Source organism: Megalops cyprinoides, chromosome 3, assembly GCF_013368585.1.
Source record: "Megalops cyprinoides isolate fMegCyp1 chromosome 3, fMegCyp1.pri, whole genome shotgun sequence".
Taxonomy (NCBI): Eukaryota; Metazoa; Chordata; class Actinopteri; order Elopiformes; family Megalopidae; genus Megalops; species Megalops cyprinoides.
This window is the reverse complement of record NC_050585.1, coordinates 10454646-10526042: the sequence shown is the minus strand read 5'-3', so window position 1 is coordinate 10526042 and position 71397 is coordinate 10454646. Positions and strand designations below refer to the sequence as shown.

Genomic DNA, 71397 nt, shown 5'->3' with positions numbered 1-71397 from the left:
TCACAATGTCACGAGGGAACATTGTATGGCAGCTCAGATCCAGCCTGCAAGCTGATGGTCCCATAGCCATGGTGGCAGCACAGAACAGCCAGGTAAATTAACTTTGAACAGTTACCTGGGTTAATCTAATTAGGAAACACTAAACAGAAGCTGAAACTATGGACCATTTATACACAATGCTCCTCCATGGCTGCATTAAAAACAAACAGGTTCATAATGTTTCACAGAGTGAAGCTTATATCTAGCTAGGCCTATTACCACTGAAATACATTCAGGATCTTGAACCTGCTCTGATGGAGGCCAACTGAAAGTTTGCTTGGCTGTGTAGATAAATTCACATCATCACTAACTAATCTAATCTGATGTTCTGGTCTGCGAAACTAACATGACCTTGACAGACTCTGTTGATATTAGTGCTGCGAAGAGAGGTGTGTCTTGTTAAAATGTTAGAATATGACTAAATAAAAATGGTCCAGCAATGGATATTATTTGGAATGCAAATCCATTGATGGAATGGACCAATGGTCATGTCAGATGTCAAAAACTGTCAGGTAATTTTAAATGTATTTAAAATTAGCAGACACTGTAGTGATTAGCCAGAAGTTCACTTCTCTTAGAATATTACTATCAAAGTTTCCATAGTCACATTATTCAAACATGGCACTTGAAAGCTTTTAAATTTAACAGCACCCAAAATAGTGAAAAAATAAATACCTGTTGTGTGTACAGTATTGTGACTCCTGGTGTGTAATTGGTGTTGTTAAGATTTGTTCTGGTGCTCAGGAAAAAAATAAACCTTCCAAATCTTCCTTGAGTTTAGCTCCTTCCAATAAAGCATGCAGTTTGAAGGTATTTTGAGGAGAAAGTGCTCTTATGTTCCATCCAGTTGACAATTGACTTTATCCTGCTGTTTCTCCATCACTCATGGCAGGATACAGCACTTTAGCAATATATACTGTGTCCATGTGGACTGATGGATTGGAGGCATTTTTCCTGACGAGGGAAACATGCCGTTCAGATGAGTGTGCTGGGAGCACGCTCAGTGAAGCGTATATTACTGTGGAAAGCAAACTTCAAATAAACAACCATATGGAGGTTTTCAACCCTGGTTAGATCTAATCCCAATGGTTTGAAGGCTCTCTGAATGCACCGCTATCCACAAGACAGCAGGGGGCAACCCCAGGGAGCAGCATGCAAATTCCTTACACAAGTCACCGTCCCTCTGGAGCTTAAGACACTGTGATTGATGACAGCAAATTTGGATGAATCAAAGAGCAGCGAGCATCAAGGGACTTCTGTGGTAAACTAATCAAGTGTATCTAGTGGAAGCTGTACTGGGAGACTATTAACTGTCAAAGTGAGAACGTGGTGTTAATAAAGTGTCCAATGTCCCGTATATTGTGAGCCAGTCCTTTACTATTATAAGCTTCTGTGTTGTGTCCTGTCAGAGCAAAAAAAGGCACATTTTAAGCACAGCAGCAATTAAACATAAATGAACCCACAAATATTTAATCTAATAGGATCTAATAATGATATATTACATCAGATTTATTTTTAATTAATCAAAACATCTGCTATGCTTAATCTTGGCTTCTTGCAAGCAGCACTTCATGCAGAGAGAGTCGCCCTCAGAGTGTCTACAGTTACTTGACTATGGTGATGACACTGTAATTCATAACCGTCACCTTTGGCATCACATGGGGAAATGAGTTAGACCTCCTTAGTAGTTCCTAACTGCTCTTCTTATGTGGCCTTGTAAACTATGAGCTCTCCTCTCCCTCTTCAGTGTTGCCATTTGCTCTTTTGGGAACATCATTCTTTTCCTAATATTTTCAACAAAATATTTGAAATATATTATATATTTATGTATAATAAAAATATTATGCTGAAATATTCAAAAACAAAATTGATAGAGAGTAAAGTCTTCATACTCTGCAACTTTAATTCATCAATGTTTTATCATTTTTCTCATTATTCAGAATATTTAATTATGGTCAATGTTGATGATCTCCTGCAACTATCAGTTACTAGCTGTGCTGTTTAAATCTGGCAACAAATTGAAGCAATGATGCATAGATGAAAAATAGTATAATTTTTGACCAGTCCTTCAAGGGTTTCAGAAACGAAACTTCAGCTCCATGGAGTTTTACACAAAGATTTTCAAGAGGGATTTTCAGACAATCCCAAAGCAATCCACCACAAAAACTGATGTTATCCTCACCCTCCTGTTCAAGCCAGTTAATTTTGCTATGCATATTAATTAAACTTTTGAGGGAAAGACTGTCCTCTGCCTCTTACTCAAGTGTAAAATTGAGCTGGGTGCTTCAGAGGACTGTGGATAGCACATACAGTTCACAATGTGGCAGGAAAAATGGACATAGATTGAAGCCATAAGTAGCACACAGTGTAAACATGAAACATAGCATAGAAACATAGATTCAGACGTAACTGACAGAGTACTAAACTATTGCTGTTGTGCTACTTTGTGTGTTCAACTACTTCTTATTTTGGGTACAATAGAATAGAATAGAATAGAATAGAATAGAAAGCCTTTATTGTCATTATACAAAGTACAATGAGATTTAAAGCTTCTCTATACAGTGCACACACAACTTAAACATAGGGAAATATACAATAAGACTAAGTAAAATATAAAACTATAGTAGAATATAAAACTATAAAAGTATAAAATATAAAACTACAAACAACTGTACATAAACTCTGCAAAGGTTGTGCTAAAGTGACTGAGTGGCTAGATATGCAGTTTGGAAGGAGACAACTAAAACAGATTGTGCAAAAGGGCAGTTAACAGGTAGTTATGGTATAATAGTGCAAATCTGCTATGATAAGTCAGTGCAAGTTCTTAGCAGCTTTGTGGTGGTGATGACATTGCCAGTGGTGAGCGGGCATGTCAGTTTCTTAATGCAAACTTGAGTTGAGTATGGAGACAGCTCTTGGGAAGAAACTGTCTCTGAGTCTGTTTGTTTTGGCTGATATGGCTCTGTAGCGTCTGCCCGATGGCAGCAGGTTGAAGAGGTGGAAGCCGGGATGTGTATAGTCCTTTATGATGCTTCTGGCCCTGCCTAGGCATCGGGAGTTGCACAGTATATATTATCACAGTCAAACTGTAATTGCTATCTGTATGTGTACCCTTGTTAAGTCTTTTGTCTTCCACAAAGGCAGGATCTCACAGGATGTTCAAGATACTGTTTGCATACCATATTGTTTCATAAATGTCTACCTAAATACATATGTGGTACTGTGTGAAGTAAAGATACTACTTCCTTGTGCAACTTCTTTACATTGTGGGAAGACTTTATATAAAATGCTCTTTTGTCTGCATTTGAGAGGATTTTTTATACCATTAAAATAGCACTGCAACACTAAAGATGCAGTGACAGTAGTATTAGACAATTACTGAATAATCATACAGAACAATGTATAACATTACATAACCAGCTGCAATAATATAAATTATTTCTTTAGACCAGTGTTTCCCAAACCTCTCCTGGAGGACCCCTTGTCCTGCATGTTTTAGATCTCTTCCTGCTCCAACACAGCTGATTTAAAATGATCAGTTTGTTATTAAGCAGCTTCAGTAGTTCATAATGAGCTGATCATTTGAATCAGCTGTGTTGGAGCAGGGAGAGATCTAAAACATGCAGGAAAAGGGATCCTCCAGGAGAGGTTTGGGAAACACTGCTGTAGATGATGTAATTCCTCTTACAACAGTGAGTAGGTAAGATAGATACAATAGATCAATAGTGTGTGAAAATGGGCATTACTTTTTATAGTAATGAAGTATAATAATAGTAATGACATTTTTTTTCAGTAATCCAAATTGGATATTCAGGAAATTAACAGAGGAGGCGAGTTTGCAGAAGAACTCCAAGTGCACTTGTCAATCTGGATCTATGTGTGCCCAGCTTTAGTTCTTTGTATGCTAGCCTCAGTGGCCTGCCTATTGCCAGCTGTGAGAGAAGAAATGTGTAGCACAGAAACTTTCTCTTTCTTTTCCCAAAGAAAAGTTTCTTCTGCAATAATACTAACTTTTTGAAATAGTCGTGACTGCTTTTAAACAAGGACATCTTTTTAAAATAAAGATACTTCACTTCACAGTTGCACAAATACCCCTGCCAGCCAGAAGGAAGAAGGAAGGAATATCAAATGCCAAAAGGCTAAAGAGGACACATCCAAGGAAATGTGCCAGCAAGCCTCCTTGGCACACACAAGTGGGATGGAGCTAACAGAGCAGAGGTTCTCACAAATTATGCAGGTGTGTATGTACCTAAGATGGACTATGTGCATGCTGAAGCCACATGCCATATCCAGTCTACCCAATGTATACTATAGGTAATCAGCAAATCGTTGCACTGCAGGGCTGCAGGTTGTTTACACTGTCCAACAATTACAGAAGCGAAACATTGGTAAGAATGTTATGGACACATCATTAACATCTCATGCGTCCTTTTGATAAACTTTTGTTTAAGGGTCCATCTTATTTTGTGTGGCATATTACCATTTGTTTAAACGAGCCTCTTAATTTCAACAAAAAGGGATGTAGAGATTATTGCCATTGTTTCGCTATAGGTAGCTGGCTCACAACACCCTGGCCAAGGCCTGTCTGAGCCTTCCTATCAAGCTTTGTCCTGAGGTCTCTACCAGAAGGGTGGGGCTTTCTTGTCCACTTGATGTTGCTTGAACTGTTCTAGCCTGGAATGAGGTTCCTACTAGTGTATCAACTGGAAACAGATATTATATATCCTTCAGCCACACTCCCCTGCACCTCCAGTGGGAGCTTATGTATTTGCTAAAATGAGGTATTAGAGGACAGAACCTTCACGTCCTTTGTGGGAGTGCAAGACTCTCTAAGGTGTTATCAAAGCGAGTTCCCAATTCAACAGCTAAGTATGTTTTCTGGATGTTATCCTAGTTTTGTTACACCCTGCTCCCTGTGAGAGTTACAGAGGACCACTAAGGAAGGGCTGGGGCTGTCCACAGGAGAAAGCGGATCTCATCCTGCTTCTATAGCCCATTGAAAGTCAGGGACTAATCACTATTCCCTTGTCAGAGCTAGTGGTGGGTGATCTAGTTACAACCACTAGCTATGTATATCAATGGCAAAGTCTGGTAGAGCTATGGGTGCAGAGGGCCGGAACCTGTTGTCTTTCACCCACAGATGGTGAATACAGCTTGTGGCAGAGAGGCCCTGCTGTTGCTTTGAGGTCGATGAAGGCAGCCTCAAGTATACACACCTGTCATGGCCATTATTATATGGAAGCATGCAATGGAAAATGAGCATAGCTGCTCTGTTGAAGTGAGGAACCACTACAGTGCAATGTACAATGGATAGGAACAACCAATGTAGTTCTTGTCTTGTAAGTGAGAAAACAGTACATCGAACAAGATTGCATTACCCACCAGCTTCATAGAGAGAAATACTATGCCACTGCACTGTGAATACTTGGTGAGTGCTTGGGCACCTGGTAATGGTGTAACATAATGCTCTTCTCTGGCCTTTTAAATGGTAAAGCTACTGACAGTAGCTAAAGCTAATTGCTAATAGCATACCCCTAGCTAAATGCTCAACAAATCTCCATAACTGTCAGACACTGCTAGCTAACAATGCAGTAGATACATGGGTAAGCCTCCTTTCTGGCAAATTCTGACACTTTCTGCCAAATTACTCCAAATACACTCTAGACAGGGGAAAGTAGCTAGCTAGCTACTGCAGCTGATAATCCATCTTTCCTGGTGTCCAGTTGAAAAATAATCTTACTAGAAAGAAAGCTAGTGAACCACCGAGACAGCAGCGAATGTAACTGCTACAGGTAGAGAGGGGCCAGCTTAAAGTCACAGAGACATGCAATAAAGCATGAGAAAGACAAGCTGAATAGCCAGCTGTCATGGCTGTCACCTTTCACTGGCAGACAGTGAATGTAGGCCTATCTGTGGCAGGGAGGCCTGCTATCACAACAAGGTAGCTGGAGAAGACAGACTACATACAGCTATCTGCAATTTAGAAGCCTCTATCTCCCTAACTGCATATTTTAAGTCATTAAGTCAAGCAAACAAGTTGTCACAAGGTAGTGGGACACACACAGCCAAGGGAGGTGGCTGGGAAACACAGGACTGCAAAATACCGCTGCAAAGGCTGATGTTTATTTACAGCAGTGCTCAGGGGATGAAGGAATGATGTATACAATAAAAAAATAGAGAAAAAAACAAAATGACATAGTTATAGGCTAATTAATTGGCTTACACACCGCTTGAAACAAAAATAAAATTGTCTGTGCTCACACCACTCAGTAAAAAGGCGTAGAGTGACAACAGCCTCCAGATATCCAACTGTCACTGACTGAGAACGACTGAAATATATAGATTTCACTTCCAGGTTCCCCCCAGATGGAGCATAGCAATTTATGCAGGGAGAGGTGGTTGCTGTGGACATGCAAATATAGCAAACATCAGCAAGTATTCAGATCACACTCAAACATACAAAACATCAGGAATGTTCTTACAGATGCGCACACATTAGTCTTTTACTTTTTACTGATGCATATTTACTGCTGTATAGTTTCTGCTGCATATACAATACAGTACACCCCAAATGACAACATTTAGCATTTCATTCCATCACTTCCCTTTATCCCAATGATTGCCCAAAGCAGAGCATACAATTGGGGTACACACACAGGTAGATGCTGTTTCCTCGCCAACTGTACCCTAGCTGTTACTGCAGAGGATGTCAGGTGTGATGAAGAATATATACCTGCTTTGTATGAGATATAAGAGACTGACACAAATTGGTAAAATAACCCAGAGGATGAGGAAAGTATATTTTTACATGTTTACTACAATAACGCAGAGCTGTGTTTATGGGGAAAGTAAATGCGATGCAAACTGACCGCATCTACAAAGGAAAATTGTATCTGCAGTGAGAGCAAGCACACTTTGTAGATGGGCTCACCTGATACTACAATATTTCACACAGTATGTATGAGAAGCAAAAGGGAATGGTCTATGTGTGTCCATTATATGACAGATGAGGCACAGTGCTGCATATGCACATGCATACATGCATGCATGAGCACCGCTGTGCTTCGTTATACATGGCAGTTTGATAGGGAACAGTTATTCCCTATGTAACATGTATAGCTCTCACAAGATATGTGTGATCCTTCTGAGGACTGCGGTATGTGTTCATTTCTTTTAAAACACTCCATTGGCACTGCTGAAAATGTCATTAATTATTTTGGTATTTTACAGTTACACCTTATTTTATTTGAGGTGATAACATATCAGATTTGTTTCAACCTGAGCTTTGACCCATTCTGAACATTCCAGGAAAAGACAAGCAGAATGAAACTTCTAGGAACTGAAAATGATCATCTCACCCACCTTATAGTTGCTGTCACCTCTCTGCCGGCGACAGAATAATGATAATAAAGCTGCTGAACACTACAGCAGATTAGGAAGACTAAGCAAACATTAAACCAGATGTAATTAAATGATAAAGTGAAGAGGTGCCTGAAGCCTTAAATTGCAATTCCCTTGCTCATGTCTTTAATAGATTGTAATCATAGTTTCACACAGAGGCCCATTCCTTCTGAAATGCTTATTAATACATGAATTATTTACAGTACATCCCACAATGCCACTCTTCGTCAGCTTGTGTTTTATGAAGCTGATTACAGGCAGGAGATGATGGGAGTGGGGTATAAGAGTGAGGAAAACATGCTCCAGTATTAATGATACTCCTTTTGAGTCCATCAGTGGTGATGATTTTCTTTTGTCCCATGATGTTTAATGTTATTCAAGGCAAATAGCATCCATTTTTATTATTTAAAAATTAAATTCCCAATATGGAGAATGAAGGATGAATTCACAGAGATTACTTTCCTGTTTTTTGTTTAATTTGTTCAATCAAAGATGTCAGATGAAATGAAGTGTATTTCCAGGGGCTCAGAAAAGCAGGGTTTTGCAAGAAAAAAATACATTTCATTTTTGAAGCCACACAGCACTGCTGTGTCATATTTATCGGCTGGTGTTCATTGGAGGTGCAATGCTTTCATGAATCAGAGAAAGTGACAAGTTTGGTTGATTTGGTGTGTTTTGCTCAGTGTTTTGCAAGGATAGATTGTCTCCAGCTGGGTATCTCTTCCTTTGTTTATTTATTTTCAAGGTGACGTTTTATTGTTTGGCTGGTTGGTTGGTATATTGGATGCAACAGACTTTAAATGTGGTGTATACTCACAAACAGTGTTTAAGATTATTTTGTACAATAAAGTAAATCCTGGATAATATCTAAAAAAACACAATTTTACACACATGAACACACACACACACACACACACGCACATCTATCCATACATTTACGTTTGAAAATAATTGACCATTATATGGGAGCAAATCTTCATCTAACATCAACAATATGGGCTTTCTAAGGAATATGTCCTGAAAGTTATCCAAATATTATATGTTCAGGGTACATTTCTTAGATTCGTGTAGGATTTCTTTCAAAAGCAACTCTAAGCAGATATCCTTGAGTGGTCTCAGGTAATTTGTTTCCTCTAAATCTAATCTTGTGTAAGCTGATCACCCCGGTCCAGCACATCTACAGCATCAGAGATATTCACAGGAAAGATAAAGACAATTAAATTAACACTTTGTCGGTCAAATTAAAGGTTTCCTACAGCACAGAGGGTCTCTTATCTTCTGCTTGATTAAATTCTCCACCCCCTCCACCCCCCACCCCTTTGTTTCTTAGAACTTTCTCCAGTGACTCTGCCTCCCTCACATTTCATCTTTTTTTTTTTCTTCTTTGCTGCTGCTCATTTCCATTTTCTCGCTTAATTTTTGAAGATGTTATGCATGGAGGATTCAGCAGTCTCATCTTTGCAGCCCAGGCTACAGATTTCTTTACCACTCATCATTTCCTCTTCATTTCCTGGTAATTAAAGGTCAACTCATGCAAATCTGAGAAACAAAAAAACTAGTATACAACCAGTACAAAGCAGCGGTTAGGAACAGATCACTGTGATTGGTTTCTGGGCTCCGTTGGGCATTTGTGGGTGAAAAATATATTGAAAATTCGGGAGACCTTAGCATTACCAATTCGACAAAATGATTTAGCTCAGGCTGAAAATTAACTATTAACAAAGTCAATTTTTGTATCTTTATAACATTTCATGCATCTTTCTCTCTCTCTCTCTTTAAATTTGGTCATTCACATCGTCAAATGGCAGGTAGAGAGAAGACTCCCACTACTAATAACTGTTTTAAATGAGGTTTAGTTGAATTTGAAAGCTTGTTATTGGTCCCAAACTGGATGTTTATTTTCAATGTCAGGTAGGCCAGTCTACATTGATTGCGGGGACATTGAGATGCGCCAGCACCTTTCGAGAACTTGAGTGTAATCAGAAACTGTCATGGCTGACCCATTTTCTAAAAATGAGAAAGATTACCTTATAGATTTATTTGTAGGTGCTGCATCTGGATTCTCACTTTTCGTTAGGAATACAGATCTGTTGTTTAGAGGCTGGCTCAGTGACTTCTCTGGTTCTCACTATGTGCTCAGATCCAAAGTGAGCCAAAACCCTGCTTTCTTTTTTTAATATAAGAACTCACAAAGGGCCCAGGGGGTGCTGAACCTGGTAAAGGGCCAGGGTTAGATTTGTAGAGGTGAATTATCGCATATTTCCCTTTATATAAAAAAGTGAAAAAGTTCACACTGACGAACGAAGTGAAGTTGTTTCAGGTACATAACTAGTCCTCTTTGAGACATCGCCATATTGAAGAACACTGAAAAAGTACAAACAACAGTATCTTTTAAACTACATTTCATTGCATGTATGGAAATCAGAGGTGTACTAAATTTAAAATAAAACATGCTTTTTTAGTTATATATATTTTCAGTGTAAATGTCTCATTGTGTATATTTCAATGTATATTTCATTGTATGTAAGATTGATTTTCCCAAGCTGTTTGGAGATTGGCATTTTCACATGGGTGCCGTTTCATGTTGTTTTGTGCATGAAAACATCAAGCTTTCTTTTTTCTAGACTTTACATACTGTGAAACTACATTTTCTTTTTCTATGATTTTCTTTCAACCATTGTCTTCCAGTGTGAAAGCTGTTTGAAAGCTTTAAACCTTTAGAAACGTTTCAGGGATGACAACCTCTCCCAGTATGTCACAGACAAAGGCATTTTTTGAAAAAATGCGGTATGCGTATTTTAAAAATGGCCAATTGAAGTTTAAAAAAAAAGAGAGAAAAAAATCAAGGCGCTTTTTTTTTCCAAAAATGGAACTTACTGTTATTTGTTTATCCTTGTCGTCATTCCGGTTCTTGCATTAAAATAATTACTTATGTGACTGTTCAGGGAAAATTTTGTTTTCCCTATTTTACATGGCATCTTGGCCAAGACTCAAAATTGTCCAGCATTTTCACTGAACTATGAGAAAAAATACAATATTCAACAACTATTTTGAAGAACAACTCAGTTTGAAGAATTGCACAGACAGAGGCTGCCTCTGAGAATGTGTGACCTTACCATTTTTTTTCCATATGCATTTATTACTTCTTTTTACTTACATTGAAGAATAGAGTGGCATTCTGATCGGGAAGGCAGTGGAAGAATGCAGTGTGTTCTACTTTAAATTCTTGGAATAATAATATACCAGAATGCTGGATTTGAAACATTTCTGAGCAACACACCTATGGACCTCAAATTGGACAATCTTTAAATGACCATATAACAGTAAACTTTGTGGTATAGATTTCACAATTTCTGAAGTATAAAGTAAATGATTCAGAGCAGAGGATGATCAATTGCGTAATGGCCTATGAGGCAAAGTCTGTTCTTTCATTAAGGAATACTGATTTAACTGAGTGATTTGAGAGAGATGTACTCTTAGTACTCTCACACTGGCTATTTTACCAGAACGGGCAGTCCCGTTAGTAAGTGCACTTGACAATCCCCAAAGAGGAAACAAGCACAACTGGTTTTATGCCAGAAAAGAGTATCTTTGAATCAGAAGAAATAATTCAATATTTTTAGCACACTGACGTAAAGACTGGTTGACTCTTGTCTTGCTTGGAGCAAATCCAGGTTATGGAATTTCCCATAAATCTGGAATTAACCCCAATAATCTGTCAGATTACCTTTGCATTACACCTTTTGATTGGTCAGTCTCGCATTGACTTCACATTCCCTACACTGCCCTGAACAGAGCATCTGTCTCATCTGCGCCTTTAATGTGATGTTCCTCCAGGGTGCCCTGGCAGGAAGCCCTGCGTGTGTAACTTCCTGTAGAGGGTGTGATTTAGAAAGGCTGTATTACCTTTGTGTTTACATCAAACATTACTTCTGAGCTTATTTTTCCCATTATCTATTTATACAGCTGGGTATTTCCTAGAAGCAATTTGGTTAAGTACCTTGGTCATGGGAACAACAGCACCCAGGATTTGACCATTGATCATCTGGTAACAAGTGCATTTCCAACTGCTAGTGGCACTTTGCTGGCATCATACAGCAACATGCCAAACAGGGTTATATTTCATTTATAACACTTGTTACACACACACACACACACATTTGTTAATGGTATATTTTCAAAGTGTTTTAGTTGTGGGCCTGTTAAATCTGTCCCTTATTCGAATTTAATAAATGTATCATATGACCAAAAGAGGGATTAAATCCAAATGTAAAGCAGTGCGGCTTTACATTTCAAAGACAAATTTATGGCCAGTTTCTTGTAGGCTGCAGTTTTTAAAGCTGACAACTAACATGAGTCAACCACTATAGTGAATCATATTTAATTTGAATAATTTATGTCAGAATAATTGGTCATTATGAATTTGGCTGATTTCACAGTAAGTAACCCTACATGTATCGTAAGAATTATGCCTCATACAAAAAAGTGAAAAATACATTATGTTCATAGCATGACCCAGAGAATCGCATTCGCTCCAAGTTCAGTTCATATGTGCGTACACGTGTGTGTGTGTGTGTGTGTGTGTGTGTGTGTGTGTACAGTGGCCAGAATAATTATGCCTTTAATTTTATTCCTGTACACATTAAATTGAAGTTACTGAGGCATATACTGAGTGAAGCACTGAGATACACCTCCCTCTGGCCATCACTCCCCGGTTTCCTGGGTAGGATATGTGCTCCTGGCATCCGCAGCGTACAGACGGGGGAGGAAACGGAGCGAATCAAGCTTGCGCAGACAGAGGCGCCATCAGCTTCTACCACTGCCAGTGCTGCCACACTCTTTCCTTCTCTCCCTTCCAGCACATTAGATATTGTGCCACGACCATTTTCATGAATCTTTCATGGACAGAGTCTCTTAGTCAGTCTCTCACAGTCTCTGTTCTTCAGAGGGGGTGTAGCAGCGGGGGGGGGGGGGGGGGGGGGGATGTGAGGGCTGTCACCATGGAGAGTGTGAGATAATTTTTGCATGAATTGGACGTCTTCTGCTGATGTACTTAATTTGTAGGTTATTCAGACTCCATTTTCTTGGACTGCTCTTCCATTTTGACAGTTCTAACCAACCATCGTCAGATCAATTTTTATGATTTTGACTCTCTACTCCACCACAATGGATTTGAAATGAAACAGTCAAGGTGTGATTGAAGTGCAGACTTTCAGCTTTAATTCAAGGGGTTTAACAAAAATATCATGTTAACTGTTAAGAATTACAGCAATCTTTATACATAGTCCTCCCATTTTCAGGGGCTCAAAAGTTATGGAATATTTGACTGAGAAGCTATTTCATGGCCAGGTGTGGTCGTTATTTCATTAATAATTAAGCAGCTAAGGGGTCTGGAGTTGATTCCAAATGTGGAATTTGCATTTGGAAGTTGTTGCTGTGAACTCTCAATATGAGATCCAAAGAGCTGTCAATGCGAGTAAAGCAGGCCATCATTAGGCTGACCAGGCTTTGGTAGGCATTACATCTCAATGGTAATTGGTAAACTGTGAAAGAATGAAAAAGGCTTTACTTTCCCTGCAGATCTCTTTTAATTCCTAGACCAGAACTGCACTCATTATGGTGACTTTCATTGTATAAAACAGGGAATTTTCTTCAGTCTCATCAATAAGTGCAGTTAATGGCAGGATAAAGACAGGTTCATGTCATAACATTGATCACATTGACAAACAACATATGAGAATGCCATCCTTAATTGCTATGATCAGTCCCTCACAATGTCATTGTTAGAGCTGAATCAGGCATAGTGTTTCTGACAAACTCTAAACAAGCATGAGAGGAAGCAGGCTTTACAATGCTTTAAGGCAACTATAACTGTGCAAAAATGTAAAACACACTAATCATATGAAAGGCTTTCTCCGCTCACTTGAGTGTATTTCAGGTAGACTGTAGAAACAAGTATAAACTTTCCTTTTTTAGTTTGAAAGGACTGAATGCAAATCTAGAGGGAATCTCTATAACGTACAGGTGATGTATCTATGATGTTCCATGAGGCTACAACTTAATTTCCATGTTTTCTCGATTTCACCCAACAATTGAATAGATTCAACTTGATAAATGGGCTTCAAGACATGGTAAAACTGCTCCATCCATGCATGCATGACAGTCCCCTGCTAGCTTTGTTTCTGTCATCACATACAATAGGCAGGCTGTAACTGCAGTCATGTGGAAAAAGAATAAACAGATAGACATTTAACGCACAGTCTTGCAATATCTAAACTAATAACCCACCTCCAATTTATCTGTGGAGTAAATTACCCTTAAATTTGGAGTTTAAGGCAGATTATTTGCTTCCACGAAAAAAATACTTCACACCACAAATGATTCACTTATGCAAATGCACTTTGCATGTTTCTTCTTATTCGTGTGTTTTTTGCAGCAAAAATAATTCTCTTTCTCTCTGTGTCTGACAATAATATCCAAGTAGTTACAATATAGTAAGGTTGTGCCTATGTCAGATAAAAATTGAGAATATTGCATTGTTCCAGTATCTTCTCATTTAATTCAGTATGTGTTCTTGATTATGTTAAAATAGTTATTTCACACTCACTCTGCCTCTGTCATTATTTCCGATGCTATAATAAGAGTCTGTTAAGGTGAGGTTAATGTATCTATAAGTCTAGACCCTGCAGACAATTTTCACAGCAATCAGCAACTTGCCTGTGTATGAGCATAAACAAATTTGCTCACAACAGCATTAAACATGCTGGCATTGTCGGCATTCTACATATTTTGTTGATTTATCTAGTGTTGATGGTTTTAGTCCACTTTAGACCACTTCTGATGAATAAGGTTAAAGATCATAGTAAGGGAGCTTCATTTCACATTACAAGGGTTTTCCATCACTCTTCCAGGGGGGAGTTTCTCCACACATATTTGAATAAGGTTGACTTTCTGGGGAACTGAGTCCCATTGGTAGTTATTTATGACGGCCCATTTAGTATCATCTAGTGGCTGAAGAGGATCATTGTAATCATAAAAATCATCAATCAATGATTTTAGATTTGAGTCATATGACACCACTACAAGCTTCTGGAAGTGATTCCCAAGAGTAGTCACATGTTGAGTATCCATGTCAGTTTCTGGATCCCTGTCAACAATCACACATTTCTGGAATCTGGCTGTGGCATTCTTAAATGGCTTGAGATTTTCCCTTAACACATTAGCAGTAATGGAGGCATGGAACTTCAATTGTCAGCTCTTCCATTTGATTTGAACTGACCCAGTACTGCGAAGGGTACGGCACCCTCCCTCTTGTCCTTGAACACAGCGTGAAAATCAGACAGTGAGATGGGACACGGATGCCCCACTGATGCATCGGGAACAAGCGCTGCCAGCTTTGAAGGACCTCATTTGGAAAGAGAGTGTGTAATCTAATTCTTCATTTAGATCAAGGGAAACAACAGCCTTTAAAGTAAATATCCAAAAAGTCTCTTCCTGTGGTAAGCACTTCAATTTGTCTCGGCTCTTTACAGATTAATGAAGAATTTGATTATATACCTTTTTACACCGCAGCAAGGAAACACCAAGTAAATAAAGTTTTTTTAATGCAGTAATTTAGAAAGGATTGCCTTGGATTTCCTTATGATGTTGTCCTTCAGGTAATAAAATAATGCTTAGATGTTTTTGTCTCCTCTGATCTTCTAGACATTTGTTTCCAATGACTGCCCTTTCATTTGGTAGTTTCTTTCCACAGCAGCACACCCTGTCAACTTTTCAAACCAGTTGGAATTGTTCAGATTGCTCTGGGTAAAGTTGTGGGGATATTCAGACTTCTGAGACATAATTCCAAGCACAAATTTGTATTCAAGTCAGGCTTGCAATAAAAGTGTGATATATTTCAACACAAAAGTATGTCACTCTATGTATGGAACTCTTGAATAAGAGGGAAGAAAAGTATTATTATTTCATAATGTCATACCAGTTAATGTTAATCCATTTTGACATATCACATGTTTGTGGATAATATGAGGACACAGTAGTGGTTACAGTCAATTGCCCCCCATAGCTAAATTCACTCTTGGCAATGAACGTAAGATATTTTGCACCTCTTATAATGATGTATTTTAAGACTTGAACACTTTTTACATTCATCTATTCACAGCACTTGTATAACCAAGGATTGTGACAACATATATACGTGACAAAAAATTAATTAAATTAAATTCACAATACAGCATGAATGTTAATAGATTTGCTGGATGTTTACAAGGAAGGACCACACCTGATTCCCCTCAGTCTGGCAGCTGCAGTAGTGTATATGCTCCTCCTGTTTCAGCTGTCATTGTGTGCTACAGTCTGTCTCCTCCCTCTCTTTCAGATTCTCTCATTCTGTCCCATTGACCTCATTCATTTGCAATGAAAAGTCAACTCCATGACATGATCCAACCCTCATAAAGTTACTATTTTTTGCTATCTAAAGAACAAAAAACGATATGTTCTTTTAAGGATCATACTAGCCATCATTATTTCTGCATAAATGATAAAGAGACAGGGATAACTCTCTGATCTATACATACACATAAGTTACTATAATGTTAAATTACTGGTGTCGTAGGAAGCTGAGATACTCTTCCACTCCGCTAAATCAATAACCCCAAGGGATTAGTGTTAGCAATGGGAATGGTAATTTGAAAGGCCTTACTCCCTCGAGCCCCCCCTCCTTTTGCCCCCAGGTGGCACAAAGTTGGCTCCGAACAGCAATTAAGGAGCCTTTCCCCCCCATACCTGGGAACCCTCTCACCTTGCTGCACTCTTGCCCGCCCCCACTACGCAGCCACCTGGAACTGGGGGAGACGGATGGCAGGGTCTCTGCCCCCTGAGGGCTTCCAGCTCCTGTCTGTCTCCATGGCCAGCTGGCAGAGGGCACAGGTATGGTCGGCATGGTGGTCTGCTGTCATCACCTGCAACACAGGAGAGAAAGAGCAATCATATCAAATGGCCATGCTTCCTTAAACCATTTCTGTCTGCTGTTAGGATAATGGTTCGTAAATACATCTGATGCATTTGTAAGGTTTTAACATCAATCTTTTCATAAGTTGAGTAGGTTTTCTACCATTTCACAGCTCTGATACCACATTAGTGTAATTGCTACTTTTGTCTTAGTTTCTGCAACTCACTGTGGGGGGAGTCTAAGCAATTGCAACTTAAAATTGGAATGTTAACCATGTCATTACCATTAAGTGGTAGGCCTATACCCACGATTATGTTACCAATTAAATACCTCCTTATTGTTTTACCATTTCTTCTTGTAATATCAGCTGGTATATTAAATATATTAAAACATACTTCATAAGTGGTAACCTATTCATTAAATATTTTCCATTTCAAGGGCCTGATTATACTGTTAAAGTGTGATTTATGTTTACACACAATCATGCCGCTGATAAAAACAGCAATGAATTGAAGCGTTTATAAGAAACCGAAGAATTCAATCTCGTAGAATATAGCAGACTAGTTCAGTATATAGCAAATTAAAGGATAATGGAAGAAGATGAATGAGGTAGAGGTGAAGAATAAAAATAAAGGGAAAGGGGTTTGGAAAGTGACTGCAGGAGGAGCAGACAGCAGAAGGAAATGGGACTTTAAAAGCATATGATAAAAGGCTGCCAGACACTTTTTTTTTTTAGTTAACTCGCCTGTAGAATACCCTCATTTCCCGACTCTGAGATATGTTCACATATGTCTTTTATGCACTGAGAGGGCGGGAAAGCAGAGCTTCAAGTGAAGAGAATAAGGTGATGAGGCGGTAATGACACATCAGCTGGAGCATAGGGGCTGCTGTGTGTGTGCACAGTAAAGGCTGTGACAGCATTCAGGTTTAATCGGCTTGTAACATAAATAGGAAAACATCTCAAAGATGCAAGGCCAATGTTTATTCAGAGCTTGGCAGTGCTTGACACGGTGTAGGAAGATCTTGTGTTTTGTATATGTTTCCATGGTGGCTGAGATCAGTATCAAAATGCTGAGTAGTCTTGGTGATGTAGGTAATGAAGGGAACCGTTTTTTCTAAGCAGAAATATTTTACTTTTAAAGTCAAACTAGACAGAGATAGTCACCCAGGATCAGACTATTTCCCTGAGCAACAGGAGAGATTCCATATGTATTGCTTTATCTGGATTGCAGGGTTCTTGGGAGGTTTTAGATATACTTTAATTATGTGGAGGAAATGGCTTTCTAAGGACTTCACTTTTTATGAGGATGGTGAAACCAGAGAATAGACTTGCATACTCATTGTTTGTTGGTACAGCTTGGCTATAGTTTTATTAATGTCCTATTATGTTCAAATACAACCCCAAACTCCTGCAGACTGTTGGCTACAGAGGTAAATCGGTGCTGCAGCAGCCTTAATGACATTCAGCCATTTTAAACGAAAGAAATGCCATTGTTTTGTCAAAAATTCTTATGGCACATTCTCATAATCTGAAAAGTATTAGAATTATTCAAATCACAAAATGGATGTATGGTTTATGAAACAGCTGACTTCTCTTACATGCCACTTTCCACAAGTAAGTGTGTATTTTGTGAACAAGTCATTCCTTTTGAACAAATTGTGGGAAATCCAGGGGCAGTTTTTGTATGTAGCAAACTATGCAATGGCAGGGCGTGCTGTGCAACCACATGGCCCCCACAAGGATGAAAAAAATGTCAATTTTGCTTGATTGTGTCTCTATTAATATAAGCAAATCAGAGTCAAGTCATGCAGTGAAGTTTTGCATTTTTGGAGTTGTTAGTCATGTTATTTACAGTAGCTAGCTACTTTAAGCTTCACAGCTTTTGTACTTTTCAAACATAAACACACACTAGCATATCTGTTCCAGCTCACTTTAGTAAATAGCAAGAATTAAATTGCTAGACTTTAGCTAGCTATAGTGACTGCACTGAAATGAGAATTATCAGTATTTTTTTGTAATGCAAAAGCATAAGGATCAAATACCAAAGAAAGCCCTATCAATATCGTATCCCACTTAGGCCAATTGGTTGGTCAATGTTTCATAAATGCAAGCTTCCTAATTGTGCCCACACAAAAAAAAATGTGAAAGTCATAAATGAATGTAACCATTGAGCTTACGTAAATGTAGTGACTAGTTTATTTGATTTATTTTATGATTTTGAAATGTAATTGTGCACTTTATCTAGCCACTTACAGTTATTAGCCATCACCTAAATATCAACACAATATTTTAAAAATAAAAATAAAGAATACATTAAAACTTGTAAAAATACTCTGAACTGACAAACTACTATTACCATCTTCATAAGATTTTCATATGTTGTCACTACTTGATAAACATACAGTCATGGTCATTGCCTATATAGTGTGATAACGCTCATGGACCAATTCAGTATTAGTATAACATTGAGTATATATAACACCCTGTGCATGATACCACTACTGAAAGCTTTTATAAACAACTGCAATTGCTGATGGTGGCTGAAATAGTGCATATTCAATATAAAATGAAACTATATGCTATGAAAACATTGTGCTACTCAGTGTCACAATTCAGAGCATTTCCTTCAAAGCAGTATTGCTTATGCAGAGATTACATACTGTATAATAATGGATTATGCAGGTACACTCATCCCACTGAGCCTGAAAGCTGCAAATTGCAGCCATATGAGTTTACTTCACCCTCAACAAAGAAACCTCCTATATATTACCACGTGCAGGAGGCCTGTCTCTTTGTGTTGAATGTGTTGAAAGAACTGGTTCCACAACAGTGGTGCAAAGTTTGCCTATATTCTATTTGATTGCAGAAAACATATATAGTTATGTATTGTTGTTTTGTTTGATTTCATATTATTTACGTAAATAGTAGTTAAAAATCTCCATTTGTATTTATTTTATATGAAATTTAAAGCTATTTACTGTTTGCTGTGTATTTAAAATGAATAGCCAACATTTTTATCTAACTTTCACATTTCTGAGCATATTCTCACTTGGCACTCAACTTTTTCATATTACAAAGCAATGGAATGTCTCTCTGACATTTTTATGTGTGTGTCATCCAAAAAAACTACTCTATCAGTCTCTCTACTAATCTGACACATTTACTTTTGGAGTGAGATTCAAGTACTTTTTTTCAAAAAGTGAATTATTTTACTTCATATAAAAGGGCATATGAAATTCTTCATGTCACGGTCAGGGATCTTGGCATTTTCCATTAAACAAATTGGTTCTGAATAAAATGATACATGGAGTGTGTATCACAGATCCTGAGTAATCCACTTTATATTAACCCTTTGAAACTTGAAAATAGGACAGGTTTCACAGGGTTAATATAAAGTGTGAGCATTAAGAATACATACATATATGTGCAAGCATTATTTCTCTTGTAATTACTAATCTTCGCTCCAGAGAATGACCAGTATGTAGGAAATCCAGTCAATATGGATTACAAAGGCAGCACAGAAAGGCACAGTCCCATCTGGCCCACCTCTATAATAGTATTGACGTAAATGTCTGTCAGCTTTTCATTGCTACATGCAGATTTGGGTCTGTGACTAGCTCAGAGATAAATAATTAATTGTTGGTGGCAGCAGTTGATGTCATTGGCGAATTGCTGAATTTCCATTTATACTTTTAACTCAGTCAATAGCGAACAGAATTCTGATTTTCAGGGCCTTTTACTTGGGTCACTCCAGCTACACACAAATAAATGACTTCCCTGTTTTTATTGCTTTCTAGAGAAACTTGAGATTTCTTTCTTATCTCAAATTTCTTTCAAGCTCCAAGTTACAAGTTACAAGTTACACTATATGGAAAAAATTATTTGGCCACATCTGTTTTTCAGGGTTTGGGCTAGGCCCCTTATCTCCAGTGAAGGGCAATCTTAATGCTTCAGCATACCAAGACATTTTGGACAATGCTATGCTTCCAACTTTATGGCAACAGTTTGGGGAAGGCCCTTTTCTATTCCAACATGACTGTGCCCCAGAGCACAAAGCAAGGACTATAAAGACATGGTTTGATGAGTTCGGTGTGGAAGAACTTGACTGGCCTGCACACAGCCCTGACCTCAACCCTATCGAGCACCTTTGGGATGAACTGGAACGGAGATTGTCTGGCCTTCTCGTCCAACATCAGTGCCTGACCTCATAAATGCTCTACAGAATGAATGGGCACAAATTCCCACAGAAACACTCCAAAATCTTATGGAAAGCCTTCCAAGAAGAGTGGAAGCTGCTGTTATAGCTGCAAAGGGGGACCAACTCCATATTAAAGTATATGTATTTCAATACAATGTCATTACAATGTAATGGTCAGGCGTCCGAATACTTTTGTCCATATAGTGTACTAGTGATACACACACAGTGATACACACATACACACAAACATACAGTATATATATATATATATATATATATATATATATAATGTGTGTATATATGTACAGAGTGACAGACAGACAGAACCAGCCTTCTAAGTAAAGAAAATTCTTTTCATAGTATTAGTATGACTATATTACACAAGAGCTGGAAAGTAAGAGGGAAAACTAAAATAGCCCTCACTTTACAGTTTTTAAGACAAGAAAACATGATGGAGGGAAAACAAAGATAAAATGGATAAAAATAAAAAGACATACAGGAATTCTTTTAAAGATTGTTTGGTGAAGCTTAACAACACCTGATTGTTTATATGCTTTACTCATCTGATGCATGTCAAACCTTCAGACTTCAGAAAAAGCAAATCACTTTCATTTACAACTCATTAGCCAATTTCCCTCCAACTATTTTAGGAATAAAAATATTGTTATTTACTTGTTCTACGGTATTGTGAAGCACAAATCATGACCCAGGGCTCCAAATGTACTTTTTCTTATCCCTGTATAATTCATTTCCTTATACATATGAAACTAAGTACTCCTGGTGAATTTTCAAATATTGCTGCTTATTTCCAAATGAAATTTGTATTTGAAGATAAGTATTTAATTTTTAAAAACAGAATTAAGAAAACCAAGGTGCACCCCCTGCCTCTCCATGAAGCAAAATAACATTTCAGTCTTCCTTGAAATTGGATTTCTGTTATTGTTCAAATGAGAACAATTAGCTTTTGTTGAGATTAATGAGTTTCAATTAAATGTGATGGAAAGTGACCATAAAATTAAACTCATTGACTTTGAACTTGTGATTCCTTCGATCTTTGAATCATTTTCCCCTGACCACTGAATAGTTTCCCTGCTTAAAAAAAGCTAGCAAATGGTCGCAAGCAAGCATGTGCAAGAACAAGCGCTACTCAGGGGCTGTGAATACTTTTACATGTACCCATACCAGTGCCCTTGCACTATCCAGTGGTAAAACAATGTTTTTAGATGTCAATTAGTGAAGGGCACTTCAGTCTCTAGAGTGGGGAAAAATCACAATTTCTTAACATAAATATTTATAGTGACTTTCACTGAAGCAAGACAGCACTGGAAGTCTTTACATGTTGGATACGTATAAGCAGTAAGTGATTGTACAGTATGTTGTATGTTGCTTCCATCAGACTTACATTAGTATGCTAGCTGCAGAAAGTGGAAATCCATATAGGTATGGAATTCCTTCATATCTGTTTAAATTGACATGACTCCCACATTCTATGGATGTCCTTCTAAAGCAAATTATATTTTCTCTGCACACACTGACATGTCTTGAGCCAAAAAGACTCGTTTTTGAGGACTTATAACAGCCATTTAGATTTTCTTTTTTAAATGAGGTGAAGGTTTTCAGTTGGAAATGAGAGCTTGAACTTCAATAGTGGGTGGCTGACAGGACCATTTGCCACTTAATGAAGCTCACAGCTCACGTAGAATTTAAATGGAGGGTGCAGAACTATTTTTACAGTCTTGGACTTCACACTGATTTTAGCAGTCACAATTTTACTCAGACTGAAGTTCAGAGATATCATTTAAAGAATTCGATGACCACAGTTGATTTTTGCTCACTAAACTGTATAGATGTGCGCCAAAGCAGATGGCTATTTCCATATGAAAAGTTTCAAACTAGTCGAAAGTGAGTCATATTATTCCTAAAAATAGTAAAGTTTAAATATTAAAATACATATGAGGGATGTACGTCACAAGTGCATGATACTAGATACAATTATAGATATAAAAATATTATGATATTATAAGAAATGATAGCATCTATGATGAAAATTGGAGCTGTAGGGTTCATTTTAAACATTATCATATTTGAGTATTCAGTTTAAATATTATAAGAGATTACCAAACTTGTCAAGGAGTCAAGATAGCAACTCGAGGCAAGAAAAGGTAAACTAACAAGACATCAGTACCTGAAGACCTTTGGAGCTGTCGCATATTGTACTCAAGCTCATTGTGTTTGCTAATCTGTCACAAATCTGGCACGATGTTGTGCCGTCAAAGGTGGAATAACAAGGGATAACAATCTGTAACAATATGCACGTATGCACATTGATCGCAGTGATGTCCAGATGAAGCTATGTCATATATTTCAATGTACTCTCATGAGTTTGTTTTTCATTCCGCGGCAGCGTGCACGCTTTTCACTCCGCTGCTATGTATCCGTCTGCACCGTGGCATTGATGCAGCGTATGTTGTTTCATTCCACCTGGGTCCCTCAAGGCTGGTCCTCTTCCTGTGTCCAGTCAAGTGTGACTGAAATAACCCTGGGGTGCTTTCACACTGCCATACACATTCAGCCAAGTTCAGCAAATGTAAGATTGACATCGGTCATGTGTCAGCTTGCTTGAAAGGCACCTTCATATTTTGCCATTATTATTATTTTTTTTTTTTTTATTATAAGAAGAATGAGGATGAGTCATTAATTACAGTGCTAAATCTGATATCAAATAAAATCTAGATCAGAACTGATGCTTTAATACAATATATGTGGGAAGATGACACCCACAATTAAATTGACAAGCAATTCAGGTCAGAATCAAACCAACGCCAATAACAGAAGGTGTAATTAAAGAAAAACATATTTTTGTGAGTAAAGTGTTGAGCATTAGAACAACAGAATCATATTTACATATCATATTTAAAGGGATTTACTAAGGGGTCGACAGAAAAGTTTGGAGCAGGAGCAGAAGCAGAGGTACAGAGGTGTCTTTGGGAGATGAGGAAACGCAGTAAGAGACTGCACACTAAACTTGACGGGCAGCTCATTCCACCAGTCAGGCCCTGGAGATTTAGGCCCTGATTGAATCTAACTGCAATGCACTTTATTTTTAGCTCTGAAGAACAACATCAAGCAGGCGTAACCATTTTCATCGTTTACACAACACTGCTCATTTCAGCAACTGCGAGGAATCACAATGGTGAGACAGTAATGACGAAAGGCGCCACTTGGTTAATTTTGTATTGAAGGTTCAGGAGAAAGCGCAATGCAGCAAGACTCCGGGCCTTAGAAACAGAGGAACAAAGACATTAGAAGAGGAGCTTGCTCACTGATGGTGATCTCAACAGATGAGAATAAAAAAAGAAAAAAAGATTCATTCCATGTATGGTGATATTATTTTGTCTTCCATGCATCTTATTGTACATAGTGTTTACCTGCTTTATATCTGATAAATGTCTGCTACGAAATGAATGTCATACCAGAACAGAAATTCCTCTATTAGAAGAATAACCACAAAGGTAGTAACCTTCAAGTATTTTGCATAATGGAATACTGTTCAGCATATGCCCCTGGAGAAATCTTACAAGGCCTCTTTTTGTTTTGGTTTGTGTATAATTACACCCACGGCCTGCTGAGAATACTGACACATGTCCTCTCGAAGGCAACTTCATCTGACATATTAAACAATTTGTGAATTCAGGATATGCAGAGTAGGTCCCTGTCGTGTCACAAGCGATTCCGGTGTGAACGTAACTTGCTTAACACCCAGAAGTAAAATGCACTGATGGATGTGAGGTGCACGGTGAGATGTGGGCACCGCTCAGACCAGGTGGGTGAAATATGGCATTGAGATTCGCCGGCTTGAGTGGCATGAGTGGTTCGGGCAAGCGACAGGTCCAAGTCTGTCTGAATGTCGGGTTGTCATATTGGTGGAATTTAGGGCCTGAGCGAGTGAGGACTGCGTCCGTGAGAGCTGGCGCCGCGCGGACCTTCCTGAAGCACTGCTTCGAATCGGAGGTAGCCAGGTGTGGACGGCGAGAGGTAGCCAAGCACAAAGAGCGCCCGGAATAAAAGCGGAGGAACACAAGTCACGTCCACAGCATGATCAAATGATTCTGCGCTGAGAACCAATTTAATGGGTGGTTGCCTCGCAACTTTTTTTTTTCCCTTCAGGGTAGAGCATGAAAATGGCTTTTCTCAGAGGAGGGGGCCTTGGACAGGTGACTTGCGAAGAAGCAGAGAGAATGCACCGGTCTGACAGCTTTGTGTCTGCGCAACTTATTTGTTTGGGCAATTGCTTACAGAGGGGCCCCGTGCCTCCCTCGAACTGGCTTGCAGGTGCTGGGTGGCACTGAGAGATGTCAGAGGTGGCATAAGGGACTCTTACCCACTCATGGCAAGTGAGGAGGAAACAGGCTGTAGGTGCAGATCATTGGTCTGGCAGTTAATCAATCACTCCACAGGGCCGTTGCACTATGAAATAAAAGAGTGAGAAAAATCCTCTTATACTCTGCCCCCATTTCAGCAAAAATACATTTCCAGGCAATTATGTAGTGTTTATGGTTTTTACTGGAGTGGATCTAACACGGAGGAAAACGCTCAGTGAAGGGGGTACAATCATTGGTGCAGAGTTTGTGGACAGGGTCGCACACAGACACAAGGACGAGGTTGCTGACCTCCAGTTCCCCACGTCACAGTCAATTCCATTTAAATGTGAACATCTGCTCAGCATGCTATAAACAAGGGAATACTACTAGCTAAAGTAATTGCTTGAAAGCATGTTCCCAGGAAAGAGCTAGTCTGTGCATGCTAAGTACACAGGTGTATCCAGCAAGCATTTGGTGCCCTCTTGTGGCAAAATGAGTAGCACAGAGATGGGTTCCGTGTGGCATGAAAAGAAAATCTGATGTGATGCCAAAAGGCCTTTTTTATTTTATGTGAAAACATGTGAACACATGGAGAGATATAATCAAAGACTTAACAATGCACAAGAGATTTGCATCAGAATAGGGTGGCATGCCTGTAACACAATTGTTCAGTGGCTCAAAAAAGTTCCCCTCATCGGCAACGAACACAGCAACACAACACCAATCTCACTATATGCCAATCAATATTTCACTTTCAGCTCGTTCAATTGTTTGGCTGTCTATCCTTTCACCCTGTAACTTGAGATTTGCTTCTCTTTTTCACTCGATTTTTCTACCTGGCTGCCACTCAGGCGTTTTTCTAATCTAAACAATAATCAAAACTGCCTTTTTTTCGACTGCATTGCCCTCCTTTTGGACTTGTTTTTTCCCATTTTTCCTCTTTTTCTCCCCTCTCTAGCACGCACTCACAGAGCAATCTCTCCCCACATCTGTTCTTTTCTCATTACCTGCCTCTGTTTCTCACTGGCTCTTCTGTGGTTATCTCTCCCTGCCTATCTGTGTATCACGTGTCTTATCTATCACAATTTCTCTCCCTGGTGCTCCTTCTGCTCTTTAACATTCATTGCCACCCTTTCTCAGTTTCACTATCTAAGCCTCTCTCTCTCACCCTCCTTTCATCTCCCATTATCAACAAACCTTCCGGCCCACCTATCTGCCACCTCTTTTTGCTCCCTCTCATCTGTCTCTCTCTTGTTTTTATTGTTTTCTTTTTTTGGTTTGTTTGTCTTTTATCCCCTCTGAGCTCAGCTGGACCCCACCCTGCCGCCCTCTGTCTGTCTCCTTCGCCTTCTCGCTCTGCACAGGGGCAGCAGCTGAATGTGGTTAGTCTGAGTTGATGCTGCATTATCTGGCAGGAGATCTGAGTTCTGCTGTGCTCAGAAAGGGATTTGCATGATAATATTTGATTACTTGTTTTAAAACCAGTTAACCTCACACTGATGACTCCCGACAGATAGATCTTCCAGTCTTCCAGTTCATTGGGACTATCCTTCAGGACTGATAGTTAATATGTACCCACACAATCAAAGCTGGTCCTTTCTCTGAGTCTGTACAGGCAGAAAAAAATGTACCCCAGGGAATGACTGATTTAAAAATCTAATTATCACCATTTCTTTTTGTTTTATAACATCAATGCTAAACCAGTTCCAGATATAAGATTAAAACTATAAAACTTCATCTTGCCATAGTAGTTGCATTTACAACTGCTTCACAGCTGAAAATGTCCGTTACCCTTTTTTTTAGCACCTTAGATTACAGTAATTTGATGTCACCTTCCATATGAACATCTCTAAATAACATTTCTAAAAATGGAATCTTCCATAGGTGAGATAAACTTCTGGAAAAGCACTATGTTATAAGATGACATGTTTGCTTATTTTTCAACAAGTAGAGATGTGTGTATAACATGATGTTCCTTTATTCAACATCATTTTGGTGAAGATGTTGCTGTAGAACTTGTGTTGAAGGTAAAGGCCTCTTCTGTTTCTTGTTTTGTAAGCATAAAGCATACTCCAGCTGCATACAGAATAAGTAAAAGTGACTGGGATAGAAATACATTAGCTTTGGCTGTAGCTAGGGCATGAGATATGGCCTGAAAACACAGGTTAAAAATAAATGCTTAAATGCTATGGGGCAGACGAGAAGCCATATTGTTATTGCCAACAATACTAGTCTCAAAAAATGTAATTGTAATGCTGTGCTTTACAAGGTTAGACTTGGGGCAGACGGCGGAAGCCCAAACTAGGTGATAAGAGGAAGTGCTCATGTCAGATAAACAAGATAAAAGCTGGGCCACGGAGGAGGGCAGCTCTTGATTTTATTAAGTCCGCCATGCTGATCTCTACAGAGAGTTTGACGATATACTTCCCACTTTGTGACCTCTGCAGAGAAGCAGCTGATTCTCTCCGCCTTACACCCATCTACTCAGCTTAGCATTCTCAGGAGGTAACTATATTCCACAATTGCACACTAAATGGTAACTGAAGAGTCCTTTAGCAGCTTGGTTCGGCTTTTTGCTAAGGTGTAATTAGTGGCTCTTGTAGCAAGAAAATGCATTCCAATGTGGGCAAAGGTGAATTAATGGCCTGTCTGGATATTTAATTTGTCTTAATACTCAAGAAAGAATCCTAGAATAAGAGGGTGTGTTTTATTTGGTTATAACAACTTCATTCTTGCTCTTTAATAACAAAGAACGGAATATATTAAAGATATCACTGCATGCTGAATTGTGAAGAATTTACAATGGATGTGTAAAACCATTGTGTATACCTGTGAATCACTGCAGTACCTTTAAAATTTTTTAAAAATAGATGATTGTCTCAAGTGTTTGTGCTGCTTGAAGACTCACCTGAACTATAGTAAGTTGTTCACCTGATTATAGGTCAGAAATATGGGAACATTGCATGCATGCCACTAAAAAATAATTTTAAAAGAATAAAGTGCATCACCTCTAGAGCATTGAAGCTTCTTGGCTTCTTTCCTTTCTGGTGTGACCTGCGTTTCTAAGCACCTAAATGCCTTTCCATCAGCTTGCTTTTCCTGCAGCTAAAGTGAAAATGCACTGAAATTTTAAAAGTAACTGGAAAAAACTCAGAAAGTTACTCTAATCATAATGCTGTTCATAAATGTTGACCTTGTTTTTAATGTTGAAAGACTGCGTGGGTTTACTCTGTGGGATGTCACCGCATGGGGTCATACAGTATGCCTTAGCAGCCGTGAGCTCAGAGTGAATGCAACAGAGCATAATTCAGATTTAATGTTTTTTAAAATAATGGCCTGATGTAATGTGTGGCTCAGAGACAGCAACCCACTGAATAGCTTGTATACTTTTGCCATAGAGATGAAATTTCTTTTCAGTATGTTGGAAGTGTTAAAATGTCATTTTAACAATAAAATGTTGTTTTAACAATAAATATTTACTATATCACCTAAATGATATGTGTGAATAAAATAGGAATTAATTAATATATTGGGGTAAAATAGATTAGCTGAGAACCTCTTGAAGGTGAGATAACTTTATGGTTCTTCAATTATTCAATGTTTTGCAGCCATAGTTTGGATATGGCCACAGGAAGTCGATAAAATAGATCCATTTTCAGAAAAATAGAGGACAAATTTAATGCTTCTCTTATTGAATGGGCTAAATTGTAGGATACAAACAAAATCTTGTGGAAAAATTGCATCTTGATTGCAAGACAGGTTACACAGCAAGCTTTTTGGATTTCACGCTGAATTATTGTTTTGCATCCCACCACTCAGAGCAGTCTTCAGTCTACAGTGTGCCTGAACACTGCACTGCTGTGTAGCACACTTCAACATCCTGAGCTTGCATGACCTTGTGACCACATTTCATCATGCTCCGTAAAGGTCATCAATCCCAAACATGGACAGACGTGCTGGATGTTTTGGTCTGCGTTGGTCAAGTCTGAGGAGCATGACGGATGAAACTGAGTGTGAGAGGGTCATACGTTATGTTAAGTTGACAGGTACCTATTGTGTTATGTGACTGCAAGCGAGTGGTGTGCAACTGCAGTTTCTCATGGTTATGTCATTAGATGAAAGTTCGGTGTTGATTGTACTCAGGTTTAGGGTTTGTTAAAGGTTAAGGGTTTTGAGTGAAGAGCAGAGCTGAGGTTGGAGGTCAGGATAATTCTACTAATCTGCACTCTCTTCCACATTTGTTATTGTGTGGTTATGTGGCTGGGTATGCTGTGACATTCATTTGTTCTTAAAATAATTACAATGTTGTGACACTGGTATAATGTCAATGTACTATAAAGTCTTATGAATCATTCAGGTTCTGCAGTGGACTTTGATCCTCCTGAATATGGTACTTTATTAATTCCTAGAGAAAATAAGCAAACGAACAGACCAGGGACAAAATCTAATCCTTCTGTAGGGCAAATCATTTTTATATAAAGAGAAGTGTTTCACTAACAGCTGTACGTTAGTATTTAAGAATTATCACAGCAGTTGGCCTTGAAGGGGAGCTGCACTGCAGTGTCAATCTCAGACTGTCTTATATATACTGTGGGACGGCAGTGTAGCATAGTGGTTAAGGAGCAGGACTCGTAACTGAAAGGTTGCCGGTTCGATCCCCGCTGGGACACTGCTGCTGTGCCCTTGGGCAAGGTACTTAACCCACAATTTCCTCAGTAAATATCCAGCTGTATAAATGGATAACATTGTAAAGAACTGTAACCTATGTAAGTCGCTTTGGATAAAAGCGTCTGCTAAATGAATAAATGTAAATGTTATATAAACAAACTACTGTGCCCTTATTTTACAACAACCATTCACAGTTGTCCAAAAGTATAAAGGCGTGTTAAAAACATATAAAAACACAATCAACTTTGACAACTTTAGTTCATATAAGTACCCCTGGAAAAATTGCCTGATATACACACACACACACACACACACACACACACACACACAACTTTGATTAGTCATGGTGCTGGTCCTTTTTCAGGTTTTGATTGAACCTCATGGGAACAATCCTCTTGAACTCCTGTTGTGGTCAGACAGCAAAAACAGAGACTAGATCCCCTGAGGATCTGCAGAAGGTTAGGGAGGGCACTCACAGAGGGGCAGGATAAACTCAGAAGGTGAGAATGAACAGATAAACAAGAGCTTGCTCTATGTGGTTTACGCATCACTGCTGACTTACCGTGCACTTTAATCCACTTTTGCATCTGTCACTTCCTCCTTTGATCTCTGCTCTCCAATAAAACTGTGGCAAATGCAGGCTGTGGACTTGTTTTCACAAAGAACTGTGGGCTAAATTCCTTCGGCTGACTATATAACACACCTCAAAGGTTGTGTGTGGTTGTAAAATGAGGAGACACTCCACCTCTAAGCACTCCTTAAAAACGCGCTCTCCACAGTGAATTATGCTTTAGCCTGAAGTGTGAGCTCACTGTGTTATTTTCAAAGAGCTCTAGGTAGAAAAAAAAATCAAAATGAATGCAACCTTTGGACACAATTTCCAAACATAGTCCACAGTTTAATGTTTACTTTTGGTATATTTTGTGAATCCAATGCAGTCTTTAAGCGCTTAAGAGCAGGGGCCGGCGTGTAATGCATGAGATCTGAAATTCTCCTTAACGATTGCTGTTAGCTGCTTATTTTCTGTTTACTGTCTCTGTCCTACAGTCCCTGGTGAAGCATTTGCTCATTAAGGTGTGGCGTGACAGGATTCAGCATTCATTAGAACTGCTGCAGAAACAAGCGCAACACTTCGCCTCCGATTGCAAATTGCCATTAACCCTGTTCTCTGACAATGCCAAAAAATATTCTGTAGAGTTAGAGTACTGCAGCACAATACAGCTCTTTAGTGGTTGGGCAGTTATTGGGAATTTATTCCTTACACCTCCATCCTTTCTTCTTTAAGTCACCTTCATTTTAATTTAATGACACTGCACCCTGCTTGGAGTTCGAAGTCATTTGGTGCCAGAGGATTCAGCACATTGTAATGGCCTGTGATTAAAAACGCCTCTGTTAGGTGAACATGAGACTGGACTTTCATTAGTCACAGCAGGTATGGTGCCAGCCGTTCCTGGAATGGATCAGTATGTGGGCTTCCCTGGCAGACAGTGGGTGTGTGTTACGTGGGCAACAGATCTCAGACAAGGCACTGCTGTCAAGGGTTTGCGTTTCATATGACTCAGTTCTGCTTCTGTGACACAAGTCAGCACGTTTGAGGAGAAGCAGTGGGCTGAATCATATTTTTCAGAAACACTCTGAACCCTTTGCTTCTGGATTGCTGTTTTTAACAACAACAATGAAAGCATTTGCACCATGTCATAAGGAGTCAGCTGAAATGAATTTGATTTGACTTAATCTGCTGATTAAAAACTGGTCCTGCACAAGTACTATGTACAATATTTGGTTTCAGTTTCATTTATATGAGCCAAAAATTGTATTTGTGAATTCTGTATTGATTTGATCAATACAGATTCTGTATTGAATTGATCAATACAGATTGCCCCTCCCTGTGCAATCTTAGTGGTTTAATAATAATTAACAAGAATGAAAGATATTCATACCTGACACAATCAATATTTGTATGATTCTTCTGAAGTCTAATATTTGTATTTATGTGTATGTAACACATTATGAGGACATTTTAAGTTCTCAATAGAAAAATGTGTATGATAGTGAAATGGTGGCTGGATAGATTACAAGCACAACATTACAGAAATGCTGCTATCTGCTCTACATAATTTCTTCTATCACATGCACCAATGCAGTTGTGATTGGTTACATCAGATCACAAATACATTGTCACTGATGATTGAACAAATTGTGGGTGCTGGGTATTATACAAATGATCACCTTATTATGATACTTTCCACCTTCGTCTTTGAAAAAGAGGACTTCTTACTGGTGGGATTCAGTCCTCACACATAGATTTTAGTGTTATGTGTGTAAGTCAGCGTGGTTTGCTAAAACTGCTGAAAAGCTCCCAGTTTAATATCACATAGCCTGTCCATATCGGTACAGGTGGCTCCGTCACCGTCTGAAGACCTCTGAGATCAGGACCACTCTGTGTTGCTGAGTCCTGCTTAGGCCCGGGAGAGCGAAAGAGTCCAAGGCCTGCTGTCTGCTCACTGTGTCACCCAATCAGTCAACGGGGCAAAAACTTAGGGAGGCAGAGTCTGCCAGGAAGTCTAAATTGAAAATCAAACGACTTAAACACAAACTCACAGAGCACAGGGCTTCATTCTCAGTCACAGTGATGGGTTTCAGGAAAAGGCTGGGCGAAATACTGAGCTCTCATGGCCGATATCGATTGACGTTCGGGCGAAAAAATGAGAAAGGGAGAGAGGGAGGGAGGGAGGGAAGGAGGGGAGCGAATAATAAATGAAAGATTAAATGTCTTGACATTGGGGTGAGCAGCAATCAATGGAAATAATAATGTTGCCATGCACATTTTCATCAGCACAGGGATGAAAAAAGGTGAGGAAGCAGTCTACATTCAGAGCACTCACAAATGAATTGGCAAAGCAAACAGGTCTCTTTCTGTGGGAGTAGTGTAGTCTGGCTTGTTTGCTTTAGAAATGTTATTTGTTAATGTACTCTGAGGCAATGTCTTTTAAAGCAAAATTCTTGGCTGCAATAAATACTCATCAAAGAAAAATACATGCACGTCCAGTGTGCCAAGGCATACAAATACCAAGAACAGTACCATGAGAACAATCAGCAGTAGAATTAAATGAATAAATTTTTGTATTCAAATTACATTGAATTTCACCCTGAGCTGATGATCATCAATATTCACAACAGGTTGTTCAAGGCAAACTACACCAAATATACATAACACAATGCACTGTGCAGCCCAGCACCATAAAAAAGCAGCCCATGTCTACTTTGATTTTAGGTATTATAATGAACACATTAAATTCCGTATTGCAAGGTGCAGGGATACTGCTTCACTTAATATTCTGAGTCATAAGAGGCCATGGTATGTCATAAATATCAGCATGGCTTTTGTCATTAGGGAGGTGCAGTTCCATAATAATTCATACAGGCCTGTCACAATCCACATATTTTCTGTTGTCTTGGTTGGTCATTTATCTTTTTTTACTGTGTAGCTTCTTTGCTCATTCTTTCTTGTCTTTATCAATTTCTTGTTTTTGTTTCTTTGAATGTGCCATATGTGCTTATGTGCTTAAAAGCATTGCATTTTGTTAACCCTGCATAAACAGATAAAGACTATTAATCCCCTTCCAGTCTGACCTGCACTGATATGAAAAACATCAGACCTGCAAATGACAGTTCTGTTTGATCAAGGTTTTCATTTCCGCTAAAAATGTCAGGGTGAGAAAATGTTTGGATTGAACCGTGAATATTTTGACAGCGGTTCAGATCTCTCTCTCTCTCTCTCTCTCATATTTCTTTTTGTTGAGCCATGGTCTTTGGGTAAAAGGTCTCCTCAACATCGGCTTGACTTCATTGTCTTTTACTCCGCTGTTAATCGTGGGCCAGTGACCATTGAATGCTGAGTCATTTAATTAGTTTCCCTCTGCTTCGTCCTATGGGACTCCTGCCTTGCACTCTAATTGAGTTTGGAAATGTAGTGGAGCCATTTCGCTTATTCCAAGACGCGGATGTGTAAGCGAAACGTGGTAATTTAGAAAGCGAAAATCAATAGTAACTCAGAAACTTTCCTCCCTGAACATTTTCCCTCTCCTGGCTTTTTGTGGTACGTGACAGCTCACTGCAAATAGCTCCCTCTTTTGATTCATGATGTATACACAAATACAATATATAATTGCCATCTGATGTCTCAGGAAATGAGGATTGATATTGTAGATGCATGGGCCAAAATCAATCAAAGTCATACATAACTTTCGGCACAGAGTCCTCTCTTGAGACAGATACAACTGTCATTGACCTGCAGAGCAATTTGGGCAGGGGCCAGACTGTAGCTGTGTACATTAATTCACAGTGGGGCATACGGCAATCACATAATTTCCCCCTACATTGTAACAGTGTTCTTGACTCTTGATGCCAAAACTTGATGAAAAATTAAATAGATTTGAATACAATTGCATTGGCCCTGGTGTTAAATGCAAAATTTACAGCCTCCCTCCTTCCAGTAGCAAACAGGTCATTCAATATGATATCAATAAAACTCAACCAATTGAAAATGGCCTCTGTTAAACTCACAGTTTGATGTAACAAACATTTGCCCATCAGTAAAATAATGGACCTGACTGATCACCTGCACTGGAGCTGCAGGTGGTCAAATTGCAGTTTTTGAACCCCTGCTCTACAATAATATTTTTATATTGATCCTTGATAGTAAAAGGAATTCTGGAATCATTCTACACTAATGCTGGCTTTTTGCTGTACTTCGAATTTTATTTGCTGGGATACATGTCAATAACTCCTCATGGGCAGGCATACTGCAGGAAAGGGCGGGATCTGTGGTTGTTCCAGAGAGTGAGGCCTCCGATCATACAAATCATATGTGAGATCACCCCCATCTTGATGTTAATTAAAATTTTTGATGCATTAAAACAAGGGCTGTGATGATTTTTTTTTTTTGTTCTGAATCCGGATCACTATACAGATGTCTTTGTGTTATTGTCCATTTCAGCCTTATTGTGTGTGTGAAGAACTGATCATAAGCCTAAAAGTAATCTATCTGAGCAGTCTCACCACCTGGCATCATGATGTGACAGACTTCTGTGTCATTGGAGGGATGAGGCAGGCAAAACTGTGGCTATGAATTCCTCTGGTAGGCCAGGCTCTTTGTCATCTGTTGAGCCCACTAAAATGTTTATCCGTTTGACTGTGTGAGACATTATCTCTCTGATGGCTGGCATTAAATTACTGCTGCAGTGGAGAGGTGCACTGAGGAGGAACGGTGCACCTCGCTGTTTATAAGTGCTTTGGAAGTGCACTACAGGAGGCACTGAGGCTCCAAACTGAATTATTATGCCACCCTTATGTTTGTGCCTCTGTGTTCTTACTACCTCAGATGATGTCTACATCCTCTCTATTGACCATTTGCGGCCTTCATTCCATCAGTCCCCTCCTATTGTAGAGTATTTAGAAAGAAGCTCAATGAAGGAGTGAATGAAGAAGGAACCTTATTACACCCCAACACATTTTCTCTTCCTCATTCTCTGAGATTTTTTTATTCTTTAGAGCTAAACAGAAGCCAGAATCATTTTGTCTCTAAAATGTTTTGTATGAATGTACTGAGTATTCACACTTCTTTTTGTAGTTTTATTTAAATCAGGCTCTCCTATTTTTCTGATACATCCACATAAATATTCCTACTAGCAGTGGAGCTAGAATAAGGCTTTATGAACCCCAAAGTGCATGGAGCTATCAAGTGCTATCAATGACTAACTGATCTGATGCAATCTTATTGTTTTGTTATGAACAGCAAAGTCTCCTGATTGGTTCAAATGAGGAATGTGAGTATAATAATCTATTGTTATTAATGCATTCTAGCATATCTAAACTTGATTAATTTGAAATCGTGCCAAAAAGCTATGAATTTAATATTTTCAAACTTTTCATTTATATTTAAAGAGATTGTGGATAATCAGGCAGAACATTGTACTTGAATGGTACCTCTTAATTTACCCATGATTCACATTTAAATTAGCTGTCATCTCTTGTACCCTACCTCCCAGTGGTGTAATAATCTTGCACAGAGAGCACATTCATCAAAAGATATTCAATGTAATTTTCTAAAAAAAAGGCTTTTATCCTCCAGCACAGAATATCAAAGGAAGATTGGGCAAGCAGAATTATCTTGTTATTGACAGATTTCACATGTCAACATTTTTTTATTATTAAAGCCAGATCCTACAACTCAGAAAAAGCAAAGCAATTTTAGGAAAGATTAATTACAGTGTTTCCTCTGTCCTATAACAATGAGACTGCTGTATTCAGTTTCGCTGTATGTGAAACTCACATGTTCATTGTTTGATAGATCCCAATAAATGGTTAAGTCTATGCATCAGAAATTCAACCAGTCCATCCAACCAGGAATCATTTGGTTCACAGATCTCTCTGACAGTTATTTAATAGTTTATCCATATACGGATGTTGTCACTACAAATCCCAGGCACTGTTTTAGAAGTGTATCTACTTGTTGAGCTAATGTCTTTATCTAAAGTGATGTGCAATGTATACTGTTGCATTCATCAGTTGTCTTAGAATAAATTAACTCAATTTTCTTTTGGGGCAGTTGAGGTTAAGACCCTAGCTCAAGAGTTACAACAGTGGTGTCACTTCTGTGTTGCAAAGAGCCACCCTTACAGTGTTCTTACCACTGCACTACCAGCGAGTACAAAGAGTTGCATTGCATGTTGTTCTCAAAATACATTTTAAATCTCTGCTTGAACTAGCAGTTACAGGAGAGCATTACATCAACATCTTGAGTTTCCCCATTAATAATTTTCCTCTCTTTGATTACCCGCTGCAGGACCGAGAACAAGAGAACACCTTATTCTGATGCTGGCTGACAATATCCTGACAAATATAATTCCACCCTGCCTGCTAAAAAGGAGGGCAGACACGCAGCAGTAGTACAGCCTTTTAACTGGAGATGTCCTGTAAACAGAGCTTGTCATCTTGGCGCTTAACCAACAAATCCACGAACATTTCGCTAAATTTGGTCTAGTCAACAATGTCTGACTCATGGGAAGAGTGCTGCTTCCTGGTAAGGAAATGGGTTTCTGCCGCTGCCTCTCTCAGGCTCCTCATTTCTCAAAATGAAATATTTGTGTCCCTGACTGAGGGCCTATGAGAAAAGTGAGGGTTTGTGAGTGAGAAGATTTTTAACTAAGACTGCAATAATAATAGAAAGGGGGAACTGAGCAAATAGCTCTGCTGCCACCTTTTGTTCCAGTAAGGTAATGAAAATTATAGCTTCAGTGAACAGCACCATCATTTTGAATGTGCATTAAGGTGCTAAATTTAATTGAACTCAGTATCCGCCCTTAAGGTGTATGTTGGCTTCATCTTGCATTCCATTTTAAACAGAAAATGAAGAGATTTTCTGTGGACTGCTTTAAAAAAAGACAACTACTCACCAGTAATATATAACCTCAGTATTGTCCATGGTATTTTTCCAAAACACTGCAGTGATGACTTCAAAATGAAAATCTGTTATTTTTATTGCATCTTAATCTACTATTTGTTGCATCATGTAAAAATACTGGAATATTACAGTTAGATATATGTTCATCAGTGTAGCACCATATCCATCGAAAGCATATTTATTGATCTGCAAGATACTCCAGAAGCTGGTAATTAGAGTGTGTCCAATTTATAAGGTCAACAGTTAAAGGGTGTCTCTATTCAAAATTTGTCAAGTGATATTTCGTACAGTGTATGTATGTAGCATTACCTTGATTACTGAGAATGATGTTTCCTCAGAGCAGGTAGCCCAGAGCTGACCCCTCTTGTGACTGCTGATGACATGAGTAGAACTGAAGATCCTCTTTGTTGTTGCTGCGAGTCCATGGGAAGAAACATTCATTTTTCTAGAGAGCATTTTTTTTCTCTACATTTATATCTCTTATCGCTTAAAGACACCAAAAACGTTCTGCAATTTATTTGTGCATGGTGAATGCCTCTTCTTCTTAAAAGTATTTCTTTTTTTGAAAACTTTCTGCTTCCTCGCAATGACTTGCAGTGATACCTCAGAGCTGCCTCAGTTCCAGTTACATCATTAGCAATTTAGAAACATATATATCTTTCACACCAAGGTTATATATCTTTCACACCAATGGGAAGTTTTCATTGGTTTAAATCGCACAGTAATAAAGTCATCTTCTGTTAAAGTCACTGGTGTCATCCACACCACCCACGGTTCTTGTCACCTAGCTTTCTTCTTGTCGTGCTATTGTCCCTTTCTGCTGTTTGGTGGTTTATACTCAGATAAGGTTCAAATCCATTCAGTACTAAGGAAGCAACTTGCAGACCTGCACTGAAGTTGCTTGAATGGCACAAATCTGGTAAGGGCAAACAATGTGGCAGTTAAAATGCTCTCATACACAGATCACTTCAGGCAATGGTTTGGGATTCTTCTTAGGTTCTGAGGTGTCTAAGAATAATTACCCACCCAGATTGATATTTTGACTGCAGTAAATCACAGGTATCAGTCATAAGGAAATCTGGTGATTTATGGAACTGGATACCTCAAGTCTGACACTTTGTTGGAGGAGATGGCAAGTGCTGAGATATGCAGTTTATAACCATTGTATTGGCACCTGCCTCATTGTTTACACATTGCTGAACTAGTACAGAAGGTTCTTTTGAGAGAGGAATTGTGGTCAATGATGATAGGTCCAAACTTTCTGACCAAACAAGCATTGACAGCATCCAAATCAGCTCTTCATCACAGGTCATTTCAGCAAGTAAAATGCATTTCTTGGAATCAGTAATGAACCATGATAGTCTGACATAAAATATAAAACATCACATCTATAATATCACATCTTAAAAAGGGGTTTTACAAAACATTACATGGCCTTCTTGAATATGTTTATTAATATATGTTTATTAAAAGATGTTTGTGTGTCTGGATGGTATTCATAAACTGTGCTTTAAATCATTGCTCCAAGATTGAAAGTTCCTTTCAGAGACAGTCACTAATCCTGTGATTTCTGTGGTGGAGGCCACAGAGTACTGCATGTGCTGTGCATCGTGTATCAATGAAAGGGCTACGTATATTTGTCGGCATACAGAAAGTGTACACCACGCATGCGCACTAAACAGGAAACTCCATGGAACAAAAGAGGAAGCGTGGCAAGGATTTAAAGGGAAACGTTACACATAGACAACAGCTCACAGATTCAGATGGGTATGTAACCCATATCGCTAGCTAGCTGATGAGCTAACTAGCTTTGCGTTTTCAAAAATAAATAAAACTTATGAAAGTAAAATAGATGAGTGAGACAGGTAAGGAAAAACACTGAGCTAACTGAGTATGGAACTCCTTCAGAATATGCGGAACAAGAAAGGTGGCTAGAGTAGCTAAGTGTATGTTGCTAACAAGCTAACAGCCTACTTGCTCGCTAGTGTGCAAGGAAATAAAATACATCTGCAAATGGTAACTCTTGGGAAAAGCTATTTGCTGATTGTATCAGATAGCCCTGTCTGACACGAAATACCAGACTTACGACAGCGGACTCATTAGCTGGCTTGTTAAAGGCATCACGAAACCGCATGCAAGGTAGCCTAGGCAGACCAGCTAGCTGCTGTTTGACAGAAGCTAAAACAAGTTTGGACAAGTTACAGTAGCTTTGCAGCCTACCTACACGCCGATCGCCTGCACTGAGGTCAATATTCAATTTGTCTGTATGCAGCAAGTTATTCCACTGTTTTTTAACTGAATGGCTCGAGATAACAGGAAACCGTAGGTCAGTAGCTAACTGCTAACTTGCTAGGTAGCGATATAGAAACGTTTGATGAATGACGCTGCTACTCTTCTGGTCCTGGCCGTCACTTGCCTATGCTGCTTGCTTTTCCAGCCTCGGTTACTTAAGTGCACTATTGTAATTCAATTCACGGTTCATTATTAAAACCCCAAGTAATAGTCTGGGGCGATAATGTGTTATCATGCATGATAATGCATGCTTGTAACATGTGTGCATCTATATAAATGTGCGGTTTCAAAAGTGCTCGAAAAGATTATTCTTTCTCACTGCTTTGTCCATTTTATACAGTCACATAGTTCATATAATTAAAAGGAACATAAAGTGAGGTAAGCATACGTTGTTGGGAAATGTCAGGAGTCTTTTTTATCATTAATGTACTTAATGATGTCATGTCTTTGGGATATTTTCTTTTCCCCTTCTCTTAGATGTCAGCACTGGAGAAATAACGATGTTGGATGCCTAGACTTTGCATTTTCAGAGTACTACGATCTGTGCACAGTGCACCTCTGGGAAAGCGGTGCAGGATCGAACCTTACTGGGAAGTCGCCAGCTCTTTTCACGTCTACCCGTGCTCCCAGTTTGTGACTCTTCGCGCTGTAGGGTTACTGCCCAAGCCCGGCCGCTTTTATCAGTTCACACAAGCATCGCGATCAGTCAGCCTTTCCCCCCGATCAACTTTACGCGTATCCTTGCCCCAGCGCGGCAGCGACGGAACGACAATGGCAGAGCAGAGGTACTGCGTTGAGTACGCCAAGCGCGGCACGGCCGGCTGCAAGAAGTGCAAGGACAAGATCATGAAGGGCTTGGTGCGCATTGGCAAGATCGTGCCCAATCCCTTTAGCGAATCCGCGGGGGAGATGAAGGAGTGGTACCACGTGAAGTGCATCTTCGAGAAGCTGGAGCGCGCTCGGGCGACCACAAAGAAGATCGACGACATCACTGACCTGGAGGGCTGGGAGGAGCTGCAGGATGAGGACAAAGATCTCATCAACAAACACGTGGGAGGTATGACGATTTAGGGAGTGGGTCGGTCTTTATTTATTATGTGTCACATGTATCTTGCATGTATTAGGATATTGTATGTATGTGCAAGTGAATATTTGACGCAATACTTAAGATCCACTCTCAGACAGAATCTGTTTTATTCCAGGGCTGTAGCCTGTACCTGACACTTTGAGTGATGTGATATACTAATCTTAAACCAGTTCAGGAAGTTCTTGTCAGAATGTTTTTCATTGTGTCTGTTTATTTTACCATCACATATTCTCATGCAGACTTTGTAGGCTGTGATGGAGGCTGGGCAGTTGAACATCACTGGTGTCTGTGATCTGTTTTTACTGTGACAGAGCTGGCTGCAAAGACAAATGCAAGCCCAAAGAAGAAAGTTCAAGCGAAGTTGAACAGCAGTGGCGGGATAACGGCACCACTTCCTGATCCGTCCACCAATGCTCCTCGAAAGTTCTCTGGCTTTACAGGTAAAAGTGTGACTTTTGGAACATAAGGAGGCTTGGCTGTGTGTGGCCAGATAGTTTGGTAGATATGGCAGTATACTTTGCATATATGAGATGCAAAAAGAGTCAATTACCAGGCAGTTATTTCCAAGGAAATGAAACCTTTCTGTTAGTATGCCAACTAAACGGTTTCCTTTGGGGACCATTTCCAAATACTCATTGACTTACATGAAGGCATTTCATTTTTAGTCTTATCCAGGTTAAGTAATGATTGTAAGGTTGACTGATTATTTTTCTGCCGTGAGCCGTTGTACAAGTGCCTCTGTTAACGTGTGTACTTATGCCTTCAATGATGGCTGTATTGCAAACCTATTCTAATTTGCCAACCAGCTACCAAAGCAGGAACCACAACCACCAGCCCAGGCCCCTCTCCTGCCAAAGCGAGTCAGGGGAGCACACTATCAGCGCAGATGTGTGACCCCAGTCATAAGGACTGCCTATTAAGAGAGTTTCGCAAAGTGTGTGCCATGGTGGCAGAGAAGCCCAGCTACAATGTCAAGACTCAGATCATCCAGGACTTCCTGAGGAAGGGCTCTGGAGGGGGTGAGTAGGTTCACCAGACACTACCTCAGAACTTCAAATGCAATCTTGCTTTGTCTGGGACTGCTAGTTTTAGTTCTGGTGTTAGTACAAGAAGCATTTCTCTGGCTGTTTGATAGAATATTTTAAGACCTATTGTGTGTGTTAGATCTGTTTTCAGATTTGCATTTTGCTTCTTTGTATGTGTGCCTTTGCATAGTGTTTAGATGATTATATACAGCTCTAATATATCCTCTTGCTTTACTTACCACTTTATATTAATGTAAGTTTGCCTGTGTCATAAACCTGTAGCCATTGTGTAAGCCTACACTTATTTTCATGCAACCTCAACAGTTAATGATATGCAGAAATGTGTTTTCAGTCTATGTAACTGCACGTCTGCATAACCCTAACTCTAAATCTAACCACAAAGGTACACCTAATCCAATGCATATGATGGACTGGCTTGCAGATATGCATTATAATTATTGTTACTTAAATACTGTGTTATTACAGTAGTATTATTGTGACGTTGCACTTCTCTGAAGCAGGTACTTCCTGTTTGTTGTCAAGCTCTGTACAATTGTGGCATACCTGAAGGCCCTTTGTTTTTTTCTGCCTTACTGCCTCATGTAGATAAGTTCAGGGGAGACCTATACTTGACTGTGAAGCTGCTTCTCCCAGGAGTGGTCAAGAGTGTGTACAACCTGAATGATAAGCAGATTGTCAAGCTGTTCAGCCGTATCTTCAACTGCAACCAGGACGAGATGGTGCGGGACCTGGAGCAGGTCAGTGTCTCGGGCCCTCTGTCTGGTAGAGATAGAAGCACTTTCAGTAAAGCATGGGGGCAGCCTCATTCTTGATCCCAGTAGGCTATCTCTTGCGGTGACTCTCATTTGCATATTTGCATATTTGCATGACAACTTTCTTTTTCCTGTGCCGAGCTGGAGGCATTTTAATATTGCTTGCCAGCTGGTCAGGCCTGGCACTTTCAGCTGACCTTACATGCATCTGGTGACAACTGAGATAAGTATCCACAGATTGCCCCTAATTGCAGTATGGAGTGTTGCTCATTACCCACTTGTCCTTTATGAGAAAAGGCAGCTGCGTGTGCCGGCGGGTGAATTTCCTGCTGCCTTTAATAGCCTGGTCTTTGTGAATGCATTATCTCAGTTAAGAGCACGGTTGTCAGACGACTCATTATCAGTTCAGATGACAAATGAGAATGAATACTTTAAGTGCCAGGTCTGATTTGTTACGCCTTTCCTCGTGGTGCGCAGGGGGATGTGTCGGAGACAGTGAGGATCTTCTTTGAAGGGAGCAAGTCCTTCCCTCCGGCAGCCAAGAGTCTTCTGACACTCCAGGAGGTGGATGCCTCACTGACCCGTCTGGCCCAACTCACTAAGGAGGATGACCAGCAGAAGGAGCTGGAGGCCATATCTAAAAGGTCAAACATTTTCCTGGTCCTAGGTTCCTAGGTTCCTAGGAGTGTTATGCTTTTTGCTAGCTATCTGCATATATACTTGTGATGGGAGAGTGCAGGTGCATCTTTTGATTTTCTGTGCTCTGCTCGCCCCAAAAATCATAATTCTGAATCCATTATTATTTATTCCAATGTCAGTTTTGTAATGTGTCATATGCTTTCTCTATTTTATAATAGCGAGCACATAACTTTTCTCCTCATCATAGTGGTGTATGTGACAGCAGTCATGTGGACAAGTAGTGTATATTCAGACTTTTTTATCAAATTTTTATATTTTGAAATATTTCCATTTCCACTACATAATTATGTGAAATAACGTTTCTTGAGCAATATCTACACAGGAAAATGAAAACATTCCATTTTTTTGGAAGTTTATTCTTTAATTGTCATTAATAGCAGATGTGTTAAATTTGGAAAATATTGCAACAGTAACAAATAATCACCCAGCTACATGTTTAAAATAATTTGATGATGTTTTTTTTTTTCTGTAGACATTCAATAGGTGCAGTTAGATAACACTCAGCCAACAGGCTTTAGGTCATTTTAAAGCTTTTGGTTGCAGTCTTTTGAAAGACTGCCTCTAATCACAGGTCAGTCCATGCAATCTAATATTAGTGGATTCCCATTTTCATAACTTAATTCACTCACAGCCTGGAACAAATTGTATTTCGCTCGTCCCCGTCAATTGTCATTATCGCCCTAGCAGCAGCTGCAGTGGAGACAGCTGTCCTTTTCCTGCAGTTGTTCTGGAGATTGACGGGGAGGCAGGACTTGTGCCATTGCCCTGGAGCTAGAAAATAAAGGGGTTATGCCATTCCAAGAAGCGATGCAACCATTTTGGAATGAAAAGAAGTTTCTTGTGTGCAGTGAATGTATCTAACACTTGAGTGCTTTCCACGTAGATATTTAAACAAAACAATATTGGCTATAATAGAATATTGAGCTGTGAAAACTTTATCTTTATCTTTCCTGCCAAATCAGGCAGCGTTTTCATGTTAGAGAAGTTAAATGAAGGACAAGTCTCTCTCACTAAACTAATTGATTCATCGTTCTTTTTTCTCTATTCCAGATGCACTGGGAATGACCTGAAATGCATTATAAGGCTCATCAAGCACGACCTTAAAATGAATGCTGGAGCTAAGCATGTGTATGTTCTTACAGTGTTACCATGTCCTCCAATGTGTTAAACATTCTAATACACCTAATTGGTCAATTATGAGTTTTGTTAAGTTATACAGTGGCAGTGCTTGGGGTGTCTGTCACAAGCTTCAAACACTCTCTCCTGTATCCCCTGCAGCTTGGATGCTGTGGACCCGAATGCCTATGATGCATTCAAAGCCTCTCGTAATCTGGGAGACGTGATTGACAGGGTGCTGCGGAATCAGCAGGAGGCGTCCAATGGCTCAGGGCCCAGAAAGATCCTGAGTGTGGAGGCCACGCTCATGACCCCTGTCCAGCCTATGCTGGTGAGTACTTCTTTCTGTACCCTTCACAAAAACCCACATATCAGTGTGATTGTCACAGAGCACAGACCAGTATAAAATTGTCACATTGGCGCTCTTTGAGCGGTGACCTTGAGCCCCAGTGCACTATGATGAGAAACACTGTACTTGGGAAATTTGGTGAGGGGATTTAAGAATGTAAGCCTATTTGTATATACGTTTGTTTAGCCATGCTGTGGTGTAACTAAAAACCATTCACAGTTTCTTGAAATATATATAGCCAAAATTAAGGACCAAGCACAGTGTGTTTAGAATCTAAACTTTAGATATAATGCAGGCTTTAGTTTTTGTCCAGGTGATCCCGGCTGAATGCAGGTGATCGTGGAGAGGTGTCAACTGGAAATCTCCACAAGTTTTCAGCTGTAAGTGTTGTGTTGCGGACAGGCAGAAGCATGTAAATCCATCGAGTACGCCATGAAGAAGTGTCCTAACGGGATGTACTCAGAGATCAAGTACGACGGCGAGCGCGTGCAGGTCCACAAGAACGGAGATCACTTCAGCTACTTCAGCCGCAGCCTGAAACCTGTGCTACCTCATAAGGTGAGCGCTGTCCTCAGACAGCTTTCATGTCCGGAACTTACCGAATCAGCTTTTTTTTTTTAAAACTTACCCCTCCAGCTATTTTAAATGCTAGTTTTACACCAGAACAAGGGCTTGGTAAGTCAGAATTTGTCTGTATGTTATCCTCCTGATAATCCGGTTGTAGATTGTCTGGTTGTAGGTTGTCTGGTTTTCAGATCATCCATACTTGAGGGCAAAAGTTTATGCATGCACTGTGTGAAGTAGAAATTGTAATACTGTTTTTTGCCCTCTCCATATGGTGTCAGTAGAGGTAGATTTAGGGGGTAGTCTAATCAGAGCAGACAAATGGACAAATTGTAGCAAATATACTCCCTTTGAAATCATGACACAATATACAGCCAAGTAAAACATCTGATTGTTTTGCAAATGTTCATTAAAAGAAGCTGGCTAAATAGGCAACTTTACATGGCAGTGTTAATCAGCTGCCATTGTTCTTCTTTTGTCATAACTTGCATTGTGCTAGTTATTTGAATCTTTCTGGGAAGCAAATTATACACTGCATGCAGTGTTAGAGGTAAGGTTGTTAGTGCTTCAACCAGCAGGTCTTTTTTATGTGATGATGTGTGTTGTTTGTAAATGTACACAGTAAAGAAGTAATTAAATGACATTTGACACTGTGCTAGATTATCCATGCCACAGCTCTCTCCCAGATAATCAGGAGTTGTCCGCAATTAAAACTGCAGAGTTCTTTGCCTGCTTTTACAAGCTCCACAACTTATGCTAAACTTTAGAATGCATATTCTGTTCTGAAGGCCACTCCTTTTACAGAGTTCCTTAAATTTACTACCAGACTTCATCTTTCTTAAACATTGATGAAATATCAATATCAAACGAAGTACCCAATATGAAGATTGTGAATGTGGAAGTGATGTTGAGAGACCTCCTTTCTTTCAGGTGGCCCATTTCAAAGAGTTCATCCCGCAGGCTTTCGCAGGGGGTCACAGCATGATTCTAGATGCAGAAGTGCTTCTCATTGACACCAACACCAGCAAGCCCCTCCCCTTTGGAACCCTGGGAGTGCACAAGGTGAGGTGTTGGATTGGTTGATTTCACTTTGTCTTCTGTCTCTGACCAAACAAACACCAGCATGAATACGGGTTATGTAACAACTCAACTCTTTTGATTTCAGAAAGCGGCCTTCCAAGACGCCAAGGTGTGCCTGTTTGTGTTCGACTGCATTTATTTCAATGGTGTGAGCCTGATGGACAAGTAGGTTGATTTATTTTTACCTCCTCAGAATTTGTCCATTTTGATAGACATGGCAGCTGTTCATCTGTAGAACTGTAATTACTGAATTTACATTCATCTTAGTAAATCCCATGGTAATTCCCTCACTTATATCTGTGACACATCTGGCAATTTTTTTTAAATCCCCTTCATGACTGATTTATGTTATAAATCATGTTATTATATCACCGTCTGGCCATGATCTTATACTGAACAGCAGTTACACCACATTTTCACAGGGACTTAAAATTCTTGTTGCAGGCCTGTTGATGTCTAATATTTTTCAGTATTAGCCCAGGCGTAGTTCTCATATCAATAGCTGTTATACTTCTACTCTCAGACCCTTGTATGAGCGAAGGAAGTTCCTCCATGATAACATGGTCGAAGTTCCCAACAGGATACTGTTCTCTGAGATGAAGCACGTCACTGTAAGTAAAGCAGCCTCACACATTTGAATCACAGGATTTATTTGATCCAAACAGCAAGTGGTTTCATACATCCTTAACAGTTAGATATGTTGAAAGGCACCTAGGGAGGGATCATAACAAATTAAACACCAGAGAAAGAATTCAGATGGACTTATTAATCTTTTAACTGTCATTGATTTGTTGTGTGCTTGGTGCATCAAGCTAAGTAGATTGAAGCTCTTCTTCAGATACCTATTGACTTTCCTTCTGAAAAACAGCATATTTGCAAGCCCTGGTTAGGTATAGTTGCTAAATAATGTAGGGTATATTACTGAGGGATTGATGCAAGGTGCTGTTTGAGTGTATAAGGGAAAAAAAAAAAAACTGATGCACAACTGTGTTGGTAGTAGGTATAAAAATAATTCACTGCTGTTTGGGCAGTATGTGTTAAAAGGTTGCAAGTAGGCTGTGTGTTCTGTGAGTGGCATACATGGCATTCTTGTTACTGTAGAAAGCTGCAGACCTGGCAGAGATGATCACCCGCGTCATCAGGGAGGGGCTGGAGGGACTGGTACTGAAGGACATCAAGGTGGGCACTCGTCAGGATAGCTGCTGTAGAGTGAATACTCATAACTGCCCAGTACATACAAATCATCTACAAAAAGACAGCGCAAAGACTATGGGATCCTCCAGAGTGGCAGTAACAGAGAACTGTATTTGAATGCGTACGTATATATGATATAGAATGTTACAGTAATTCAGTAATTTCATAAATATATATTTTCTCGCTCTCTCGCGCTCTCTCTCTCACTCTCTCTCTCACTTACTCACTCACTCACTCACTCACACTCACACACACACACACACACACACACACACACACACTTAATGTGAAAAGTGGTATGTCAGTTCAGCGTGACTGCCCTGACACCGGAAGGATTTGGGTTCAGTCCCCAGCCAGATGGTGCCCATTTATTCTTAATGCATTCAGCATTATTAAGATGGATCGGGACAGCAGCCTTGGCAGTGGGCAGGCATCCTGTCTAGTTGGAGAGGTTTGTGAATGATAAACAGAAACCAGGGTTATGTCTGGTGCTCTTATATGGCTTCTGTCAAAGTGATAAATAGTGTTTTTTTTTCTTTTTTTTTTTAAAGGGCACCTACGAGCCAGGGAAGCGCCACTGGCTGAAGGTTAAGAAGGACTATCTGAACGAAGGGGCCATGGCAGACACTGCAGATCTCGTGGTTTTAGGGGCTTTTTACGGCAAAGGTTCAAATGGTCAGTAAACAAGTGGGCAATGTTGTAAATGGGGCATTTGAATGTGCAAAATCACAAACCAGGAGACTTTAGGAACAGTCTTTCAGAGCATCCACCTGTTACAGAAAGTTCTGCAGTGTTGGGCACCGACTGTTACTCTGCACAGCGTGCCTAACGGTACATAATGTTGTGGCAGGGCAGTGAGCAGTGGATTCTCCACCATGTAAACACGTGTCTGTCCACAGGGGGAATAATGTCCAGCTTTTTGATGGGCTGCTATGACCCTGATTCCAAGAAGTGGTGCACAGTGACTAAGTGTTCCGGGGGGTATGACGACGCCACTCTGGCCCGGCTTCAGGATGAGCTGGATGTGATCAAGATCAGCAAGGTATCGTTTTAAACTTAGCAGTGCATAAATCTGGGATGGCTCATGCCTTTTTTTCTGGCCTGGACTGCCGCTACTTTTATAACATTCGTGTTTGTCTGTGTGTAGGATCCAAGCAAAATCCCAAGCTGGCTGAAAATCATCAAAAACTATTATCCAGATTTCATAATCCGGGATCCTGAAGTGAGTATTAAACCATTTTTACCTTTTTTGTCAAGGTGGAGACTAATGTATTTTTAAATATGCTTTGTGGTAGTCTGGTAATAGGCAGGAAGGAATGTAGAATTTAACCTGTAGTCATTGTCACTCTGACCCATGTACATGTCTGCCTCTCTCCCGGATAGAAAGCCCCTGTATGGGAGATCACAGGGGCGGAGTTCTCCAAGTCTGAGATGCACACGGCTGATGGCATCTCCATCCGCTTCCCACGCTGCACGCGTATCCGTGACGACAAAGACTGGAAGAGTGCCACAAACCTCCACCAGCTCAAAGTACAGTTTACCTTAATCTCTCTGTTGCTTTGCCTGTCAGTACTCATTCAAAATAGTCAAGCTTAGCCTAATGCCCTATCCTCATATGCACCTCTGTGCGGATCTTATACAATTTAATAAATTAAAGGCAACACCTGGTAGAGTGCATGTCTCTTGCCAACCTTAACAGTTGTCTCTAGCACTCATTTTATATGAAAGGAGTTTCCTTTCTGTTGGTAGATGGGGTATGTGAGTTATGTAGATCCCTCTACATAAAGTACGTAACTACCCTATAATTTAAGAATTTATTAAGTTTGACCCAAAAGCAAAAATCAGCATTTGTCAGTGTAATCAATCAGTGGCTTTTATGTTCACAGAGGCAAATGCAAAAAGATACTCAAGGATAAGCATAGAAACTCAGCTTAACCTAGAGGTGAACATATCTTCCACTCATAAAAAAGGACTGAGTACAAAGTTGAGTGACACTCTGCCACCTGTAACAGTCGTCACAGCACCCCTATAATCAAGCCATCACTTCCTTGTCATCAAGTTTCATCCAAACCTGTCCTTCACCTGTTTCAGAGACAGGCAGAAATAACACACAGGGGTGACAACATGACCTCCACTCTATCTCCCAGAGGCAGAAGTAATAATGAGAGAAATGCAGGCCCTCCCCAGCGGCTTCGGAGTTACTTCATTTAGCTGTCCATTCGGACCCCAGTTTCACCGGGTGTTTGGTCAAATGTCACCACCTCTGGCTTCACTTTGCACGTAGGAGCTGTACCGCATTTCAAAGGAAAGGTGCGATTTTGAGGTGACGGTAGGATCTTCGAAGAGCAGCACCGATAAGGGCTCCTCTGGGGGGGACAGCGGGAGTAACTCCCCTTCCACCTCCCATGGATCAGCAACGCCCAGCAAGGCCGGTAAGTGTCTGCCACCATCTCAGTGTAATGATATATATAAGCCCTGGATCAGTTTATCAGGGTCATTCCTGTTTGTGGATAGCACTAACACAGTTGTCCTTCTGCAGTTATCAATTGTAGTGTTTCTTTTTTACCCCTTGTCCTGGAGTATAATGGTGTCTGCCTTCCAGTTGAACTCCTATCATAAAGGTGATTTGAATTCAACAGTTTTTGGTAGTTGTCTGCTGCTTTCATTGAAAGAAGAGTGCATTTCCAGTGTGTTTGTGCTATTAAGAAAAGCTTTTTTATTTTTGTTTACTCTTATCTTAAAAGAGTAAATAATGCAATTTTTTTTCAAGGTAAAAGGTCTGTTATCTCTTTTTGCAGACAGCACTAGCCTTGCAAATCACCCGGGATGTCATAGCAAGATAAACAGCGAAACATTAAATAGATAGTTAATTATATTGATTTGAATGTAATTGAGAAGGCTGGTATAAAATTGTTTAAGGGACAAATGTTATCACTTGAATTTGAACAATCCTTTGGTTTACCAGGACCATATTGAGAAACACTGATCCTGTTGCCTCTTTGAAGTCGCTGCAGTGACCTCTCTAGAATTCATTTTCTGGTCTAAAGTGAACAATTCCAGAACCATTAGAGGACTTGTGAAAAGCAAAATCCCTCTGCAAACCTCTTGCCAACATAAAAGCTTTTGAATAGAGGAGTGAAATGCAAGTCACTGTCCACACTTGGATTACACACTGGGGATTGTGAAAGAGATATTAACTGTCCTGCATGGTGCCAATGTAGAAAAATGGCTGTTCCTTATCTGATCATTGTGTGTATAGAGGTGAGTCACTTCTAAGTGAATGGAGTAGTTTGGCTGTGCATAGTGCATCTTTGCCTGGTGGTGGTTTAGAGTCCCCATTTAAGATTGTGGGGCAATGGTTTTGACACTGTTTTTTCTCTCCCCTATATCCAGGAAGCAGTAGCACTCCCAAAGCCAAGCCAGTGAAAACGGAGCCCCCCTCTCCGGCCCCTGCAGCCAAGAGGAAGCCTCCCGCAGAGGAACACAGTGCAAAGAAGGTGCATGTCATTTCCAAAACTACACTACTGATATCTTCCTGTTGCAACACATTCATTCAAACAAGAATTGTGGTACACCTTTTCAGCATATCTCTAATTTTAAAACATATCTTGAATATTCGCTGCAGAAAAGTCTGCAAGTTACAGCTATAAACATTAGAAAACTGTGAAATCAGCATTTTCTTGTGGCGAAAATGAGGCAATTACCTTGGGAGGGGGAGGGGGCATACTGTACTGATGGTGGTGAGCTTCTCCTTCAGTTCCTTGCCACAAGTAATGATGCAGTTCTATTGACACTTCATACAAATCGCTGGCTGCCCTGAGCCGGTTAGTGGCAAAAGGGTGTAGCCTCTGTCTCTGTCTGAGCTTCACAAACAGAATGTGCAAGCTCTGCAGTCTCTTCTACCATGTGCATTCAGTTATGATTGGTGTCCTCTCTTGTTCAATTCATTTCAGCTGAAAAAGACAGAAACTGTACACAGCAATGGGCAAAGCAAAGGGAAGGCAGCCCCCTCCCAATCAACAGAAGTCGCAAAGGAAAAGGTTGGTATTCCCTTGTGGAATCAGAAGAACTCATGTCAGCTGAAATGGTGATGTTATTACAAGAAGTGTAACAATTAATCAGGCTATTTGGTGAAATAAGCCAATAAACAAAATGCAAGTTATTTTCTCTTTGTAATGTAGCATATAATTAATGACATCCATTTTGTACCCAAATAATTATTTTCATACTAAGATTTTTTGTAGGGATATGTTCAAGTAAAACATAAGCCATAAGCCATTAGTCAAAAGGTTAAAGTGGAGATAACGGTGTATAAGAATTAAACGCATTATTTCATGAGAGAATTATTTCATTAGAGAATTATTTTCGTGTAAACTTTCCTGTCCTGTCCTGTCCTGGTCAGAATGCCTGTTTGTACTGTGATGTGCATAAGCACATTGGCTCACTGAATTATGTGTAGTACAGCATGGGACTTTGACTCATGCTCCCAAATGCAATCGGAGAGCTCATTTCAAGTTCCGATTTCTCCAATAAAAGTCAACACTGGTGTCCTTTTAATGCTGCTTGTAAAAGAACACAGCCATAAACCTCTCTGCCTAGTATAACGCTGCACAATTGTTAGGACACGGGCTAATAACTCTCTGGCCACAAATCTTTTATATCCGCCATTAACTTGGGATCTTAATCTCCCCCTGAACCAGACCTTGCTTGACATCTTCAGCGGGGTGAAGCTGTTCATGCCAGATTCGGTGCAGGACTATGAGAAACTGCGCCGCTACTTTGTAGCCTACGACGGAGACCTGGTGCCGGAGTACGACGCTGCCTCCGCCACGCACACGCTGGCAGAGCCTGAGGAAGACAGCCAGGCCCGGAAAGTCACCACCAACTGGATCTGGGAGTGCATCCGGAAACGAAGAGTCGTCCCTCCCTGCTGACCGCGTTTCCGCCGTGCAGAGGACCGTACGAGAGGAAGGCACCAAAGTGTGCAACTCAAACACAGCTGGCTGGTTTCACACTAAAACTGATGATAAAAACCTACACTGGTTTACAAAGTGAGATAGTCCAACATTGTACGCAGTAGGCCATCTACATCATTCAGGGGAAGTAGTATTAGGTAGTGTTATGTGTGGGACAGGTCATAAGCTAGAAATATATGTATTTTTCAAGATACAAAGGCATGTTTTGTTTACCAGATAACACATGCAAGTCTTCAGTCATGTATCTGGTATAATGAACAGTTTTGTTTGGCTCAGTGGAGAATATCACAAAGGTGTTAGTCATGTTAATATTTAGTCATTTTTAAAAATATTTTTGTTTTATTCTGTTGTCTAAGAGAAGTGCAGATCCAAAAGATAACTAGGTCTAATGAGGACCGTCTCTACAATAAATCGCACTCCATCCAAGTTTGCATATGAAGCAGGCAGGCCATTGAAGTGCTTTCTGCAGTGGTGTTGATTTTCAGAGCAATATAATACTCAGCCTTGTGTGTGCGTGACTGCTGAAAGCTTTTGGTCTTCCCCACTAAAAAAAAAAAAGTGGATAGATGGTGGTCTAATTTATGTAAACTGGATTTGGCTGTATGCAATTCACATATTTCCCGGGCTAAGTGATCAATGGAAAGATCCCTAGTTGGACACTACATTTCAAATCCTGGGGAACTGAAGGAAAGAATGTACACTGGCAGTATCTAAATGGACTTCAGGCTTTTCTTACACATGAATGGTGCATCTGGCTTTAAAAATCTTTTATAAAACATTTGTGATTTTTAACAGACTTCCACAAACTGCTTCAGGGTGTACTTTGACATCCAAAGGAGGTGCTATCTGACCGAAATTTGGACATGCACAAACATGAGCATGGCAAGACCAGGTTCTGCTTTTTAATACTATTTGTTCTGGCACAGAAATAATGCCCATGGGTATACAGTCTCTTGTACAATGCAATTTCGTTGGAACACAAAAGGAAACACAACATAGGCATCCGTGTGTGTTTGACACTGGCATCGACCGCTAATGCAGTAATTTAACACTTTTAGTTTAATTTGTTTTCAGTTTTATATTCAGTGTTCAATCTTTCATTTGGTTTCAAGTTTATGTTGAGCATCAGAACTGCTGGAATGATATAGGTGTTGGGAGAGTGTGACTATTTTCTGTAACTCGCACTGAAGTGGTATGTACCACTAGCTGGCAGGACTTTTAAGAGTGCCAAGGTGTGATCAACAGTGAAGTGAGTTTTTAACTTTACAAGGGGAACTGTTCCACTGCTGTTTTGTATGCCAAATACAATGCCTTCCAGTCCATGTTTCTGCCAAGTGTGTGGCATCAATGTGCAGAAATGTACAAATAACCAATGACTGAAAAATTCTTCAGTTTCTTCAAAGGCACAGCGGGGAAGTGAACAGTACTATTCTTTGTGATGAAATGGACTTGAGCTTTATATAAAGCTGTCACTTTTCATAAGATTTTAACAAATGCCAGATCCAGAAATGTCCTTCCAACTTCCCCTCGATCAAAATAAAGATTACATGACCCAAAACAAATATGGAATGGCTGCTTCATATTACTTTAAAGGAAAATGGGAAACGTCTTACAGCTTTTCTCTCCTTTTATTCTGCTGAAATGTATATTGGATGTCTGAAGATGAGAATCTGCAGTTTTATTTGAACAGAATATCTGTCCCTCTAACTATTCACTCCCTTTGACCACTTCTGCAGTGGGAGTTTCTATGTGGCCGTTACTATGGAAACTACAAGAAATGACCCTAGACACTGCTACTGTCTATGGATCACAATTAAACTGTGGGCCTCTGCTTTTATTTGGTTTTTTGCAGTGGTAATGTAAAGAAAATGAAACATGGCATGCTTATTGTGCACCAGTTTTTTTCTAAAGGATCAACTCTTGCCATAACCACTAAGAGCCTTATAACGACGACATACGAAGGTACTTTATTAAAGGAGCATCAAATTTTGGTAATATATACACATGATTACAGAATTTTATCGTCGGATGGTCTGTATACTGTCCAAAGGTTCTCTTAAAAAACATTAAGGCTTAAAACAGTGTTGTAGAAACACTTTGGAGGGAAAAAAGTCTGGGGAAAAAAATATTTCCTTTGTCCACTTTATGATAGTGTCGTATAAGTCTTTAGGAATGTGAGCATGATTGCCATTTAAACTTAAAGATCGTCATCTCCTAGCTTTCTCTTCCCTGAGGATCCAGGAAGCTCATCAAGGGTCTCTCCCCAGGAACTCAAATCAAACTCCTGGGTGAGGTAACATGGCTGAAAAGATAAACAGGTATAAGGACAACAACACAACCCCTTTCTCTCCACAGATCACACTTTCTGAACCATCTTACAATAACTTTAATACAGTTGTAATACAGATATTTTAGATCAGTTGTTAGTTGTAAATCAGTTGTTAGCCTTATTTCCAGTGTAGCCATATGGATGCGTACCTGCCGGGAGGACTTTATCAGGGTTGCAGTACGTAACCCACTCTGTGTGCAGCTAGACTTCTCAACACGCTGCAGGAGAATCCGGGTTCGAGGGACGTGGCTCCAGGATAGCCCCAATCCAGGCTTAGGCAGCCCGTTGCCGTCTCTGGTCACATGGTTGGTCACCTGTCCAAAACAGATCATTACCTTTACATCCTGGTTCTGGAAAGTGAAAAATTCAGCACTGTCGTTCACAGCAGAGCTCCATAACAAAACAACAGGGCAAGTCTTAGTTATCCTCACCAAAACAGCAACATTAAGGTCTTTTGCAATTGTTCTCAGCTCTCCTGCAACTTGCATCATTAGTGACATACCTGTAATATCAAAAACATGACATACACGCAGGTAACATACACATTTTACTAGTGTGGCTGCAAAGAAGAATGGTAATTACAGCTGCAAATCCAAGTTGTTGCCATAACCTTCATAACTTTAGAATGGTCAGCTTGTTTGAAAGGTTATTTTTATACACATACTTTGGTGACATGGCTTTATAATGAAAGTGTTTTCAGTTTAGTACATGTAATGGTCATGCCATGCTAAATGAAAGAGTTTAATGATTTAGAGAGACCTGAAATTTTTCATATATCTGCAAATACAAATAACCTACCCTCTGTTTGTTTTCCTCCCAGGATATGAGACAGAACTGCCGTGATGGAGTCTACTATGATGACTTTGGGGGTGCCACCCCCTGCAGATGCCTGGGACAGAAGATGTATTTAAGTCTGACTTGGTCTGTATATTATATCAAGCCATTCCAACCCAACCAAACTAAATGAGCACCACTTCCTTATTCACATACACACAGAAATTCTCAAATAAACTGATCTACATTGCTGGAAAACAAAAAAGTGTTTTGTAACCACTGTTTGCAATGGATGACATTTTACCTGCTGAAATCCACCACTTTTAAGACTGTGCAGACACTCGAGTAAGGAGAAGACATCAAACACTTGAGACACCTGGATTCTCTGAAGAACCTCCATCTACACACAGACAGGGCAGGGCTAGAAATTTTCTCTCATTGAGGTCAAAACAAACATTAACATTCTTCAGCTAAATTGTTTAATCCTTTTAAAGATGGGCCAGAAAGATTTCCAATGCATTTGAGATTTTCTTTATGTTTGCCTTTCGCAAATACAGACTGCATTTAGCTATCGCTCTATTGCACTGACACTGTACCTGCTCCTCCATGTTGCTAGTCTTGGCCTTTACCATCTGAAGCAATCGTGTGGCAGACAGGCCCCCTGATGAGTCAATATACAGAACGCTCTGCTTCAGTTCACAAGACAAATTTGCAGCCACACCTAAGCACACCTGAGGCAAAACCCAATAGGGACAGAGATGGGGGAAAAAAAATCAGTATCCTATGCATAGAGCAGGTTTACACAAGTGGTATAAGTGGATGTGTAAACTATAAGCCATGAGAGTTGCGGACAACAGCCAATGAATAAATAATGTAACGATGTAATGCACTTTTTTATTGGCTGAAGAAAACAATATGCACTGTATTTTCCTCATATTTTGCTTACTGAAAAGAGAGCGTGGCAAGGCATAAAGCTGGGTAGTTCGACTGGATGTGCAGAGTATCGTGAGGTTCAGGCATTCCAATCGGCATTGTCTCAGAGCGTGTGAAACTGCGGCCGGTTTACCTGCGTTTTTCCACTCCCAGGGGCTCCTGCCAGCTCTGTCAGCTCTCCAGTATACAGGCCCGAGTCCAGAAGCTTGTCCAAACTGCAGCAAAACACACACAGGGTCCCGCATGTCAACAAAGGTTAAACAGCAACGTCAAAACATGTAAAATACACAACAACAAATATGCATGGATAAATGGAGCACGAGCAATACAAACATGTGCAACTATACACAGTGAAACCTAAAGAGCTATGCAGTGTACATACTGTAATAATAAGAACAATATTAAATTACAAAAACACAACCATGTTGTGTAAAATATTTGTGGTACAGTAGACACTGCTGAGAGGGTTTTTGGACTATTTATGTACAGGATACATTTGATAGAATACTGCATTTTCTTTGTATTCATTTCACATTGTTTTATTTGTTAATTTACTATTTGTTAATCAACACATTTCTGAAGATAAAAGACTACAATCAAAGTACTGTAACCAGGTACACTGTTCAGGCAGCACAGGATAATTCTTCATGGCTGATTTCCTCTACTGGAAGGTCTTTTTTTCTTCCATGCTGAACTTTTCTGACCTGGGGTTTACGTGTATCTGGTTTTACAGGAGGCATTTTCAAATGCAAAACAAAGGCAGGCTTACTGGAACTTGCACGACATGCCCCCACCCTTTCCAGAGGGCCTCTGACACTGCGCACACAGCTGTACACAGCATGCAGTGAACAACCCCCGCAATCCAACCAGGCGAAAATTAGACAAACAGAAAAGTAGTATGGGGCTGCCTGGGTGGGTGGCACACCGTGAACTAGGCCTTACCTGGCATTGCCTGTGGACAGGATGGCTGTGGAACTCAGCAGGTCATCATACAAATCTGCTCCTGACACAGGGAAGGCCGCGTGCTGGGCCAGGAGCACGCGCCGCACCGCGACCAGGGCCTGAAACGCATCATTGACACAATGAACTGCAGCACCATCCCCAAAACAGCTGGCTCTTTTGTGCAGCGGCTACTGTAGATGAGGGCCTGCTTCCTCTCCTCCCCTGTGGCTCAATCAGATGGATGTTACCCACTTGCAAGCTGCTTTTGTTTGATTAAGAGCCATGCAGTGTTTCTGCAGCCTCCAAAACTTGAATTGCTGCTTTAGAGCAAAGTGTGAGAAAAACTGGGTCAAAGCATGCCAGACTGGCTAATTGCAATAGGTTCGTATGTCACAAAGGTAGCTTTCCCCCCGTTTCTTATTAAACCCACCTTGTAGGACACACAGCATTTTTGGGCAATTTCTTCAGTGTCTGAAGAAATCAGATCCTCTACTAAAATAGAAATGAGAGTCAGTAAAATGTCCATGTCTGGAAAAGAATAAAAACAGTCAAATAATTGTAATTTTCTTTTTTAATAAGAATAAGCTTACCCTATAGAGGGTCAGTATGTTAAGGCTCTGGCCACTGCAATGTAACTGTGATGGTAGTAGATATGCACCATTTAATGACATGCACCTCGCTATCAACTGGACTGACAGCATGAAAAGCAAAACAAAAAATGTAATTTTACGCCTAACACACCCAAGATAACAAAACTAGAACAAACACACAAAAACCTCTCAGATAGTTAGCTAGTTTTCCTGTTGGAATGTGGTCGGAGCTGTTTAGTGCAACATTTGAGTTGGCCATGAGATTTCTCTGACAACATGCCAATTACACTGCAGAAAATGCGATGCCATTTCATACAGTTTGTTGAGCACTTAACAGCTATCTTGCGAAATGAATGCCTAAGGCAAATTTGATGTTGGTAGCGAACGACCGTTGGTCTTGGCTGAATGTCAGCATGACCAGCGTTTCTCTGATCGCACTACCAAGGACACTCAATAACGTTATCTTGGTATCCACCTTGAAAAATTTTCGTTCCAAATGAACTCTCAAGTAGTTACCTAATTACGTTTGGCTGAGCTTTTAACTAAATCATGATGTCGGAAATATTGAGCGCATATTAAATTACGAAAAACATCACATATTACAACATCTTCATATGAGTACAAACACATCTAACATCACATTTATTGTACAGCTACTCTTATGGCAGACTAAATGTAGTTATTTCAAATTAAGATCAGTATACAGTTATAAGCTCAAACAACCGTAATAAGTGACACCTCAACGAGAATAATGACCACTTTCCAAGGGTCTTCAGGATCACCGTTGAGAAATGAAATTACTGTGCAAGCTACTAAAATAGCGTTAGCAATCTGGCTAAAGTCGTACCTGTTCTAATGTCTTTGGTCCGCAGAGCGTGAACCAGCTCTTCACTCAGTCCTGGACAGAGACCCTCTCTCAGAAACACCATTACAGCTGAGGACAATACGAAATCAGAAGCTAAACCCCAACTGGGTAGTCAAGGATGATCGTGGCGAACAGTGCAAAGATACTGAGTAAACTAGCTACACTAGCTAATTTACAATGTCATCTCACAAATTTTCACGTAAACATCACCACCACCCAAGAATCAATGTTGTTCAAAAGCTAATATTGGCTTAGCTAGAATGAATGTGTTTTACATGTTAATGTTACCCAGACCACGGTAAACTTTATCCAGGTTTTCAAAACAGTAACATTAACATGATTAAAATTCTAACAGTTATATCAATTATGTTAAGAACTAGTTAGCCAAATCTAACGTACCAACATTTGTTAGCTCGCTAACGTTAGCTCGTTAGGTTGTTGCTACTCCCCCGAGATAAACACTACAACCCTGTGGTTTTCTAGAAAAAAAAGTATCTGGAGGGATTTTATAGTTAATGCTGGGAAAATCATCTTAATGTAACCTGCTATGTGTATATTTGGCGACCAGCAGTGACATGCAGCAGCAATACGGCCCCAGCTGTCTATCTAGCGTTATTTTTAAATGTTGTGGCGCCATTCAAAGTTCCCTTTCTGCTCCTCTGCGAAGCGCATTTTGACGTCATTCCCGGAAAGATAAATTTCGTAAACAAGAAGGTCCGGCTTGTTTAGTCCGTACGCAGTTTACGTACGAGTCGTGAGCTGCGCAGGTTAATTTTTTGCGCATGTGTCACTAAACGGATTGTCGAATATTACGTAGAGTCGAACGGCTGCGCAGTGCGGAGGAAATCGTAGCAGTAAACATAGGCACAGTTGGTCAGGGTGAAGAAGATTAAACACCTCGGGTAAATAAACGAAAGTTAAGTGACAACCGGGGGCGGCGGGGACGTGCAGATAATGGGAAAGAAGGAGTGTGGCCGTTCCAATGCTGTGAGCCTCAACTGCCCCCAAACGCTGGCCTTTTCTCCTCGGACCAGACGGATATAGCTAGCTGGTTAGCTAGCAGGCTAGCTAACGACGACAGACGACTCGCCGTCGTCGTGCGCACAGAGAAAATGGTGAGTAAGCGCTAGCTAGCTTCCACAATCATAATATTGTTGCGTAAGACTTCTATCTGTATATATTTTGTTGACTAGCTAGCAGTATAATTCCCAGTAATCAGATTCTCTTCATTGTTGTTATTATTAATATTTTTGTAATTGGACGTTTAACGTTAGGAAGTTGGACTAGATACACAGCTTCAATTATTGCAATATCAGAGTAGCTGGTTAGCTTATCAGTAAATGAGGCCTCAGTTCTATTTTGTAGTCAAGATGGCTATCTAGCTTTCCACTTAGCCAGGCAGAAAGACAGTTTCTGGCGAGGTAGGCAATGAGCTGACTACTTCCCTCCAGTAATGTTGGAAGAAGTGTTTTGCAAGCTAGGTAATGACACGCCTGGCTGCTGCGAAACGCGCTTAATATTTGGCTAGTTGGATGTCACATACGTTGGCGAGCTAAGTAAATTGACAAATGACATTGCTAGCTCGTGGAGAGTGAGCAAACGTCTGATGTTGCGTAGCTAACTAGCAAGGCATCTTGGGTTAATTTATAACTTCAATAATGTTGAGCTAAGTGGGTGTGCCATTCGCGTCCTAAAGGACATGACAAAGTCCATTTTTAAAATATCGGAAAATAACGTTAGCTGAGTAGCTTGTTAAATTCACATTTTCCTTGACTAAAATAAGAGGGGCTGTACCATTAACCCGCATTTATGTATTAATAAGATTAAGTAAATTGGCCATCCGTGTTATCTCGGTAATATGAAATTGTATTGCAAGTGAGTCTTCTGCGGGATGTCGGAAAGAAGAGGTTAAAGGAACAGTGTGAAGCAATCAGTATGAGCTAGGCTGCAGACTGCCATCAGAGGTTTGTGGCGCATGACCGTAGTTTCAGCCAAGGCTTGGCCGTTTATGAGTAGCTATCAGCATCCATCCTTTGAAAGCCATGAAACGGTCTGGCAAATGCCCCATGTCATGTCAGGGCGTTATGACTGCCGTTTGACTTTTTTTTCTATGTAAACAGAGAAATTAGCAGACCAAATGTTGGATTTGTGGCAAATTGCTGAATTTCAGACCCGATTGTGATTAGACCTGTGTAGGTTTAGGGTCACCTCTGGTGCACATCTGTTGGTGCACATCAGTGCAGAAGTTTTCAGAAGAGGCTTTAGGAGGGAATACTCAACAAGTGCACATCATTGCCTTTGTTGTTTATTTAAGTGATACCATAGTTTGTCTGGGTAACCAGCCCTATCCAGACATGTTTATTTAAACCATGCTACCCTTGTGCCGTGTCAAAGAACCATGCAGTTTGCCGTGCTTATTCTGAACAACCTTGGTCTGTGCCATTTGAGCCAACCAACAAGGACATTAATTTTGTAACCACAACAACTTTCAGTGTCATCCTCTCAGCAGTGTAATTTTAATCTGGCTAAGTACAGATTTACATTGCAAGAAGCAAGTTCATCACACATTTTGGTAATATTGTAAACCTAAGGGCAAAATGCCACAGGCATTTTGGCTTTAACTTTTTATTATAACGATTAAACCTTGTTTCAGTGCATGTAGCAATAACACTACTTACTGCAAAAGCACAATAACCCTGAATAAAGCAGAAGTAATGGAACTTTTTGAGCCCTGTATGTGACATGATTTAAGAAAATGCTTTTAACTTGGTTCAGAGGGCGTTGGTTTTCAGCAAATTGCCCAAATCTTTTCAATACAGGATATCATGCTGTATCACATATGCTGTGGACCCACATTTCATGTTTGATTTGGTATTGAGAGAGGATTCTACATGCTTACTAATTTGTGTCAACGTTTTACTTACGTATGGTTCCTTCTATTTTTACGAAATATTTGAACAGAAGCAAATTTTCTATTTTTTTTGTTGTTACTGTCTTCATGTTTATGCTGTAGTACTTTATTGATTGTATACATTTTTTGGTTTCAAGTACGCTACGTTTCCTTTTGAGTTAGCTGCCAGTTTCTGTACCAAGGTTTGGTTTTAGTGACAGCTTTGTTCTACACAGTCTTCTGAACACATACATTATTTATTTGCAAATTCTCTTTGGGAGTGCAGTTTTTGCAAATTTCCAAATATGTACAGAATAAGCTCTGTCTTTCTTTATGGACTTATTGGTGTGTTGACAATGGAAGGTTTTGTTTAGCTGCTGCTGTTAACATGTTATTTTAGTCCTGACCTAATTTGGGTTTGAACTCTTAAGAGTCTCTCTGTCTCACTCTCTCTGTGTATGTGTGTGTGTGTGTGTGTGTGTGTGCACGCACGTATGTGTGCGTATGCAGGTGTACCTAATTAATCCTCTGGAGAATCTGAAGACTTACATCAGTAACCGTCCGCCATTGGTAATCTTTATGGTCAGTGTCAGCACCGTGGCCATCGCCTTTCTCACCATCGGATACTTTTTCAAGATCAAGGAGATCAAATCCCCTGAAATGACAGAGGTATGAAACTCCTGGCCTCCAAAGAATTATTATAGAGTAGGAACTTTTTCATTTGCTTCGTGCAATTATTTATTCTAATCCCAGGTGTGCTGATAATTTGTCCTGATAATTTGTACCGACAGTTTTTGGTGATAATTTGATTTCCTTTTGAAATGAGATTTTTGATTAGCTTAGGGGTCTGTGCTGTTTCTTGTTCTGGCGAGATTTCAGATTTGACATTGCTGAAAAGCTGTGCTGTTACAATGCACGTATTTATTTGCATATTGAGATCATTAAGTAAAAGTAATCAGACACATCAACATCTATAAAAGAAGGAAATTGCAAATGCGAAGTTGATCATTGGGTTACGTTCGAGGTAAGTTGCTGAATAGTTAACTTATGCAATGAAAAACATGTTTTTTTCACTAATTTCCTAAGTGCTGCCAGCAAGCCACTCGCAGATTTGTCTCTGCTCTGTGACTGCTGCCAAATGCAATTTGCTTTCGTCCAGTTGCTGTCAACAAACGCTGGCTGAGTGATCGAGCCTGGGATTTCATTGCCATGACCCCCCCCACGCTCTTTCCCCCAGGACTGGAACACCTTCCTGCTGCGCTTCAACGAGCTGGACTTCTGCATCTCAGAGAATGAGACCCTGAAGCACGGCCTGAACGAGTCCACCACCCCCGAAAGCACGGTGACCAGTGGCCAGGCGCGGGTCAGCACGCAGGCCCCTCCGCTGCTGGAAGACCCCGGGCCCATAAACATCTCTGTCCCCATAACCCTCACCCTGGACCCCCTGAGGCCTTTCGGTGGCTACTCCCGCAACATCACCCACCTGTACGCCACAGTGCTGGGCCAGCAAGTGGGCCTGGCAGGTATGGACAGCAGGCCCAGGATCACTGTCTGTGGTTTGTGTTTAGATTCATGGCTGTGATAGAGAAGAGAAGGAGAATTACCCTGCAGCCGTGACACAGGACGTACTGAAAACGCGTGGTTTTGAACACACTGCTTCGATCAGGGAAAGGCAGAGAAAAAGCTGGTGCCTGATAGTACAACCAAGGAGATCCAGCCCAGAAAGCAGATTGATGTCTTAATTCTGGCAGACCACAGTTAAAAAGGTCCATTGTCAAGGAAGGGATTATGAAAAAGAATGCTAGCTGAAACTGAATGGCTCCTCAGTATCGTACACAGCCATCGCTGGCATGTAGTCAAATACCGTTCTCTTGTCGGCCACTGTTCTGCATATCCTTTTTCCATGTTTATCTAATGTGATCATGTGTGCGTGTTTGTGCTTAAGGGCGGGAAGCGCATGAGGAGGTGAACATTACTTTCACTCTCCCTGCGTCCTGGAACTCGGACGACTGCGTCCTGCACGGCCACTGTGAGCAGGTGGTGTTCAGCACCTGTATGACCATCACCGCTGCCAGCAACGTCTTCCCTGTCACAGTGTGAGTTACACTACAGTCCTTTGTTCCATAGCTTCCTCCTTCTCTCCCCAGCACCACGGCTCCAAAACCTGCTCTGTCGGAATGTCAGGTGCTGCAGATTTTTAAATTTCTTTTTGTTTCCGTGTAACTGTTGTGCTGTGTACTACCCAAGGTAGAATAATATAACGAGTTAACATTTACATTATGATGGGTAGATTCGTTTACTAATATTAAGGAAATCCAGTCAGCAATCAGAATATTAGACTGCTTTTGCTTCTGTATTGTTTATGTTCAACCATATCGTTTGTTCTGGAATGTTCATAAAAGCCTCATGCTGGTGCATTTACTATGGCTTTGCCAATAACAAGTGCCACTTAGCGCACAAACACACATACACCAAATGAATACTAAAATCTACAAATTGAGTGTAAGTACTCATGTTAGAACAAGTGATGGAGTACAAATAGAACAAGTGATGCAGTATTAAAATACTGCTTGACAGCTTTAAATATCTTGGTAAGCAAGGACTTATTGTGTTTGGGCATTTCATTCAGGCAGACTTCTTGCATTAAGCAGTGGTATTGTGTGAGTATAGACGGTACTGCAGTTTTATAACAGGAGGTTGTTGTGAACACATTACATTTTGTGCCGGTTTTCTACAGTAACTGCAAACAGGTTTGAAAAGCCTGATGTGCATTTCAGCATTCATTCACTGAACTGTTTGAGCAGAGCCTTCCTTCATCTTACCCTTCCATCAACCATCAAAAAGTAGCAAATCTCCTGAGACCATGGTGAACAGGATGTACAGTGCAAATTTGACATACCACAGAAGCACCAGTGAAGTGCATCACTGCACGCAATTTAACAGTGCAGTGCATCTAAACCATACCACCAAGGAACAGACAGTGGAAAATGTGTGTTTGTCGCGACATTAACTGGCACAGCCACTCACTCATGCGACCCTGATCGTTCAAAGAAAACCACAGAGCTTGTTAGCAAAACGATTGCTGAAGTGTGCGAGGTGAGAGAGTTTGCAAAGTCATGCGGTCTTCCCTCAGCCAGTACAAATAGTCCTATTTTGAGGGTGAATTTCAAGTAGGCTTTTCTCTGCATAAAATTATTTACAGATGGCCTCCACTGATTAAAAAACTGTTTCTAAAGGCTAGAACACAGAGGCACGCACTAAAACTCCTTAGTCAGGTGGTGCGTAAGCTCACGCAGGCGTTCTGCAGTAGCCAGTTTATACAGTATGTGAAATACACTTGCAGTCCTTACTTGCGAGTTATACAGTGTTTATAGACATACCACTAGATTCCAATGCTTTTGACTGATAACATCACGTGTTGCTGCATATTCCCAATACCCAAGTCCTCTCTATTTTTTCTGCTGTTTGCATTGCATATTTAACTAGATATGTAAAGTCAGTATTTAAAGGAGGGATCCCAAGAAAGCTATCACCGGATTTGAATGTAAAATATCCTTGCTGTCTATGATTTCATAATGATCTCATAATCATTTTCCAGTTGTTGTTAGACTTTAGTGTTTAGTCTGTTTTCATTGGCTGCAAGGACACTATTTTGCAGGTTTCCTTGTGAAGTGACCCCCAGGCATGACTAATTAACTAGTTTTAAGTTTAACTTGTTGGTTTTCATTTCAGGAAGTGATGTATCTGTACTTCTTTTACTAACTCCAACCGCACATTGCATGTGTGATATTTTCCAGATCAGTCTGATTTTGGCAGTAATGTTCATTTTTTGGGAAGGGAAACATTTGGAGTTAAAGTTAATACATAAATGCAAAACATGTTTTGTAGCACTGTTCAACATTTATCTGTTGTGTTTTTTTTTTCCTCTTATGTATAAGTTTCTGTTTAACTTTGCACTGCTGGTGTGTGTGTTGAGTGTGGTCTGCCAGGTTTACAGTGCTTTAACACACAAACAAATAACAAGGAGAACTCAGAGCAGAAGGTCCACGGTGTGATTTCATGATTGCGTGTGACTTTGCAGGCAGCCGCCCCACTGCGTTCCTGAGACTTACACCAATGCCACGTCCTGGTACAAGATCTTCACCACCGCCAGGGACTCGGACACCAAATACACACAGGAGTACAACCCCTTCTGGTGTTACAAAGGAGCCATCGGGAAGGTGTACCACGCGCTCAACCCCAAGCTCACAGTCATCGTTCCTGATGTAAGCTTCAGATAACAGTACAAGCTGTTCAGCCTCTGCTGCTCTGTGATTTCTGTGCTGTAGCAACATTGGAGAAGCCTTGCAAGACACGAGAAGACAGCTCGTAGAAGCTCTTGTGCTGGAATATTTGTTTTATTCTTAGTATTTCAGCAGTGAGGTATTTTTCTAGATCGTTAGAAACCATAGATTTTTATTGGATTGCTGGAGTGTATGATTAAGTTTTGTTTTATGCTTAAAATGGCACACACAGAGATGGATACAAACACTGTTAGATCAAGTTAAGCCACACTTCAAAGAACATCTGCATTTTTGTCTATGCAAGTTGCCACATGATGTCACTATTGTAAAAGTGATTGCATTGTATTAATCAAAGTAGTCGCTCTGGCTGTTGTTCTGTTCAAATTCAATTTTAGTATTTTTCCTGGCCGTTTTCCAGTTCCACATTAAGATTAAGATCTCTGTATCAAAATAACTTGTTACTCAATTGCTCTTTTAAATTAGATTACCTATTTCTTCAGCAATCTTTTGAGAGGGAACTATAGAGTCATGATGGTAATAAGGATAGAGTTCTCTAAAATGCCCTGTGGATACAAAATGTACAAGAACATGGAATGGGTAGGGCATTTCTGATCACTCATTAGGGAGAAGCTAATGTAACGTACCATTGATTCTTCCCCCCAGGATGATCGCTCGCTGATAAACCTGCACCTCATGCACACCAGCTACTTCCTGTTTGTGATGGTGATCACAATGTTCTGCTATGCAGTCATCAAGGGACGGCCAGGCAAAGTACGGCAAAACAACGCTGACTTCTGCCCTGAAAAGGTATCTCCCTCCCGTGGCCACCAGCGTGGCCCAGCTAAGCCATCATTTCAAGTATACCTTGTCAAAGCAGGTTTGGTAGCTCATATTTACAGCTTGCGGCATTCCAGGTGGATGCCTGCTACAGTAAAGCAGTGCATTCTTCAGATGCTTCTGTGTTGTGTAATCCATTAGCCTGTTGTTCTGTTCACCATTTGCCCAGCATTTCATTCATGTCAGAAAGTGGTAATGTCTCAAGCCCTCTATTGTACCTATGATACCTATACCTATCACTCGTACAGAAATATTAAATATTAATTTTGTGATTATGCGTGTTTATTGCACCCCAGTTAAATGTCTTTTTTCCTTTTAGGTGGCCTTGTCAGAAGGATAAGGGGCATTAAAGATCAATAACTTAACTGAACCTTAAATGCTAAGGAAAAACAAAACAAGAACTGATTTTACTAGTTGCCTACTGAACCCAGAAAAGGGTGCAAAGCTCTGTGAATGCATTTCTCTGCAATGTTGGGTCACTCCAACCAAAGACATTTTAAGTGCCTGTATCTACTGTGTAAATATTTGTAGGATTCTTTAACTCAGTACAGAAGCAGTCAGCCTGAGCCCTCGTGCCATCCGTGATGAAGCCTGACGCAATATAGGAGAAAGCCGAGGATGCTGCAAGGGGACGAATGGGAATTGCACTTGAACCTAGTATCAACCTTGTCGCATTGTCGCCCGCATCCAACATCTGAATTCGCATCCTCCAATCTCGGAGACTCCCGCTCCTGCCTGGCGCCATGTCTTGTGCTAATTGCAAAGCCGCCTTTGGATTTCTCGAAGACGACTGCTTGAATTTATGCGGTCACACTCGGCTCAGAATTTTCCTCAACCTGTACCCTCTATCCCTCTTCCTCCCCAAGTGTCTTCATGGTCATTTGCTCTGTTTTTTTTTTTTTTTTTTTACTTCCGTCCCCCTTGGTTTGTCGAAAGCGCTATATTGGTCCGCCTCTAGTCACCGTTTGAAAAAAGACAGCAGGCTGAGCTGAAGAATCCAAGATGTCTGAGGCCTGACCCCACCAGTCTGTGGAAGCTGTTTTTCAGCATGCTGAGAAGCCTAGGCTTAGGGCCTAACTCACTCAGACCTGTACTTTGAGCAGAAGGCTGGCTGGCTTGTTGTGAGATTGGCCCCCCTGCACGACCAAGAGAAACACACTGACCCTGTCTGGCCTCTTAACCTTTCCGCTCCGTTCTGACTCCCCCAATGGAAGATCTACCTGGAAAATCACTATTATAGGTCCACACTCCCGAGCGCTGTCAGAATACAGCCACGCACTTGTCCCTAACTTCATTTCCCTCACTTGCGCGTTCTTCCAAACAACTGTGTGCTGTGCAAATTCAAGCTTGTGTGGCGGAACTGTTAACACACCTTTTGTGGAAAAGAATGCAGGACATGAACTGTACATTTGCGTTTCCATGTGTGAGCACACTAATGCCTGGTTGGGAGTTGAAAGCGTATTTCATTGTTGATTCTGTTCTTGGTGTTTGGTATCATTTTTATTTTCTTTTTTTTTTTCCCGAATCTTTTTCCTCCTTTCATGATTGGGTTTGTGTTTGACCCTGGTGAAGTGTATTGTGTATGAAGAATGAAAAGAATGAAACAGTTCACTGGTAATGATTGATCAGTTTTGATTTTACCTCCTTTTTGTTTTTACAGGTATACTTACTGAATTGAATGTATGCTTTTTTTTCCAAGATACAGCAACATTGCTTTGCTGCAGTGTAAACCATTCTTATGGGCAAAGTTTGTTAATCAGAAGTGTATTATTTCCAGTTATTTCCAATCAGCGTGAAATGAGATGTAATATTTTAATTATTTGATTATGCTTGAGTTTCTTTTTTTAATTTTGGGAAGCGATTGTCTTGTTTGTTTTTAAGCATTGATGTACAGCACATCATGTCATCCGATTGTTTCTTGCACCAGTTAACTCGCTTTCTTTCATACAACCAGGTTTTTTTTTTCCCAGTCATTTCCTTGTGAGCCTCACAGCAATGACACATCCCTACCTTTTGGATTTCAGTTAAAAATGAATTTGATTTCTGTCCCGCTGTCTGAAAGAAAAATGAATTCTTGCAGTAAAAATGCATCAGGTCCTCCTTTAGAAGTAGACATTTGTCTGCAGACAGACCGTGTAGGTTTTCCACTAAATCGATATCTTCTTTGGTGCTGGGATGATTTGTGCCCTGCTATAAGTTTTGAATGAGCGTTATCTGGGGGACATATTAAAAAATGCAGTGTTTCCTGGTTTCATTCTGCTGGTTCCCCATCCTGTTTGTGTCATATCACCATGGAGATATCAGTTTTTGGATCCACCCATCCTTGGCCCAGAGTTAGTAGTCTGGATAACAGATAATCTTGAAAAACCAATATATTTTACTTGCTAGCAGTTCTGTCTTTTTAGGAATTCATATTCGCAACAGTCTTGTGGAATAAAAAGCAGCTGTAGTTCAGAAATGGCAATGCGTCCTTTACATGTAAGAGTATGAGCAGTATCAAGTATTCATAAAGCAAACAAAGATGCTTTGAAGGAGGTGAAAGCCAAATGATTCCTTCTCATGCTTTCAGTTAATCAGACAGATCATTTACATGCTAGCTAACCACCTGCAGACCGTTTGGCCTTTGTGCTGGTTTGTCTTGCATCTCAGATTAGACCTCTTGTTTTAGCTTGTCTGTTTAGTTTCAATGGCCATATTACAGTTGCCTTAATATAGCTAAATTTATTTTTTTAAGAGCACTGTTATTTACTTACTGTCTTTCCCTTCCCTGTTAATTTTGTTTTGATGTGATTATTGTGAAACCAATTCTGTTATACTGTGCATTAATTTAGGTGGACCAAAACAGAGAGTGTTCACTTGTCTTTCTGTGGTTTACACATGCTAGAGCTGGACAGACTCTGTTCCCATACATCACCTTTGCCGTTCAGAACCATCGGGGCCAGACATCTGCCGATGGTACATATCAGAGTTAATTTGCCCAAGGCATCCCTGGGTCCTCTCTAGTCATATCCATTAATGTGTTAGCCAAACCTTGGGCCTTTGGTCTGGTGTGTGTATTAGCCATAGGATAGATGAGTGTAATCTGTCTCATCAGGAAATCTGTCTGCTTCAGGATGGTTGCTTATATGGAGGCAATGAAAATGAATTGAGAAGTGAGACTGGCACACACATTCCAATTTATTACAGTGTCCTTATCCATGCCCTCATTAAAACTATATCTCTGAGCCATTGCAGATGTTTAGACTTTAAAAACAGACCCTTACATTCTGAGTAATTAATTAGATCATTGACAGCTGAAACAGTAGGACTGTAACTTACACACATGTATGCGTGATGAACAGAAGTTCAACAGCGTTCATCTTGTGTAGAACTGGAGGACATAAATTATTCATGTATTTCTGTCATAAACTGACATTGTAACATTGTAACTCTTTTGAACAGGGTAACTGTTGGCCACAATTTGCCCTTTGTTTCTTCGAGCGACCCATTAATTCTGTGCCTTGTGCACTGACCACCTGTGTCAACCCTGTAAATAGCTCTTGCATTTAGGAATGCAATGACGAAGGTCACTTAAAGTGACCAAAATGTGACTTTCTTTCGTAAAACAGCTGTAAATTCTCTAAGCTGAAATAAACATGTCCTCTGTTATTGTACCTTGTATGTGTTCAGATCCACATTTCCTGATATTGTTCTTATAAGTGAAATTTCTCTCCACAGCTCAATAGAAAGAGCAACATACATGCAGTGCTTTGCAATTTTTCTACAATTTATGATTGCCACTCTAGTCTTGTCACACACATTGGTTATTGTTTAATGAATCTGTGGAAGAATGCTTGCAAAAGCTGATGACTACTTTGAAAGTAATGCATCTGTGCAGGTGGCCATTTTGCAAAGCAGTATCTACAGTAACCATTTGTCTTAAGTCTTAATTTAGCATCACTGTTGTTTATTATACTGAGGTGGGAACATTTGCCACAGTGAGATACCAGTATACACAGGGCACTCATATTTTAATGCAGATATTCCAAAGTGCAAAGTTACCAGTAGAAGCATATTTTTCCCTGCCTGAAATTTAAAAAATTGTTTTGCAGCCAGGATTGTTCTGTAGGACTGAATTGCTGCGTAATGACAAGTCTTATAATTAGGTCCATTTTGACAAATTGTTATTGAGCCACAATAACTCCCCTGTTTAAAAAGTACATAATAAATTAATATTTCAGATGTGCATGCCAATCCAAGCCAAAGTAGTCCATTTTAAAATCTTGAATTTCAAATTGCACAGATTTATTAGAATGCTTAAGATGTTGAGAAGTAATATCCTGCACATTTTTTTTAAATCCCCACCTTCATTCACAAGTCACAAGTCATGATTGTGTTTGCAAGGTTTCAGTTAAAGGAGTGTTGTTGAGTGTGTGTTCATCTTCAGCAGAGGATTGTCTTTTTGTAAAACCACAGCGCTGTGTGTTGAAATCTGCTGTCTGATACATGTTTCCAGCACTATACTACAATTTCACCTGTGTGTGTTTTAATGCTTGATTAGTGTGAAATGAAAGCCAGGGGAAAGTTTCTGAATATATTTGCACTTCGAACCCTTTCTGATTTTACCATGACTGTCTCTAAAATGGTTACAGTAATTGAAGTGGGTCTGGAGTAGATGGAAGGAAGATGTGATCTTAAGCAGCATTATGACCTGTGTGCTAGGTCATAATAACTTCT

General features: G+C 40.1%; 3 protein-coding genes and 1 long non-coding RNA gene across 8 annotated transcripts; 2 read left to right on the top strand and 2 right to left on the bottom strand.

Moving 5' to 3' along the window:
• Nucleotides 1–16250: 16250 nt before the first annotated feature.
• Nucleotides 16251–30417, bottom strand: LOC118773957. Its single transcript, XR_005004793.1, has 3 exons — nucleotides 30181–30417; nucleotides 24971–25056; nucleotides 16251–16400 (listed from the first exon to the last, which is right to left on the bottom strand). It is a non-coding gene; the product is annotated as an uncharacterized LOC118773957 (long non-coding RNA).
• Nucleotides 30418–38797: 8380 nt separating this feature from the next.
• On the top strand, nucleotides 38798–53796 carry lig3 (ligase III, DNA, ATP-dependent). 4 transcript variants are annotated; one of them, XM_036525261.1, is made up of 21 exons: nucleotides 38798–38850; nucleotides 39853–40432; nucleotides 40774–40902; nucleotides 41269–41481; nucleotides 42094–42245; nucleotides 42738–42904; nucleotides 44010–44087; nucleotides 44238–44406; nucleotides 44827–44982; nucleotides 45919–46050; nucleotides 46154–46233; nucleotides 46592–46679; nucleotides 47170–47247; nucleotides 47814–47937; nucleotides 48162–48304; nucleotides 48410–48484; nucleotides 48646–48792; nucleotides 49547–49694; nucleotides 50656–50759; nucleotides 51216–51302; nucleotides 51963–53796. In XM_036525261.1, exons 2-21 carry the CDS (start codon nucleotides 39883–39885, stop codon nucleotides 52194–52196), a joined length of 3054 nt encoding a protein of 1017 aa, XP_036381154.1. In that variant the 5' UTR covers nucleotides 38798–38850; nucleotides 39853–39882; the 3' UTR covers nucleotides 52197–53796. The 4 variants fall into 4 exon arrangements, with proteins under 4 accessions (XP_036381154.1, XP_036381155.1, XP_036381156.1 ...); XM_036525262.1 differs by having other exon boundaries at nucleotides 38822–38948; XM_036525263.1 differs by lacking the exon at nucleotides 38798–38850 and adding an exon at nucleotides 38987–39328.
• Nucleotides 53797–54175: 379 nt separating this feature from the next.
• rad51d (RAD51 paralog D) lies at nucleotides 54176–59343 on the bottom strand. 2 transcript variants are annotated; one of them, XM_036525067.1, is made up of 11 exons: nucleotides 59071–59343; nucleotides 58654–58740; nucleotides 57647–57708; nucleotides 57217–57335; nucleotides 56408–56489; nucleotides 55938–56072; nucleotides 55646–55741; nucleotides 55366–55456; nucleotides 54999–55069; nucleotides 54717–54881; nucleotides 54176–54540 (listed from the first exon to the last, which is right to left on the bottom strand). In XM_036525067.1, the coding sequence occupies exons 2-11, from the start codon at nucleotides 58733–58735 to the stop codon at nucleotides 54436–54438; spliced, it is 1008 nt and encodes a 335-aa protein (XP_036380960.1). In that variant the 5' UTR covers nucleotides 58736–58740; nucleotides 59071–59343; the 3' UTR covers nucleotides 54176–54435. The 2 variants fall into 2 exon arrangements, with proteins under 2 accessions (XP_036380960.1, XP_036380961.1); XM_036525068.1 differs by having other exon boundaries at nucleotides 59214–59343.
• Nucleotides 59344–59467: 124 nt separating this feature from the next.
• On the top strand, nucleotides 59468–71034 carry tmem248 (transmembrane protein 248). The gene is made up of 7 exons (XM_036524004.1): nucleotides 59468–59786; nucleotides 62072–62230; nucleotides 62799–63084; nucleotides 63507–63657; nucleotides 65643–65826; nucleotides 66508–66651; nucleotides 67001–71034. The coding sequence occupies exons 1-7, from the start codon at nucleotides 59784–59786 to the stop codon at nucleotides 67019–67021; spliced, it is 948 nt and encodes a 315-aa protein (XP_036379897.1). The 5' UTR covers nucleotides 59468–59783; the 3' UTR covers nucleotides 67022–71034.
• Nucleotides 71035–71397: the final 363 nt, after the last annotated feature.

What these genes read in the sequence shown, in the direction of transcription:
- lig3 (XM_036525261.1), top strand. Translation starts at nt 39,883, where the DNA reads ATGCCTAGACTTTGCATTTTCAGAGTACTACGATCTGTGCACAGTGCA. An exon ending in GGTGTGAGCCTGATGGACAA is followed by an intron (nt 46,234 to 46,591) that starts GTAGGTTGATTT and finishes TTCTACTCTCAG; the next exon opens with ACCCTTGTATGAGCGAAGGA. An exon ending in AGCAACGCCCAGCAAGGCCG is followed by an intron (nt 49,695 to 50,655) that starts GTAAGTGTCTGC and finishes CCCTATATCCAG; the next exon opens with GAAGCAGTAGCACTCCCAAA.
- rad51d (XM_036525067.1), bottom strand. Translation starts at nt 58,735, where the DNA reads ATGGTGTTTCTGAGAGAGGGTCTCTGTCCAGGACTGAGTGAAGAGCTG. An exon ending in CTGGGAGTGGAAAAACGCAG is followed by an intron (nt 56,073 to 56,407) that starts GTAAACCGGCCG and finishes GTTTTGCCTCAG; the next exon opens with GTGTGCTTAGGTGTGGCTGC. An exon ending in ACCTTAATGTTGCTGTTTTG is followed by an intron (nt 54,882 to 54,998) that starts GTGAGGATAACT and finishes TGTTTTGGACAG; the next exon opens with GTGACCAACCATGTGACCAG.
- tmem248 (XM_036524004.1), top strand. An exon ending in AACGTCTTCCCTGTCACAGT is followed by an intron (nt 63,658 to 65,642) that starts GTGAGTTACACT and finishes GTGACTTTGCAG; the next exon opens with GCAGCCGCCCCACTGCGTTC. An exon ending in CTGACTTCTGCCCTGAAAAG is followed by an intron (nt 66,652 to 67,000) that starts GTATCTCCCTCC and finishes TTTTCCTTTTAG; the next exon opens with GTGGCCTTGTCAGAAGGATA.